Below are 72,089 nucleotides of genomic sequence, written 5' to 3'. Positions count from 1 at the left end.
CCAGCATCTGCATCACATTCACCCCATCTGTGTCTGCATTTCCTTTTCCAGTTTTGAACCACATTCACACTCTCTTTTAAAAGCCCTCATTTTAATACTTCCAGTTTTAATTATATAAGTTTACATATATTTAGTGTGGACAATGCATATGAAAAAAGGCAAAACAAAGTACAGAATTTATAATTACAGTGAGAGAAAAGAAGCATTAGTGATACATAATCTTTTGGTCCCTTAGGCAAACAAAGCAATGTGAAAACACGTTTCTTTCATCTAAAAATGGACGCCACTGTAGATGACGGCTGGCCAGCTGCTTCTCTCTTAATGGCTCATCAGTGAATTTTCAAATTCTTAGCAATTTTCTTCAATATTTTTTTAATAGCTGCAGACTATTTGACCTGCCCCCCCTGCACACACCCCCAACACACACTTCCACCCTTAAGACAAACCTTTGCTTTACAACTCTGGCAGGTTTCGTTCTAGCTAGAGCCATGGCCTTGACCCTGAGGAATTCTTCATGCTTCACCTTCCAGAGTGTAGGAGTGCAGGCATGAGCTCCCATCCCCAATGAATCATAATCTTTTTTACTTTTTCTAGTATTATATACTGAACCTAGAGCCCCATGCATGCCAGGCAAGTACACATATCCCCATCCTTCATTGATATTGCTAGGTCATCTTTGTTAAGTATCAATAATTATCTATTTAGAACAGTTTAAACTATAATAACTTTATCATAAAGTTATCTCATAAAGTTTCCAGCCTCTGGCAACTTTTTTAAAAAACATCTTTTCAGTTATCTCCCAAATATCTTTCCTGTTTGAGCCTGTGGGCACACAGATTGGATCTTCTCTTTGCCAGCATTTGAGCTTTGTAAAGTCCAAATTCAGGTTACTCAATTTTTCATTTTTCTTAAAGTAGTTTAAAATTGGAAATGCTTGTCACTCTTGGTTTACTGGAAGATACTCTTTGCCTCTCACAGAGTCTCCACCCTCACTGGACTTCTGATACGTAGAACAGCACAAACACTTTCTAAATAGAATTTTCCCTACGGTAGTATTTCTCAGTTGTAGGTGCACACACCTATGTTGAACTTTATGGCTTCTTTCTGTCGTACTTCAGTCACAGCATCATTGCTCTTGAACTTGGGGGCCTTTACAAGGCTGGGTTTCTCAAATACAAGCATCGTGATGCCATAATGGCTGATCTGAAAATAAGACAGAAGCCAAATGATTAATAGGTGAGTGGAATATACTGCTCAGATGCGCTGCACAGAGATGGTGGTATCCCAGCAGAGTGAGATGGTTAGTGAAAGAGTTCATCCTGAAGGGTGGACAAGTCAGAGTCTGTGGATTGCTTATGTGTGGAGTTCCCTAGTTCATTGTGTGGAGGTGATTAAGAAGGCTGAAATTGAACCTGTGGATAAGGAGGGACTAGATAGCGAGATATGAGAGGTCATACCAACCCCCTACACCTGACTGCCGAAAGCTTCCTGGGCCAGTGTTCTGCTCTGCGAGCTATCTGTGGCTTCCCACACCCTATCTCAAGTCTTTTTATTTTCAGAGTAAAGAAAACCCATCTGGCTGCATTTTAAATTGATTCACACGATCTATTTCAGCAGCCTGCAGGCCCCAGACTGTTCCTAGCTATGCATCAGTGTCTGCACTGGAAGTCAACAGGGGCTGTGGCTGCGCATCTGAGGATGTAATCTGCCCTTGAGTCATTCTTTAAAGCGATTCCCCACGTTGGATTGTTTAGTGTGAAATAGGATTGTTTGCATTCCATTTACTCTTTCCTGTCTTAATTACAGTGACCTCCAGCTCTGATCTGCCAACTGTTGCCTCCTACTATGTCTTTCCAGGAACCCTCCTGTAATAAGGTTAACCTTAAATACTGCATTTCCTCAAGGATGACATAAAATTCACCTGCTTTAGAGAAAATAAATCCGAGTCCTTAGCAAACGATGGATGCCAGACAGAATTCTAGGAATATGAGAGTCATGTCATTTCAGATGCTTTTCTCTCCGACACTGCAAACACTTCTTGGATTCAGCCCTGCCTGTAACTTAGGGGCCCATGAAGCCAGGGCTGTTCCCAGGGACTGTCAGGGCAGTGATCACTCCATGACGGATGGCATGGAGATTACACTGTCCACTTGATAGCTCTTCGGCTTCCCTGTTGGGAAGGTGGAAGATCATCTTGACTCCTTTAATTGACGGGAAAAGACTCATCTTAATTGTGGGTTTGGGACCTTTCCCTGGGCAGGTGACCCTGACCTAGTAAATGAGGGAAAGCACATTGAGTATTAGCAAGCCAGCATCCATTGTTTTCTGGTTCTGACTGCAGATGCAGTGTGACCAGCTGCTTCAAGTTCCTGCTGCTTTGCTTCCTCTGCCATGAAAGATTGTCCCTTGAAGTGTGAACTAAACAAACCATTCTTCTTTAAGTTGCTTTTATCAAGGTGTTATGGTAACAGAAGACTGATTAAGACAGATAATGATGTCATTCTGAAGATCCTCTTGAGACTAAAAATTAATGTGTGAGCATATTTTTCTGTACAGTTCCTACAAAGGGGAAGGCTAACACATAACGCTGTGCCAGATATGTTTGGGGACCCACTTTCAACAAGCTGCTGAAATTTGTGCTTCTGGATTCAGCTTCATCTACACATTCACCAGTGGTCAGACCTCTAGTACTCTCACCCTCACTAGTCACTAAGAATCAGGCACTTTCTATTTGAAGTCAGTAGCTACCACCTGGGCCTGGCTTTTGAATGTCCTATTTCATATTTATTGGATGGAGCTCCTGATTTAAGATGCTCATGTCTCTTGTAACTTGAAATCTCCCTTATTAGCCTGAAAACCTTACTTCCCACATGCCAAACAACACATCTTGTCCACTAACACCTTGGACAAGGTGATGCTAGTGGAGATTTGCTCAGTCTGCAGTCTTCCAAGGCAGATATTACCCTATTACTTCACACCTACCTCTGCCCGATGCTTGGAATGCTTTGTTTTCTATTTCCTCAAAGCTGGCTCTTTCCTGTGCTTTTGGACACTGCCTTAAGTGTCTCTCCTTTGAGTGAGATTTCCGAATCTAGAACCACACAGAAGATAGTCAGTCAGTACCAGCATTGCGCTGACAATAGGCGATACAGCACAGTAGAGTGCTGCTTAAGGCAGCATCTTCTGAACAAGAGATGATTTCTGGCCTGGGTAGAGACCTAGCATCCCATGCTGCCCAAAGCACGAATTAATGAATCCAGGAATTAGTCCAGTCAGGCTCATCAGTCACCCCTGAAGAAGTAGAACCATTCCTTGGAAGGCAGGCCCACTTTAAGCCTTGCTAAGAAGCTAGATGGATAGTCATCCCACTAGTGAGATACCATACTTTTCCTTCCCAGCATTCCCGCCCCTTACTGCAGTGTTGCACAGTAGGCTGCTTTTGAATTACTTCATTCTCTCTCTTCCCTAAGCAAGCTTTTTCGAACATTTGAGGCTTCCCTACCCACGTTAGCTTTCGCTCTTTCCTTATTGCCCCCATCCCCAACATGGCTGCCTTCTGCCTGTGACTGTTCTCCATGTTTACTGGGAGGCCTGGCTTTCTTCCTTTCTCTTCTCCACAATCCTCCTCAAGATATAGGCTGAGATTACAGCGTGCCTACCCTGGGTTTTCCTTTTGAACACTAATAAAATGGTCCTCTCTGAATAAACTTATTGCTTGACTTTCAAACTTTTCTCTACCTTTTGATATTTTAATTGATGGAAAAACCAAAAACCAAACCAAACCGAACCAAACTACCACCACCACCACCACCACCACCACCACTACCAACACCACCACCACAGCACTACACATCCCACTACACACCAGTACACCCCCACATGACATCAGTAGCATGATCATCTTGGGATAACTGGACAGAAAGCAGTTTTTATTAATCCACTTGACTTGTCTGTGGTAGTAATTCCAATTTCTAAGTGTTTATCCCAGTATTCTTTTTTTCTGAGTGCATTCTCTAATGGTTCTCCCCAAAGTGAGAGTTGGCCTGTCCTCATCTGTCAGGAAAGGAAAACTTTTATTGTAGTCTCTTATGTTCAGTGTTTGAGATTCTCCAAATTAAAATTGATGATAAGTAGATTATCAAAGAAAAGACATTTTAGATATTTGTGTTTCTGTGGGGTGGGGTGGGAGCGGAGACCACAGAAAACCCTGACTCTCTAAGATGATGAAGACAAGGACTTTATAAGCTTTCCAATAAAGGCAAAGGGTGCTGAGGAGAAGAAAGTCTTCCACGGGGAAAGCAAATCAGTTTCTCTACTGGAGACAAATGGACTTCCAGAAGAACAAGTAGAGATAAGAAAGTCTGTGGAGATGTTTGTTTATGCAAATGAAAGTGGCCTTTCCACCTTCTTCTGGCTCTGTGGACTCCCCTGCAGAGGGATTTCTGTCAGTTTATTCAGTCTCCTTCCTGGAAGGGAAGCTGCCCTGAAGAAGGGATTTATGACAGCCTCATTTCCAGAAGTTTCGGTGTTTAGTCAGATAAGGGATGCTCCAAAAGACTTCTTTCTGCATCTGGTGAATCTCTGATGCATTTAGAATCATATCTGTACCTACTCCAGGGCTCCAGGCTCCCTCAACTCCCAGCACCAGCTACTGTGTCAGACCCGTAGTAAATGCTCAGTAAATTTGTTGCAATATAAATAAATGAAACAGCATCTACTCATAGTGGCCAATAAGTCTTTGTGGTTGTTTGGCGCAAGGAGAAGCATGTATAAATATGTGTTTGTTGTTATTTATATGAAAATCAAACCAGCAGAGCCACAGTGCCAGCAAGAGAAAGAACCCTTTAGATTTATGATTTCAGATGCGCCCCTTTCTTTGGATGGCTGGATAAGACGGTTCATGGGTAAGATCCTCGATGACACAGGTCTGCTCTGACAGTTTCCTCCTGGCTCACTAGAGAAAGCAGTTGTCTACAGAGAACAGTCGAGACATGGCTCATTTAAGTCTCCAAAGCTTGCTATGGCTGCTTGTAGTAAAGACACTGGGAGTGCTGTGGGTGGAACCTTGCCTGTGGAAAGTGGGAGGGTTAGAGTGGGGAGTCTCCTCTCTTAGGGTAGTGACTTTTCTCCAGGGTCCTGTCTCTAATGTATGAAAGGTTATGGTGGCAGATGCTGTCCTATACCTTCTGGGAGGAGACAAAATATTTTCTTGACGGGAACCAGAGACCCATCACTTGACACTCAGGGTGGAACAGCACTAGCTTCAATGATTTTAATCTTTGGATAGTTTTTGTCATCACTCAGCTCAACCACCGCAAGTGCTAAATATGGATGGTACCATCCCATGGGCTGGCCTCCTGGACTGATGGATCAGCATGCATCCTTCTTGGCTTCTGCACTGAGGTCACAGTGTGAACAGCTGGACACAAGTGTCCTTGCTGCTGTGATTTCCCTGTCACGATGTCCTGACCCTGTGAGCCCTGGCCCCCTTTAAGTTGTTTTATAACGGCAACAAAAAAAGTAACTCAAGGGCTTTCTGATTGCATTTGCAGTGGCACCACTCACCTGGTAATAGTGTAAATCAGGGGAGCTGCTTGTGGATTAGGGCAGCTCTCAGACGTCAGAGAAGTTTCTGTGTGTAATGGATGGTGGTCAGTGCAGAAACTCACAACTGGTCAAAGCGCGGAGAGTAAACATCTGTGGGGTGCTTGCTACAAATGTGATGTTTATATCACACCTTCCTCCAGAGACTCGGGGATCATGAGGAAAAAGAGGTGGAAAGATTTTCAAGCCAGGCATGGGGATACACATACTTTTAATCCTATCACTTGGAAAGTAGAGGCAGGTGTATCTCTGTGAGTTCAAGGCCAGCCTGGTCTACATAGTGAGTTTCAGGACAGCTAGAGGGAGCTATATAATGAGACCCTGTCCCAAAAAACAAAAAGAAGAAGAGAAGGAGGAAGAGAAAATAAGAGAAAAGAAAATGAAAAAGAAGGAAAAAAGAAAAAAGAAAAAGATTAAGACCCAGAGCCTGAGGGTAATTAGAGCCAAACTATATTCCAGACGTTACAGGAGCATTGCACTAAGCACTTCCAGCTCCTGGGGCTGCCAACACAAAATCAAGTTAAGCAATATTGGGCTACAGAAGGAGAAATTGCTCATCAGTCCCCAACCTTAACTGAGAATCCATATACAATAGATGGCTTCTGGGGAAATGGGAATTCATTTTCTTCTAGGGCAAACAGAGTCAGTGGGCCCTGGTAGATCAACCATGCTCCAGTGGATAGCTCTTGTGGTGCTTTAAATGAAAATGTCCCCCAGAGGCCCTGGTATTTGCATACTTGATCCCCAGTTAGTGGCACTGTTTGGTAACACTCTGAAAGCATGGCCTTACACACTGGAGGGATTACCTCACTGGGGGAGGCCTCTGAAGTTTCAAAACCTCTTTCCATTCTCAGTTTACCTTTTCTGGCTGTGTTTGTGGTTGAAATCCTGAGCTTCCAGCCATGCTGCTCCTGCCTCTATGGAACCCAAACCTCAGGAAAGATAAGCCCAAATAAATGTTTCCTTCTATAAGTAGCCTTGGTCATGATGTTTTGACATAGCAATAGAAAAATCACTAACACTGCTCCACACCTGTGAATCCATGAGTAATACAAATTTGGGCTCAGTGGTTTGGAAAAAATAAAAAACAAAAAAGAGAATATAGCATTGGGAAGGGGTGGAGAGAATGGGGATGTATCAGAATTAGGGAGAAGGCTGAGGAGGTAATAATGACCAAAGTACACTATATGAAATTTTCATAGAATTAATAAAAATGTTATAAAATAACTAACATACACAACAGAAAATGTAGCATTTCAGCCATTTTAAGTGTATGACTAAGAACATGTATACTCACAAGATTTCCCAGAATCTCCTGGCTTCCAAGATGGAAACTCTGTACCTTGCTGACCATAACTGCCTGTTCTCTCTTTCCCCAGCCAGCTTCTTTGTATTTCTAATTCCACCATCGTAGTTTCTTCCTATAAGTGTATTTTAAAAATTTATTTATTTTTATTTATGTGTATGAGTGTTTTGCCTGCATGTATGTAAGTCTACTGTGGGTGTACAGTGCCTGTGGAGGCCAGAAGAGGATGTCAGATTCAGTGGAAATAAAGTTATGGACCATTGTAAACTGCCCCGTGGATGCTAGGAACCAAACCCAGCCAGGACTGTTAACTGTGGAGCTATCTCGCCAGCCCCCTAGAGCTGGGTTCTTACGGAATGTGTTATTTGTTTAGCATGTCACCGAGGTTCATTCATGAGGCAGTATGCAGCAGAACTTCCTCCTTTATAAAACGCTGAGAGGCGGCCCAACATATGCACATACCATGAGCTGTTCCTTCCCTCAGCCGTAGGAGGACACGCAGGCAATTTTCATGTTTTGACTGCTGGGCATGTGATACTACTAAAGACATGAATGCTCAAGAATCTATTCAAGTCTCAGCTTGTCTTCTATGTGTATGCACATTGTTAACTAGTATGGTCATTCTTTTAAATTTTTGATGAGACCACGCACTAAAAAAATATAATCAAGATTCTGTCACTCCTGTAAAACCTAACTCCCTAACGGGATAGACAGCTATCCTCCACTCCAGTTTACTGACATTTGTCACTGTGGATCTATGGATTTATCTATGCATCTCTATATACCTACCTACTAACCTGTGGTGTCTTGAGGTGAGGTGTGTGGCACACAGTAGGTTCTCAGTTGTACCCATTCTGTTCCCTACATGAGACATATGGGAAGAGGGGCCATTAAGGTAAGAAGTTAGGGAAGAGTGATGAGCTCATGTTGAGCAAGAGCTTCTAAGACCTTCAGGAGATGCAGAAAGTACAGTCATCTAACATGGGATAAGTGTTTGATGGTGATGATAATGGTAACATTTGTTATCTGGTCCATAGGAATCTTAGGGCAGTTATCCTGCAAATTATCATGTTGCCTACTATGCAGGGGAGGACTACTGCTAGAATGGCTTCATTTCTGGACAAACAGGTAGGGAGCTGGTTCCCAGGCAGAAGGCCTGCAAATGGCGGAAGAGGACTCTATTAAGGGAGCACTACTGTGCACCTGAGCAGTCCCTCCTCCCCAGGTAGATGCTTCAGTTTTTCTTTAATGAGATTTTTAGCCTGGCAGTGGCTATAGGGTGGAACCTAGCTTGGCTTGGGGGAATGGGTAAATTCCATCAGAGCCCCAGTATACTATCAATCTTGTGTTGCATGATTTGGGGCAGGGTTGGGACAAGGGAGATATGGTAGTTGGAATAAACATGGCCGCCTGTTAGACTATGCGGGGCACTCCCAGATAGATCATGTCAGCAACAGGTCTCGAGTGGGAGGTTTTATTAGAACAGGTGGCCTCTGAGCGAGTGAGAGGAAAGAAGGAGAGAAAGGGGTTGTGGGTCGGGGTATGAGTCTTTTATCTAGGCCATGACAGATGTGACTGCATTCACAAAGGGATGAGCAGTGGGTGCCATGGCAATGTATACAGATGTAGCACTTTCACCTAGAGATGACAGACTTGTCTAGTGGTTGGGTCTGGGAGCTGGCTATAAAGAGCTTCTAGCTGTACACGGACAGACTTAATGCTAACTAACTAACATCCCTCTCTTTTTCTTATCATAAAGAGAGGAAAAGAAGGCAAGAGGTGATAGTGAGGTAGAGTAGGAACATCTCTTAAACTGCCTCCTGCTGTCTAGGGTTGTAGATTAGCCTCACCATCAGGGCTCATTTAATAGTCTTTCACATCAGGCTCCTCTGTGGACAGTGACTGGTAATCTTGTAAAAAGAACTGATTAATTGTTTTGTTAGAAATTTTTTGAATTTGTCATTGGAAGAATGTGGAGATGAAGTTAATGAAGCAGAGAGCAAATAGTAAAGCCAAAAATAAAAAAAAAATAAAATAAGAAGGGGCATTAGAAAGGGCAGTATCCATTTTCATATAGGGTTTTCGTATACCCAGGAATTAGAGGCCTCACACTGTTCCCTGTGTTTTTAGATGTCTGATTGTAGCTGCTGGATTTTGTTTCTCACTATTCTGGACTTACTGACATCAAAGTAGCATTCTTGGAGAAAAAGGCAAAGGGCACCTTCTTTTGCTGTTAGAACATCTAGTCCCTGGGACACTGAATCAGGGAATGATCTCTTGAAGGAAGATATTAGAGACACTCTGAGCCCTTATGTTGGTGGAGGAGAATGTTTTCACCCACCCTGAGAAGGTGTCCACCAAGATCAGAAGGTTATTGGCACATTTGACAGTGGGCATGTGGTTAAAGTTAAGTTGCTAGTCGACTCCAAGAAAAGAATCTCTAACATGGTGGGTAGAAAAAGGGGTGCTACGATACCTCAAATTGGGATATGACATCTGACAGATTTTGCAACAAGTAGTGATGGATTTTAAGAAATGTAAGTCCTCAGGAATGGGCTGTAGATGGGTTTTAACAAAATAAGACATCGCTTCACTGTTAGGATGAAAGAGGTGGTGAAGATAGGGTAGAGTTTGATGAGTATCAGGGGCTGAGAGAGGGAATGTGGGTTGTAGAGTAAGAATGTTCTGTGGTGGGTGAGATAAGTCTAGGGCCCTAAAGGCTGAAGCTATAGCTATCTTGTTGGCTCATTTGCTTTCCTTGGAGACAATAGATCCATCCATCTAGTGGGATCTGCAGTGAACAATTCCAATGGCTGGGGGGGAGATGGGAGGCTTTTAGCATGGCTATTATTTGGTTTGCATTAGTTACTGATTCTCCTTTTGTTGGAAGTAACCTCTGTTCCTTCCAGATAGTCATGTGGAAGAGGAGGATTTGAAAAGCATATTTGGAGCCTATATAGATGTTTAGGGATTGTCCTCATGCTAGTTGAAAGACATAGGTAAGGGCTATTATCAACAGGCTGATCGGTGGTGTGGACAGGGAGGGCCTGTCCCTCAGTCACCTCTGTGTCTGACACTATAGCATAGCCAGATCTTCTGGCTCCTTCATATAAAATGGAGCTGCCTTCTGTATATCAGGTAAAGATGGCCTGAGACCCTACTGTATGTGTGAAGGATGAAGTAATATTTCCTCTAGGTTTCAGTGCAGGAGTGAGATAGGGAGTGGTTAGTGTTTGGTCAAGAAAGAAGATGGGAAATAATAAGAGGCAGGCATGATTAGAAGGTGAGTGTGGAGTCTTCTATTAGAGTTACCTGAAGAGAAGGAACCCTGGAAGGAGGGAGAGTCTGTAAGCCTTTGTAAGTTAAATGCTATGACAGGTTATGAAAGGAAAAGACCCAAAGATTAGGCTTTTTTTTTTTTGACTCTGGAATAAGGAGTTCAGCCTCTGCTAAGATACAAATACAAGGTGCCCATCCCTAGATGGTTAGGTCTAGATTTTTTTACAAGTATGCTACAGGTGTAAAAGAGGGTCTCAGTTGGTGACCCAGGATTCCAGAATACCTTCTTTTCAGTTACATACAGGGAGAAAGGATGAGTTAGATCAGGGAAATGTAAGGCCAGGGCCTGAAGGAGAGCCTGTTGGAGCCTTTGAAAAGGTTTGGTAACAGGTTTGAGAAGAGGTTGGTGGGTAGGGCCTAATTCCACTTTATATAAGGGGCAGGAAAGGAGGGAAAGGAAGGAACCCAGGAACGTAAAAAACTAGCCATTCCTAGGAATGATAAAATCTCTTTCTTTGTAGAAGGAGCTGTTAGAGACTGAATTAGATTCTTTCTATCTAAGGTAATGGCCTTGTGGGTTGGGATAATTGTTAGTCCTAAATAGGTGATCTGAAGAGTGGACAGTTAAACTTCTGAAGGTGAGACTCTGTAGCTTCGAATGGAAAGGAAATTCAGAAGAGCAGGGGTGTCAGCTTGTCCAATTTCTAGATAGACTGCAGAGAAGAATATCATCTATGTAATGGATAATCTTAAGTTAAGGGATAGTCAGAGAAAGTAAATCAGAAGCCAGGTCCTGGCCAAATAGGTGAGGGCTGTCCTGGAATCCCTGAGGCAGAACAGTCCAGGTGAGTTGAGTAGAAAAGTGGGTGTCAGGGTCGGTTCAGGTAACTCAAATTGTTCTGTGACTGGACATCTAGAGGAATAGAAAAATCATCCTTGAGATCTAGGACTGAGAAATGAGAAGTTCCCAAGTAGATAGTGGAAAGAAGCTTGTAAGGGTTGGCCACAAAAGGATGGATGGGAACCACAGCAGAATTAATGAGCCTGAGGTCTTGAACCAGGCAATAGGTTTCATTAAGTTTCTTAACTGCTAGTATAGGGGTGTTAAAGGGGGAAGAGGTTGGATGAAGGAGTTTTTCTCCTTAGGAGGTCAAAGATGATAGGTTTAAGTCCCCTGAGACTCTGGAGAAAGAGAATATTGAACTTGGGTGATGTGCCTGGTAGGGGCCAGTAATTGGATGACAACAAGAGTATGATGTTTAGCAACAGAGGGGTTCTGGATGTCCTAGACTTGGGGGTCTATCTGAAAGGCTGGCAAAGGAAACAACATATTAGAGTTAGTAGGTTGACTGGCTAGAAGAAGGAGAAAAGGGGCTGATGGAAAGCTTGGGTTTAGGCGAGTAGGGGGAGCAAAGGAAGCAAAGGTTCCCAGCTTAGCTAGAAGATCTCTTCCCAATAAGGGGATAGGACATATTGACACTACCAAGAAGGAATGGGTGAGAGAAACGCCCCGAAAAATGTAACTACGTGATAGGGTCTGGTGAAGGTTGGTAAAGCAGTCCTCCTATCCCTATCCCGGCAATAGGGCAGTGAGGAGAGGTGGATCCCCAAGACTCTGTCAGGAATGAGTATGTGGCCCCAGTATCCAAGAGGATGGAGATGGGCCACCCAGATACCGTGATGAGTACCTGAGGCTCCCTGTTGGTGATGGAAGTGGTTGGGTCATGGGATCTTGGTCTTCAGCTGCCCATAAATAAGCCTAGGAGATCAGCTGGAAGGTGACTTGGGAGTGATGTCCTTCTGTCCTGAGAGGCATGAGGGCAATCAACAGCCCAATGTCCCTTCTGATGGCACTTTGGGCATGGCCTTGATGGCTTGCAGGTGTTTGGTCAATCCTTTGCCCAGTGACCTAGTTGAACACATTTGTAGCAGGGACCTGGTGGTTCCCGAGCCTTAGAAGGCCAGGAAGCCTGGGCAGTGACTGGAGCTGCTTGTACAGCCTTCGCCAGCATATGGTATTTTTGTCTGTAGGCTTTTTCATCTCTCTGATGGTACACTTTAAAGGCCAGTGTCAAGAATTCTGCCTGTGGAGTTAGGGGTCCCCTCTCTAAGTATCCAAGTTTTGCCTTAATGTTGGGGTAGCTTTGGGAAAAAACTCAGGTCATTAGGAGTTGCTTGCCTTCTGGGTTTTTATGGTCTGTATTAGTATATTGTAATAGGGGCCTTTGTAAGGCATTCTAAAAATTGAGATGGGTTTTCTTGTATTCTAGATGACCTCTTGGAGTTTTTCACAATTTACTGGTTTAAGGGCATTCTTAAAGAGACTAGTCAGAAGGCAGGTTGTAGATTAGTCTTTGGTTAGAATATCACTTGGGGAATTACAATTCCACTAAGGATCCTGGTCAGGTACTGTCTCAGATCTGATCAGATATACTGAGTTTGTCTGATGAATCTCATCTGCATGTATCCTAGCCTGTTCCCAAACTTGCCTGAGCTCATCAGGGAGTATATTATTACTGAGAATCAGATGTATATCATGGAAAGTCAAGCTTAAGATTGAGTAATATTCTGAAATTCTTTAATGATAGCAGAAGAATTGGAGGTATAAGATCCTAGTCTTTTGTCTATTTGAGAAATTTCATTTAGTGAGAAATGGACATGTACTCTGATTAGACCATCTATCCCAGTTACTTACCTTAAAGGAAGGACCGATGCTGGGTTAGGCTGGGTTGGGGAAGAAGTAGAGGGCTTGACTGTAGATTTGGAGTAAGTGGTGGGAAGGCTTAAAGTAGGTGCCAGTGCAAGGATGACTGGAGCAGCCTGCAGCTGGCACAGGAGGAGGGAAGGAGTCTGGAGAGGTTGAGCAAGGAGGCTCTGGGGAAGTCTGGTGAGGAGAGGAAGCTGAGGAGGCTGGGGTATTAGGAGAGGTTGTAGAGGCAGATTGCTGGCAGTAAATGAGATTCATTAGCTGGATTGAGAATGGTAAAAGTTTCATCTGGTTGATGTTTCATAGCTACAAGGAGTTGAGGTGGGGGACAGGAATAGCAAAGAGAGGGTTTGAAGATAAGAAAGCTAAAAGCTTGAACAAAGAGGATCTCCTTCCATTTACCAAACTTCTAGCAATGTGTGTGAAGATACCTTAGAATATAGGATCAAAAGTGCCATTATGTGGCTACTTGGAGTTGTTATCTAATGAATACTGAGGTCAGACCTTATTACTAAGGTGTATAAGTTTGGAAACCTTTAAATCAGGCGCTAGTTTCAGAGGTTTGAGATTTTCCAGGAGACGTCCCAGTGGGGAGCCAAGAGGCATGGTCAAAGACCCATGGTCCAAGATGCCCATTGGGTGAGAGACATTATTAAAATATCTCTACCAGAGTTCTGAGAACAAATACAACAGATATTAGTCTTGCTATGGCATCCTGATGGCAGTAGATCAATGAAATATAGTGAGCAGCCAAGTCTAGGCTTACTGGGTCATCACACAGAAGCTAGTGGCTGAGAGCTACAGGCCTAATGCCCAAACTGTGGGCCCAGGGCCCGAGGGAGAATGGCTTAATAGCAGCAGTGATGCAAGAAAGAAACCAAGAGAGAACTGCTTTCTGGACAGCAACAGGGAGGGGTTCACCCAAGGGTCGAAGTCCTAAAATGAGTCAGCTGGAAGGTCGGTCATAGAAACCATGGAGAAGTCTGTCCCTTAGATTCATAGATGGTGGCTAATCCTCTCCTGGGACAAGGGACCTGTATGCCAATTGGAACAGGAAGCTTACCAATCTGCTGATGTTTGCATAGGGTTTTAATGATCTGGTGCCGGGAAAAGTGAGCCCGTGTAGCTGGTGGACTTGACTGGATGAGGTTCTGGCCTGTGGGGCTTAACCCACGTGGCTGTGGCCACTCCATATGGTGTCAGGTTCCCTGTGCCCCACAGCAGTGGTTGTACAAACTTCCTGACTTATGTGGTGGAGGTAATGAATGGGTTTTGGCATCAATAGTAGAATATGGGAAGTACTCCCAGACAGATTTCACCAGGAACAGATCTCACATGGGAGGTTTTATGGTAGAGGCGGCCTCTGAGGGGGTGAGTGGGAACAAAGAGAGAAGAAGGAGGATGTGGGTCGGGGTATGTATCTTTTATCCAGGCCGTGAAGCATGTGATGCATGTGCAAAGGGATGTCTGGCAGATGATACGGCAATGGGCTCAAGAGTGGTGCTGTTGCCTAGAGATGATGTGTCTAGGCTGGGTCTGGGAGCTGGCTGTAAGGCCATGTTCTGGCTGTACATGGATGCACCTGATGCTAACACCTTCATAGGGTCTTAGGGAATGGCACTATTAGGAGGTGTTGCCTCCCTTCAGGAAGTGTGTTATTGGTGGTAGGCTTTGAGGTTTCAGAAGCTCAATCCAGGCACAGAGTCTCTCTGCTCCTTGTTGATCCAGATGTAAAACTCGCAGCTCTTTCTCCAGCACCATATGCCACCATGCTTCCTACCATGACGAAAATGGACTAAACCTCTGAACCTGTTAAGTGAGACTCAATTAAATGTTTTTCTTTATATGAGTTGCTGTGGTCATGATGTCTCTTCAAAGCAATAGAAACCCCATATTAAGGCAGATACAAAGAGATGAAGCCTAATTCCAGAGAGATTCTGTCCACAAGGGTTTGTGGTGTCTCCTCTCTCCTGATTCACACGACCAGTACAGCTACTCCTTCCGATCCCACTTTCCTCCACCACTAGGCTTCCATTTTTCTGCCCATCCATCAAAAAGCTGGTGAGGTGTTGCACTCACCGATTGCCTCCCCTCTGTCTGGGGATGTCTGTCCTGGTTATGGGTTTATTCTTTTTTGCCATCATTTACTGTGTCTTGGCAGGGAGAGATGATAAATGCTCGCAGCCATTCCTCAGCTCCTGATGGATACATTCCCAGAGATGTCCAAAACACCGTACACTTGAATATTCCATTTCTAAGGAAGCAATCTATTGCCTGGTGTCAGAAGTGAAGGGCAAGGCTGTACTGCTAGTGAAATATCATTCAATCAAACACAAGCAGTGACAGCTGTCCTGGGCATGTCTCTGTTGCCATTAGGCTCACTTTGCTGCTGCTTTTGTGAATGGCTTTCCCAAGTGTTGGTTCCCATCCTAACCTTTCACGGAAGACATTTGCTTGCCGCTTGCCATCCTGAGACCAAGCTTTCCAGTTTTTCAGAAACTTGATTAAAAGGCTTCACATTTTGTTGGTTTTGCCCTCCTGAACCACTGAGAACCTGTAATAAATTTGAATCATTCACTTCAAATAGGACAAGACTATAGCTGTCCTATAACAACCTTCCCCAGAAATACATAGGAATGGATAAAATCGAGAGCCCTGGTCTTGGATGCTACATGCTCATTCGTGTATTCAGAAGGCCACACAGACTGTGAACAGAAGAGTTCATCCAGCCTAGTGTTAACTGAAACCGTTGCATCCTTAGGCTTCTCTGAGCTTTAGTTAAACCTCCTTGGGGTGTTTCCCTCCTCCCACTACTGGCATTGAGTGTTATTTTTGCATTTATGATAAGGAGCAGAAAAAGGCGGGGGAGCTTAATGAGGAATAAATAATGAAAAGGGGTAAAAAAAAAATCTTTGTTTGTAAGTGTATCCGACCTTATAAACTTAAATAATCCACGGATCATTTCCATGGTGGACTGTTATGGTTCCAAGAAGAGCCATTGTGCTAATGCAGCAGCTGATGGTGGTTTGCACCGGCCCTGCATACTAAACGCCCTTATGAAATCAGGAATGAAATATGGGAACTGAGCATGGCCAATAACCATTTTTAAAAATAATGAAGTACTTTCCCACCTCGCTCTTCCGCCAACCCTCGCCCCCACCAAAATCATGAAGAGCTGCATCAGCCTAATGAACTAATTGCCTGAAAATGTTATTAAAAAAGAAAAAGAGCTCTGTATTTGTAGCAGGGGATGGGGGGTTGGAGGGTGGATCAAATCAAAATGAGGCTTATATTTTGAAGCATAAAATACATTTTTGCACTTGGGGAAATAAGCAAACCTTTGCCATGTTTCACTTCAGCAACTGATGTTTCAACCTTGAAAATTAAGTCACAGACACCCTGGGATGTAGAGAAGGGGTGGAGGTGGAGACCTACTTTGCCAAGGCACTTTGGGCCTAAGTAGCAACACCCTGCTTGGCCACATTGGTGAACAGGCTGCCAATTGGGCCAAATTATATGATGCTTTTGCAATGTGCACAAATAGACCATTACACTTTTCACAGCGTTCCTTCATTAAGCCCAGAGAATTGTTTCTTTATGTTTTCCCCATAATAGCTTCTGAAAGGTCAAGAATCGCTTCCTTGACTTTCTGGTGCCCTCCAGGGAATAATGCTGTTAACCGTTTGTGGCTTTTGCTCCTCAGAGTTGACATTCACCCCAAGGATTCCCATAGGCTGTCAAGATTGTCTGACCTGACCATCAGATGGATACTACACACACACACACACACACACACACACACACACACACACACACACACCACACATACACACACATACATCTACTCCTCAGGGATGGGCAGTAGGAGGAAGACTGGAATCCTTGCTGATTGAGACTTATCTCGAATTGAGTTAATGCTTTACTCTAATGGCCTTTAGAAGCAGTAGAGGACTTGGGTTATGAGGGTCATTCAACCCAGGTTCAAGTTCAGACCTGCTCTTTTTTTTTGGTGGGTGACCCAGGGTGAGTCACTTCAGCTCTTGAAGTTTGGTTTCCAGATTTGAAAAATGACAGTCATAACATAGCACATTGGCAGATGCTCTCCTAGAAGAGAGTGAGCATTAACAATGCTGAAGTGGGGTTGGAAGGGAGGTTTCTAGGGGACTGAGGAAATAGTTTAGTCAGTAAAGTGCTGCTCATAAGGCTAGCCATGGTGGGGTGCTTATGATTCTAGCATGGGGGATGTCGATCCTTGGAGCTTACTCTCCAGCCAGCAGCCAGGGGAAATTCGCATCCCTCACCCCAACTGCTGACTCAAATTCAAAGCAGAATCATTCAAAGCAGGCAGAATCATTTCAGCTTATTACTAGTCCAAGGGCTCATCCCAACCCTTACTTGGATCTAGAAGGAGACAGATGCATCTATCTAACGTTTTCTATGTGCCAAGGGCTTTTGTATGTTTCACATTGAGTCCCTCCCTGAACCTGCAATTTAGTTAATACAAGAAATGACGAAAGTATGCTTTGCACTAAAACACCACCAATTTCAGACAATTTAAACTACATAAAGTTCCAGAGAATTCCTACTTTGTTATTCCAAAACAGTAACACTGTAAATTTGGTATACATTGTTCTGAACTACACAAATACATACATGAAAATGCACATATGCATTTTCGTAGATATACACATATTCATCCTCTAACAGATTTAAAATTAGGATCAGTAGCTTCTTGTATGCTCTATGTCTAAGGCTTTATTGTTGCCAAAGCTGAGAGATAACATGGAGGAAATATTACAATGCTTAAGATACTAATAATAGTGTTAGAAGGAAATTTGTTTTCAATTTGGCAGCTAATATGATTCCTCTTAGAGTACCCTGGGCCAGGAAAGCATTTATTTTGTATCCCTAAGCTTTATTACTGCCCTAAACTAAGGAAATAAATCTGTCTCCAAACCTCAAGTAACATGCTTACCCTCTGAGCACACCGCTATCGGCTTCTTTAATAAAACAAAACAAACATCGTGTGGTTTGCTTCCAAAGGCTTTTACCTTGGCCTTGGAATCAGATTTGTGTTGAGTCCTTAGTCTGCACCTTATTAACTTTATGACCTTGGACAAGTCACAGAATTTCTTGGAGTTCCAGTTTCTTCATCTTTAAAATGAAGGCAATGTCTACCCTGCAGTTGCAAGGAGTGTTAATGCATTTTTTAAAAGCCTCATGAAATGTTTGCCAATATTTGCTTTTGCATTTTTAATTAGTTTTTATTTTATTGTGGAAGTAATATGAGCTTCTCGTATAATTACAAAAAAACCTTTCGTGTGTGTACTGTGTATACATACGTAGATAAACATGCATGCAGACCAGCTGCACAGCTGGAAGTCAGAGCACAGCTGTGGGCGCCCTGTGGCTTCTACCTTGTTACTGGAAGGGTCCTTTGTTGTTCGCTTCTGATTACCCTAGGTTAGGTGGCTCAAGAGCTTCTGGTGAGTCCCCTGTTTACCTCCCATCTCGACTTAGATGCTGGTATTGCAAATACTTACTTCTGTATCTGGCTTTGGGCTCTCTGAAGATCCGAACTCTGGTCCTCATGCTTGCACAATGAGGGTTTTATCCACTGAATCATCATCTGACCCATTTTAAGAATTTTGAGCAGTACAGTGCAATGTTCAGTGGAAAATAGAAATCTCTTCTTTCAAAGTGCACTGGGTTCTTTCCGATGGTCAGTCTTACATCACTGGAGGAAGAACATTAAATTCTCATGGCACATTGCTATGAAAAACATCCCAGTGCTGAGGAGTGGCTTAGTGGATAAAAGCACTTGCTATGTAAGTCTTAGAAGCTAAGTTTGGTCTCTGGATGAAGTGGAACCAATCTGTCTTCCCAGCATCCCTACTGAGAGTTGGGAGGAGGAGACAGGGGAATGGACAGGTGTTGGGGAAATAATGAAATATCGGACGGGCACGTTCCCACACCAGTGCAGGCACCAGCGTATTCTTGCTGAGCTACTCTCTCCAGATTGGCTCCCCTTGCCTTGCTGTGTTCCCAGTCCTTGTCCTTGGAGCCGCTAGTTCCCTCTCTCCATGGGCTCTGCCCCACATCCTAGTAACCAAATGGAATCACCAACCTTGCAGTTGCACATCACATTACCCAGTAACCTGGTAAAGACAAGACTCAATGCTTACAGTTAACCAGTCAGACTTATATATCAATAAATTCACAATAATTTCAGAACCAATTGAAAATGATAAAAGCTGCCCACCTAGATTAGACAAACTATCCTATTGTTTTAAGCTTTATGATATCATTACAACCAGTGGCTGGTCATAGCCATGCTATGTTGGCGCTATCTTCCTTTTTTTCTCACTACCCTAGAAGCTCCTTGTCTCTGCAATTCTTAGCTCCGCCTCCCTTTTCTCTGTCCAATCACAGGTCTCCCACTGCCCTAATGTGATTGGACAGGGAAAATCCTGCGACATATCACCTTTCTGTTTAATTAAACAAACAAACAAAAAACCTTTCTCTGAAAATAAAAATTAAGCATAGTTATTACCATTTTGTAATCAATATGGTATATAATTCTGTACCTAGCTTCAGATAGAATGTTATCTGAAAACCATCTTCTTAAATCTGTTCTCTCCAAGTAAATAGCCTGGGTTGGCTATGAGACTATAAGTCTTCAACCCGGTCAGAAATCCAAGAACGACTGATATTAACTGAAAATATGTAGGAAGCCCAACACAGCTTCTAAACGTAGCCAGTTTATAGAGACCTCTGATCACCTGGACAGTCCCTTACTTCAAAACATTGGAGCATCAGTCTTCAGCCTTCTGGCCCAGGATCATCTGACAGACCTTAGAGAAACAGGATAGTAAGGACTAGCCTACTCTGTCTCGGCAGAACCAAACTGTCCTAACCTGTGGGTCAGCTAACCTGAAGTATGCTGTGCCGGGTTGCAGGAACAAGAGAGACCTTGCCTCAACAAGATGGAAGGCAAAAGTGAATTATCAGTGTTGTTCCGACTTCAACATATGTGTTTACACACACACACACACACACACACATACACACACACTGAACAACCCCATTATTGTAATTGTAAAAGCGGCTTGGCAGTAGGTGCACACCTATAACCTTAGTATTTGGGAGGATGAGACAGGAGGATTTGTGAGTTTCAGGACAGCCTGAGATACGTCAACACAATTCTTCAGATTTTGTACAAACATTACCTAACAAGTAAGCTAAATGTGCAGATTACTTACTTTCTTTGACAGTTTTAAAACTTTTCTATTTTTATATAGTTTAGACAGGGAACATTCTTCAAATCTTAAAACTCTTCAAATTGATGTGGAAAATGGTGATTAGAAATTCACCGTTTCTAATTTGAAAGCAACAAAAAACATTTGGCTGCAGGAATTTATTATTTTAAAATTTTGTTTTTCCAGTAACACATACTTAGTGAAAAAGAAACTAGTGGCGGCAATAGGTCGTTATCATCATCATTATCATCATCATCACCATCATAGTCATTGTCACTGTTGTCATCATTATTGCCATCTTCATCATCATCCATTATTGTTTTGTTTGGTAGAGGGCAAAGAACCGAGGGCTGTGCACACACTAAGCAAGGCTTCTAACTTTGAACTGTATCTCCACATCGAATAATTCTGATGTCTTCAATATTCTTTAGCCATTAGACTTGAAAATGTTTTAGCCTAAAAGCATGACATAGCATTCACTCTGCTTTGGTTTGTTTGGTGTGCCATCCATTCATCAGTCACGTATTTAAAATTTGTTCACTCATTCCTTTACTAAGCATTTCCTAGACATCTGCTACTACTCAGATACTTGGTAAGGTGCCAGAGCCTCTGAGAGCCCGATGCACAGGCTAGCCTCACTGAGAGCTGGGTATCACCGTAAAGGATGGTGAGCTGGATTGAAATCTGAGAGCTCAGCAGACAGTAAGGTGGTTCAAGAGCCAAAGCAGCAGGATGATAGTCCATCCAGAGATGATAGCAAGCTACATCAAGAGATGCCCTGTACAGGGACAGAAACTGAGGTCCCTGGAGAGAGAACAGTGGCACGTCAGTCAAAAAGGACCCTGTCCACTGAACTGGATGGTCCTCATGAAAGAATGGTAGGTAGGACAGAGGTCTGATGTGCTTGCAGTTCAGATCCTGTCTAAGCACCACAGGGAAAACAAACAGAGAAAGTTTAACAGGAAGCAGAGCAGGAGGAGGGTGTTGCAGTTACTGAACTGAGAGCTGCTGATGGTCTGACAGCGAGAGAAGCAGGCAGATGTGGGAGCAGAAGACTGACACTTGGGAGAAGCAATGGAGATGAGACTTGATTTAGAGATTACGCTTTTCAGTAACTAGTGAGACAGATGACTTAGAACTCAGCTTGATAACTTAAACTGAAATTAGATTTTTTTTGGTAACTTGAGTAATTCTATAGCTAATTATCACACATTTAATCTAGTGTTTAAGATTCAGAATGGGACAGGAGTTTCTGAGGCCCAGTAATTCTGTACAGACTTAATGAGGCATAAACTGGTACCTTTTACTTCATGCTTAAGTTAAGACACAGTTTTATTAAAGCATCATGAAAACAAATATTCATTCTTTGTCATTTTCCCTAAGCGTCATTTATTTTTGATATGTAGATAATTCCCACAATAGCTTTCATTGACTTCATGATATTGTTATCCTTTGTGATGTAAGTTGTGCAATTTGTTGTTAGTATCTTATTGGCTTTGTGCTGTTGTCTAGTTATTTGTAACTGGCAAAGAGTCTTAAAATCAGGGATAGTATTCTAAGTGATAATCTCATGGGTAAGTATTTTTGTGCTATAATGCCTTTTGCTTTTCTATGCAATCTGTAGTCTATGGAGATTTCAGTAATGAACACTTGGGTAATGAGAAGGCTCTATTTTCTACCACTCATTCATTGGTATTATATCCCAATAGAGAAATGAAGAAGAAAGCTTTCCTCAGGGGAGAGCAAAATGGAGGAGATCTTCCTCTTTCAGGATGAAATTCTTTGTGTACATCAAACACACAGCAGAGAAGACCATGAAAGCCTTCTTCAAATTTCTTTCCGATTGTTACTCAGCTCAAGATGTTTGCTCAGCAGTGTTCCCATCAAAGGGCACAAGATTCAGTGGAAGAATTTCCACACTTTCTGGAAGGAAGCCCATAGCTCATTACCAATAAGAGAGTACCCATCTTACCCACTGATGTTTTATGAAGGAAAAACATTCCCTCCTCAGTGCAAACACAGCATTCCTTCCACCACTCCAGTCCTCATGCCAATCCCCGATCAAAGGGCTGCAGGAAGACTCCGAATTGTTATCATCTTCCTCTTCATGAAGATTTAATTTCCTGGGGTCTGTGAAGTAAACTGGAATTTATGTCATTGTTTAAAATCTTTTGATGGATGACTCATTAATTGAAAATCAAATCCAATTCTTACCCTTCTTCCTGGTTATTTTCTATTTTCTTTCAATTACCAGTTAACTGCTATGTATGCTGTGCAAGTACCATGCTGGATGCTGGAGCTCTGACAGATGCCACCCTATCCCAAAGGAAGGGTCAAAGGCCAGTCATACTGGGCTTGTTTTATGTTCATTGGGAATATTTCCTTTACTCTGAATCTTTATTTCTGTGTTATAAGGCATGATGTTTAAATAAGTAACTTAGGCAATGCCAACCGTACCTGGACATTTTAGCATGCTTTTACTGTTAGACTTCTCATTTACCATCCTTTGTGTGATAGGGGATCTTGGTAAGCAAGAGTATATGTTACAGGACTATGTATAGTTCAGGTTACAGAAGTGACTGTAATTCATGTTCCTGTGTGCAAAGTCCCAAGAGTCAGAGTGATGCTTAGGGCCCATTGAGTTCTTGAAAAAAGCTCAGAGTGATTTCATATCATATCACACTACCTCAACAGTTGTTTCTCAAAGGGCATCTCCTGATAGATCTTTTCTGACATCTCTTCTGTGTACCATTTATCATCTCCATTTTTTCCCTATACTGCAGATACACTGGTCTAGCCTTCTCTGGTTTTGCATCTATTTCTTCCTTTGTACACATCTCTAGTGAATATGGTGATCTGCCCATGACTTGGCAGCCCCAAGTTTTGTCTGTATTCTTAATGCTTAATAACACAATCTCCATAAAAGTAAGACAAAATTAAAAATTATTCAGTATGTAGTGGCTATGTGGATAACCAACAAAAGATGCTCCAGTTTATAACTGTAGCTCTAGAGGCATCCCTGTATTCACTCATTCAGAGACATTGTACTTTGGAGCCACTGGTTGTGGAAGCCATTGTGAGGAAGGATGGAAAAGAGACTAGGAACGCAGGAATGGAAAAATGAGTGAGGATGCATTATTGATTTGCTTAGTACAGTGGATAAAATGTAGGGTGACCCTCAGAATTGTCCTTCAGAAGCATGAAGGGATGACATCTATTCATTGACTCCCAGTCATGGTCATCAGCCTCATGGTTGATGGTTGCTCTCAGGGATGGCCTCATCACTCTTTGAAGGCTGCAAGACCCACAGCTGAATGAGCTCCTACCGAGCCTCTTTAGGAAGGAAGGAACCCAGAAGCAAGGCATAGGAGCTACCCATTTTAGCTGGAGTTGCCAGTAGTAGATTGTAGGAGCCATATGGTTTCTGGGCTATGAGCACCCACTGTAGATGCACAGGGGTCCACCCGCTCTTGCTTGATTCCACAGCACAATGACAGTGCTTTCACCTTACACAGTAGCCAACTTCCAGGAACCATTTGGCTTCATTTGGGACTCAAGAAAGGTCAATGGACGGCAATCAGAAACCAGCCTTCTATACCCTCCTGGGTCATAGATTTCTTCATGACCTTGAATATGCCAAAACCTCACAGACTTATTACTTAACTTATAGCTAAGAATATAGATAGAGATCTAAACATTATAGTAAAAGAAAGTTCCCTGATAGTCATGGAAAGAAATGGGATACCATAACCCCCTAATTTCACTGTGCCCTCTATTTTGGTGTTTTAGGTTTCTCTGAGGTGGGAGACAAACACTGCTAAGGTGGAAAGGGAAATGACAACATTGGATACCTGAAAAATGTTTTGTTTTCCTCATAATTCACAAATCGTCTCTAACACTCTCCTGTGAAGAGTGATAGGATGCTAATTTCCCACAGATTCATTATCACCATGAAATGAAATTTTGGAACACATCAGAGGTAAATGTAATGTGCAAATGTAGAATCCAACAATTCTAGTTTTAGCTGCCTTGTGATTTTACACCTCTGTCAACAAGGCACTCATTAAAGACTTTTCTCCAGCATTGTACTTGAAAGAAGGCTGAAGAGAATGTTGTAATACTCAGGGAGGAGAGGTATCCTTGCCAGCAAGTTTCTGAAGGGAGTCCTCCCTCTGTTTTTGTATTCCAAAGGCTCTATTGGAATACAAGGTTCATTGTGCTCAGCACTGGAATGAAATTTTGTCACAGCACATACCTAGCCTTGTCCTTGTGGAGTTGATAGGATAGTTATGGATTTGGGCTAATGCTGCTTATATTATGTTAATTTGGTCCCCAAAACTTCATGAGAACCCACATATACTCACATAAGACACTGAGGGACTCTGTCCCTAGTTTGTTTTGATTGATAAATAAAGTTGCCGAAGGCTAATTGTTGGGCAGGGAAACAGAGGCAGGAGTTTAGGATTCCCATGAAAGAGATTGAGGAAGGAGCAGAGAGAGGGAGATCTGCCATGCCAGGAAAGTAGTAGAGGCCATGCCTGAGAGGTGTTAGACACAGAACACAGCCATCATGTAGGTGCTGGGGAATTCAGCCCGAGAGGGCTGCAAGTCTGGGTCTGGGGCAGCCACGATGGAATCTAGGTTTTAGTGAGTAATAACTCAGGAATATTGGAAGGGAGTGTGCTAGCCATGTGGAGATTTGGAAGTGGTCCAGCCATTTAGCTGTTTAAGGCATATTAAAATATAAGGTTGTATGAATGTATCATTTGAGAACCCAGAACATTGTGACAAGTAGAGAGGAACATGTGTGCTGCCGCTGGGTCAATTTGAGTAGAGTACATTGGGTTCAGCAGCAGTGTCAGCTGCTGTCTTTCTAAGACTAAATATAAAATAATATTTTAAAATAAGTGCTTGTAAGAAGGAACTATGGTCTTCAATGGAGATAAAAAATTTTTATGTTCAATGAAAATTTAAAAAGTCCCCGCCCCCTGTCAAAGTGGGATTTGGGTTAAAAAGTGAACAATAAGAAAACCAGAGGGAGTCCAACATTTGCAGATGCCCAGTGACAAGAATAATAAGAGTGGGAGAAGCCTGGTTTACTCAGAGAGGGGAGGGATGTGGAAGAAGTGAGGTAGGTACAGGTCAGTCAGGCTTCTGGCCAAACAATGAAAAGTCTCTGAGCCATGTCGGTGAGACCTGAGGGCTGAGAGAGGGCTCTATGGTTTCCATAAAGGTTTTTGTTTCTACACAACCTTTTATATTTCTAAAAGTCATATGAACTATTCAAATAAAAAAATATTTATTTCTTCTCTAACTATATTGCTATTTACAGACAAAGTCATATGCATGCTCTAGTACACACACACATGTGGGTGCATATACACATGCATGCATGCGTGCACACACACACTCATGGTCACAAATTGGTTTTCCAAAAGATGTCAGGTCAGATAGCTCTACAATTATCAATCTCTCTCAGTCTTATTTGGGAAACATTTAGTTTGCACTTCTGGGCATGACTGTATTTACCCAGTAACTAAATTCCATGCTGTGGTGTCATGGAGAATGAATAGAGAGTTCTTGTCGTGCATATTAAGTATGTAAGTGAAATTTCTCTTCTCTGTTGGAAATAGCAGAGCCAGGATCATCACATGAACAAGAGTGATCCAAGGAATTGTCTGGTGGCCTCTGTGGGGACTCCCTACACTACGTTTGTAACATCTATTAGCTTACTGAAATTCCTTAGCATATCCCAACATGGATTAAGTTGCTTTGACAGGCTGTTTTTTATGGGGCCCTTTGGCCATTGCTTACCCTCTTAGTCTTCTCAAGGTGCCTGCAGACTGATTTATGATTTCACTTATGGTTTTGAGTGGTAGTTTGGAAACGTTAACTAGCCCACCTCTTCTTGGATCTTGCTTTTTGGCTTTTTATCTCCAACACTAAATCAGCCTGCTTAGATTTCTCTGGTACATAAGCCTCCTCCACAAATACTAGCACAGGAACTGCATCCTTTAGCAGCTGGATTGTGGGAAATGTTCAAGTGATTCTCACCTAGCTCTGCTGATTTATAAATATTTAAATTGTGTAACTATTCTCTTACCTGCTTCTTATTAATTCTGTTTCTTCATATTCCCAGAGACCCATTAATATTTATCTTGCTGATCTCTTGCTTCCTTCATTATTGTGCTAAAGACAAAATAGTGGCTCTCTCTTCACTCCTTTTTCTCTTTTTAAATCTCTCACCATATCCTTTGCCTCTGGTTTAATGAAAGCAGCCATTGTTTTCCTGGGTGTAACATCCTATTGTGTTTCCAGAGGCCTTTGCCCTCATCTCTTGCAGCTTCTGCTTTTGTGACTCTGCCCCTCTGCTGCTATAGTTGCTTTTTCTTCACATTGAGGTTTCTTTTCTCCAAACGCTACATAATTGGATTTCCATGCCATCCCCCACTATATCAGGAAACATTAATGCTCTGAGACTCATACATCTGAATATGCTTGCTGGTTATATAAAAGTACCCAGCACCCACTTGTGTGTTCTTTTTTTTTTTTTTTTCTCTAGAGGACATACTTGAATGCCCACACCCATGCTTTCTTCCTTTCAGTAGAGCAACATAAGTAGTAATCATGTAGTTCCTGAAAGATGGTTGGATACAGGCCATTTATTTCAGAGCATGTCCAGAGAATTGATTCGAAACAAACAAGAAGTGACTATGAGACCAAGACAAGGAGTTCCTAATAACAAAAATAAAATAAAATAATAAAATGGTTCTTGGAACCTGTCTCATCAGAAACACACTAGAAATTTTAATGTGTTTTCAAAAGAGTACACACTGTACATCACAAAAAAAAAATTAAGAAAAGGGAATGCTCTTTGTCATTATGTTTATAGTGGCTCAAGAAAAAGCAAGCTAAGTTGTGGGCACAGAGCAGGAGTGTGTCCCCTCCCCCCTGGTGCTGTGTGCTTGTAGAGAGTGTTCTAGAAGTGTTAGCAAAGCTTTCTATGTGTCTTATACTTCAGTTAAAGAAAATAAAACAATCACTGTGCTTACAAAGTCAGTTATCTGAAAATGTAATTTTTTTAGTAGGGATGGACCATGTAGGTGGCTGTCTGAATTATCACTCTTCTTTAATCTGGTGTACGACTATGTTGTTAAACAAATTTACCTGTCTAGTTAACAAAAGGAATGTGGATGATCATGGTCACTGCTTAGCGGGTAGCTGCAGGGTTGTAGGCATTGCTTACATAGACAGCATCTCAGAGCATAGACAGCATCATGAATCCCATCTTCCAAATGAACACACAAATCTAGAAAGATCATGAGTATTTTCCAGTGAACATGAAGTTAAAGAGAAGTGGTCAGAGAATCAAAAGTAGATTCAAGAACAGTCAGCATCTGTGATATTCGCTTTCCCACTTATGGGATAGAGATTTACAACTTTGACATATGTTTAGATGATCATTGTGAACTATAGATATAAAGCCTCAATTGGTGGGACACTTGTATCTAGTGGAACAAGATGAGATAGTAAATGGCATTTTGCACGCAGCATACTGATGCAGAGCCTTGCTAGAGTACAGTCCCAGCGTTGGCCATCTGCGTGGGCAGGCCTGAAAAACCCAAGGGATTTGTTACTTAGTGTCAGTAACAGCAATACAACTAAAAAATAATCACACACACACACACACACACACACACACACACAACCAAGAAAAAGAGATCGGTGACAGGAAAATCTCACTGGAAGCAGGAACTCATCTGTGAGAGCACTGATAGGAAGAGCTGATGTGCTTTCCAACGTCCAGAGGAGGAAACACAAAGCTACATTTGCTCTAACCTGCCCACACAGATGATAGAGGCACACAGTACAGCCTCAGCATTTATTGGTCCAGTGCTGTTCAGAAGATCTCTAGAGTTTCTCCATCTTGCAGAACTAAACTTCCCATGCATTCATAAGCACCTTCATAGTAATCTCATTCAATGCTCTGTCCACCACAAGTCTATTTTTTGCCGTTATAAATTTGAGCATGCTTTATTAATTTATTTATTCATTCATTCTTGTCCTGTGTCTCTCCCTCCCACTTCCCCCAGTCCAGCACATCAAGTCACTGCTGGACTGGGTGTTTCCTCTCCTACTGGAGCCAGATAAGGTAGTCCAGGTAGGGGAACAGGATCCACAGACAGGCAACTGACTTAGGGACAGCCCCCTGCTTCAGTTGTGGGAGAATCAGATGAAGACCAAGCTGCACTTCTGTTGCATATAGAACAGATAGGGTATTTTTCCTTCTGCATCTAGATTGTTACAGTTAACATAATATCCTTTCTCCATTGGGGTCCCTGTGCTCAGTCCAATGGTTGGCTGTAAGCATCTGCATCTGTATCAGTAAGGCTCTGTCAGAGCCTCTCAGGAGACAGCTATATCAAGCTCCTGTCAGCAAGCACTTATTGGCATCAGCAATAGTGATTGGGTTTGGGGGCTGCATATGAGATTGATGAACCCCAATGGAGGAGTTAGGGGAAGGACTGAAGGAGCTGAAGAGATTTGCAACCCCAGAGGAAGAACAACAATATCAACCAACCATATTCCCCAGAGCTCTCAAGGACTAAACGAACAACCAAAGAATACACATGGAGGGACTCATGGCTCCAGCTGAATATGTAGCAGGGGAGGCCCTTGGTCCTATGAAGGCTTGATGTGCCAGAGTAGGGGAATGCTAAGGTGGTCAGGTGGGAGTGGGTGGGTGGATGGGGGAGCATCCTCATAGAAGCAGGGGGAAGGACATAGGATAGGGATTTTGAGGAGGGGAAATTGGGAAGGGGGAATAACATTTGAAATGTAAATATATAAAATAATCAATAAAAGAGTTTTTAAAAAAGCCAAAAAAAACGTAGGTTTCAGATTCATTCATGTGTTTTCAAGAAACAGAAATTTCTTATTTTTTAAGGATAAATAATACTCCATTGAGTATGCATACATATACACACACATTTATCACATTTTAAAACATAGATTATCTGTCTAATTATTTCTACATTTTGATAAATGCCAACAATAAACATGTAAATAAACATGAAAATTCTTATGTCTCTTTGAAATCCTAACTTTAAAGGCAACAATGTTATTTCTAGCTAATACAGTAGTTTCAATTTACTTTTTGAGAACTTCTATAGTGTTTTAGATAGTGCTACAATACAGTTCAGCAAGCAGGGGTGTGCACTGATCTTTCAGAGGACCTGAGTTTGGTTCTGAGCATGTACATCAGGTAGTTTCCAACCAACTACAACTTAAGCTATAGGGGAGCCAATGTCCTCTACTGTCCTCTTCTGGCACTGCACTCACATGGGGTAGTTACATGGGCAAGCGTGCACACGCGTGCGCGCACACACACACACACACACACACACACACACATATCTTACACAGTGTTACAACATTTTATGTCCTTTCTGTATGGGTTCCAATTACTCCAAAAACTCTCCAGTGATATTATCTTCCAGCAGTGTGATAACAGTTATCTTAACACAGGGGTGATAACATCTCATTGTAGTTTCAATTTACATTTTCCTGATGGTATCTCCTGATGGTATGTCTTTTTAGGGATATGGAGACCTTCAGTTATTTTGACCTCTTTTGCTATTGAGTTTGAGGGCAGAGCCCATGGTTTTAACTATTGCAGAATTATTACTTCCTACACAATTACAAAGGTCTCTGCTTAACTGTGGCTCTGTTTTCTGTGGCTTCAGCAACCCAAAATACCACAACTTGCAGATATTAAGAGATAAGGAATTCATGATTTTTTTTTCAATCAACTGCCATTCCAACAGCACAATGAACTCATGCTCAGTCCCACTCTACCTTTCTCAAGACAACAGTCATTCCTATGGTATGCAGGCTACCAGCTGGCAGTAGCTTAGTAGCTGCTTGGTTATAATATGAAGAGTTATGGCACTGCAGAACCATGTTCAGGCAAAAATTACAGGTACCTTCATCATAGATATATACATGGAGCAGTAAACTGCACAGGGCTTAGTACTTTCTATGGCCTCCAGTATCCACAGGGGGTCTTGGCCTAGGCCCTCCATAAATAAAGGAGAGTGGATGAGTGTGATAACTAGGGGTTGGTGCCCACAGTTATCAGGTAGGTGCCTGAGATTAGCTGGAATACACTCTCCAAGCCAGAAAGGCCCATGAAGGCCAGTCTTGCCATCCCCTAAGATCCCAGTTTTCTACCATTACCGAGGCAGTGTCCATGACCCTCTCTCTACCTTGGCAAAATTCCTGCCCTTAAACACTGCCCTCGCAAAATGTAGAGCATGCCCAGTCCCATAGAGGTGGCATTTTATTCTTCCCACTAGACCCAGGATATTTACCATGCTGAATTTTAAGCTGCAGTTAACTCAGTTCCCCTGTGGAACTGTGTCCTGAGTCCAGGCATCTTGGAAACAAGTTCCATCTTACTGGCAGGGCCAAAAACTGAGTCTATATTCCCAGAACCCAGAACCAGCTCCTATCCTGCTTCTTCAGGTGTCTCTTTGTCTGCTAAGCAGTAAAGAATGTAAAGAGGGGAATTGTCGATCGACTACCTAAACTAAGGCACACAAGTTGATTGCCCACTCCTTTGTCCCTTTGTTCCAGGAGGGGACCTGACTGCAAAAGCTGAATCAAGGACCCTGAAACCAGTCACCAAGGTTAACTTAATGCAACAGTCTACCCTGGTCCCCCTCACTTTGTGTTCCCATTCTATAAAAAAATCCTAAAAATATAAAAAAATCTTTAGGGATGTAGTTCAGATCCCAGCCTGGCCTCCTCGGTGCACACGAAGAAAATAAAGATGCTTTCATTTTTAAGCTTCTGTCTCTGAAGTAACTTTTCTCAGTTTCTCCCCCTAACTCAACAGAACAGACACCACACTCACAGCAGGAAGTAGCTTGGTGTGTACATGAATATAAACACATATATAGCACGTAAATGTTTAATCTATAGTGCAATAATATATAATATGTGGTATTAATATATACTGTGTAACATCCAATTATTATGCTGCTATATCAATATAATACACATTTGATTTTCTTTGCACACTGATAATCATGTTTAATGTGAAGAGAAAATTTTAATTGAGAAAAAGTATAAAAATCAAGTATGTAGTAGGATTGTTCTACTGTGTGAAATACAATGAAAGACATATTGAGTTATTCAAATGCATAAGACTGGTGATTTTCAAAGATCACAAAGGAAAATTAGATGGGAAAAAAAGCTATCTTGGGAAGATGACTCTTTAGAGAAATTGAGCTTAGATCCACAACACCTACACAGAGGGCACAGGAGCGTGTCTGTATCCCTGGCACTGTGGGTGGGGGTGAGTGGGGGTGACAGGATGATTCTGGGAATAGCTGGCCAGCAGCTCATCTAAAATGGTGAGGCCAGGAGCAGAGAAGGACCATGTCTCCGCCCAAGTAAAACTAGGGTAAAAATTGGAAGACATCTGAAGTCAACCTCTGGAAGGGAAGGAGGGACAAAAGGAAGGAGAGAGGGATGGAGAGAGGAAGGGACCAAAGAAAGGAGGGAAGGAAAAGAGAGTGCAGGTAAAAAGAGAAACAAAACAAAACAAAAATTAAAAAAAAAAAAGCAAATGGAAAAATCAAGAAAACTTCACGCTGGGAAGAGAGATTTTTACACTGAGAGCTTTATCTGAATTTGCGTGCCAAGCTCATAACCTGATATGGCAGTGTTAGGAAGAGACTGAGGAGTGCAAAGAAGGAAGTAAGAAAGTAGGGTAGATCCTACTTTCACAGAAGCCATGCTTTGTTCAGGAAAGCTACAGCAGCCACGAGAGAGTGGAGCACTCTGGACTATGTACGTGGTGGTGACAGAGGGCAGCTCCTAGACTAGTAACATCACCATCACCTGCAGACTTCCTAGAGCAGCCCTAGCCCTGACTGTTGATAAGGAAGTAGGGTGGGGGCCGGATGGTGTTGTATAGAGACCTCCTGAGATGCTGAGCTGGCCAAATTGCAGGTGCAGAGCCAGTAGTAGCTGGCTTGAACAGTACATCAATATGGAAGAGACTTAACAGGTTTGGAAGGGGTTGACTGTATGTACCACAGCCCTGTTCCTCTCTTTTTGGCAAAGAGGTCAGCAACATCAGGTAGACTTACTCAAACCACACGGCTCATTTGCATAAGAGTCAAGATTCAAATCTAAGTCCACTGCACTCCCAAACCAACCATTTAACCAAATCCCTTAACACTTTAAGGTGGGCCAGCATGAAAGAACTGATACCTATTCTCCTACTGCTCCAGACTGAATTTCTTCTCCAGTGCCTCATTTCTTCAACTAGGCGTATGCACTGAATGAACTAATGACTAAAGGAAAATCAATTATATTGTTACACAGCAGTCTATCGATGGTAAAGCCACTCCCCTCACTGAGAGAGCCATCATCTCTAACCTAAAGACATACAAATTTCTTTCTTATGAGAAAAGGAGGTAGCCCCTGCAGCAGTGGCGGGAGTGAGGTGGGGTGGGAGTAGGGCAGGGTGCGGTAGGGTGGGAATGGTACATTAAAAATCAAATATCAAAAGCAGAAAATCTTTCCTTCTGGCTCAGTCCATATGGATGTCTGTTTACACGCTAATGGAAAGCAGCATATAAAAATGGAGATTTTATGGCTGTTTGGTGAGTATCCCAGTAGAAGGACCTAGAAAGAATCATGATCCACAAAGGAGTTCCTAAATAATAGCCTATCTTTTCGTCAGTAGAGCAACAACTAGCAAAGCCTGGAGAAAGCTACTTCATAAATAAACGTGTTTCTTAGTGCAATTTATTTACAAGCCACAAGACATACAGTAGACTGCTACCATGCTTTACTTAGGTTTCATAGAGAAAAATTCATACACAGACTTTGCATTACAGGCCTTCAGTTATACAAATATTTTATATTGTCACTTGAAAGAAACGTACCATTTATTACATGGAGAGTTAAGTTTTACTGTGAATTCTGTTTTGTGATTGAAAAACAGCTTAATCAAACAGACTCTGATGACGACTAATGTTTCTGTATTGTTCTCTTTGGGTTAGAGTCTGTGAGCTGGTTTTAAACCGATGATCCTCTGCCTCAGCTTCCCGGTGCTCAGATTACAGGCATGGAGCAGCAAACCTGGATGTTGCTGGTGCTCTGAAGGTCTTTGGATGCATTCCTGGGACTTTGTGTGTTTTGCTTCTACAAGGAATCCCTCTAATACCCAAGTGAGAATGACTATGAAGGTAGACCATCATCACCTGCCTGCATCTGTCAGGCAATGTCCAGGAATGACAGATCTTAGGCTTCCCCAGTATCTGCTAAATCAGATTCAGCACTGGATCCCAGAAAAGATCCTTTGGGATGGAATCCTCATGGCAACAGTTATTACATGTATTATTTAACCTTCTCAGAATCAGGATTCTTACCTGGGTGTGAAGACAATAGAAAGTTCTGTCCTAAAGATTTGAAGTGAGGAGGAAGTGACAGAACACCAGTAAAATGTCAATTACACAATATAACCCAGAGCACTCAAAACAGCAAGAACAGAATATATTTCCCCCATAAAGATGTGTTTCTATTTTATCAATAGAAGGCTGCATCGAAATGCCCAGAGCCAGCACTGCCATCAACTTTTGGAGAATAAACACGTGGGTTTCCTACTAATTTGTTAATGGCTGGTAGACCCAATATTGATTGCTTAATGGCAACATGTAACCTGAGAGTATATCAAATTGTATGCACAGTCAAAGCCGATTTCCAGAAACAGCGTTTAAGCTCAGCTTGATAAAAAACTACATTTGTGCACAGAAGAAATGAGAAGACTACATTGGAAGCTCTCCCACTGGCATACTGCTTCTACAAGAGGCCTCAATCACACCACTCACATTCACATCCCAGATATTGACTTGCATCTTAAGACAGTTCCTCGATAACCCAATCACAAAAGAACAAACATGGTATGCACTCTCTGATAAGTGGTTATTAGCCCAGAAGTTTGGAACACAGGAAGAGCAACCCACAAACCACAAGGAAATCAAGAAGAAGGAAGACCAAAGGTGGACATTTCATTCCTTCTTAACAGGGGGACCAAGTACGCATGGAAGGAGTGGCAGAGATTAACTATGGAACAGAGACTGAAGGAAAGACAAGCCAGCCTAAATATAGTTATCTCCTGAGAGGCTTTGACAGTACCTGCTCAATACAGATGTAGAGGCTCACAGCCATCCATTGAACTGAGTACAGGGTCCCCAGTGAAGGAGTTAGAGAAAGGACCAATGGAGCTGAGGGGTTTGCAGCCCCTTAGGACAAACAACAATATGAACTAACTAGTATCCTCAGAGCTCCCAGAGTCTCAACCACCAACCAAGGTCTGCACATGGTGGGACTGATTGTTCTGGCAGCGCGTGTATAGTGGAGGATTGCAAAGTCGATCATCAATGGGAGGAGATGACCTCGGTCCTGTGAAGGTTCTGTGCCCCAGTGTGGGGGAATGCCAGGGCCAATAAGCAGGAGAGGGTGGGGTGGCAGGCATGGGGAGTGGGGAGGCAGCTGGGGTTTGTTTTTGTTGTTTTTGTTTGTTTCTTTGTTTTTTAGAGGGGAAACTGGGAAGGGAGAAATTTACATGTAAATAAAGAAAATATCTAATTAAAAAAAAAAAGACACTTCCTCAAGCCCAAGTCAGTGGGATGAAAATGAAGCCCCATCAGCAGCCTGGTTATGTCATTATGGTGACGTGTCACACAACTGTTCTTTTAGTCATTGAACAATTGCAAATTCCCTTGCAGGGAAACCCCAGTTGCTGTCTTAGAATACTTAGTTTATTGTCAAGAGGAACTGTATTCAATGGTCATGGAAATCACAACAGTCACTTTAGGTGGCAGGAGATTTTATTATTACTCATGTTTTGCATTCCAGTGTGTTTTGCTTCCCAGCATGCCACTTGTGGTATCCCTGACTCTTGAGAGTGGAGCAGATTTTAGCTCCCAAAGGACTTGGCTCCTCTTTGAAATTCCACAACAGTGCAATGACTCCCAAGTCACCTACAAAGGAGACTCTCAGATGGCATTCTTAGTGCCTATCAAGTCTGGCCGGAATGCTATACAGAGAGGAGAGGAGCACTGAGGATCATGCCCATATTTCCCAGAACATACAAGGATTATCTCCAAATTTTATTCCTGTGGTATTGAACTGAGGTGGTTGATAAAGCAGACCAGGTATTTCTTGAGTGCTTGGTCCTACAACCATATTCACAGCTCAGTGTGATGTCTGAGGCAAAGACTTTTACTCATGAAACACCAGGATGAAATAATTAAACGTGATTAAAGAGTCTCAGTTGACTCTTGGAATGGAAATGTTCTGTAGCTATAGAATATTATCGGGACAACTGGGGAATTCTACTATGTGCTATACATTAAAGAATTACCTTAAGTTGAAGTGAAATGGCTCAGATAGAATACTGCATAATGGTCACAAAAGAGAGTGTTCTTGTTATTAGATGCCTGCTGAGCTTTTTGTTACAGTGTCTGTAAGTAATTATCACATGATGAAAATATATGTATACATACATGCATTATATACAAACACATTTATACCTATACAGAGGAAGATAGAGAAAACATATATGGTAAAATGGTAACAATTGATATATTTAGGTCAAGTATACAGTGGGGACATTGTGCTAGATTTTGCAGTTTTTCTCTTGCCAATAAAAAGCAGGAAGGGAGAAGTCCATTATGATGTAAAGCTCCAAATCTGCTGGGAGAGATACGACAACAAAAATAAAGGTATGGGTATCAAGAGAGCATTACAGCCCAATGGTGTGCAGAATAGCACAAAGTGCTTTTGGGAACCAAAAGCATCCTGTTACAGTGGTCTCCATAGAGATAATATTTGACCCCAATATATATAAATAGGCTTTATTATACATAAGAACATACCTTTAAAGTAACAGAGCTGGAGGGAAATGAGAGGAGACAGCTATGCAAGAACCAGAAATAGTCATAGAAGCAAAGTTAGAAGGGTGGGCATCTTGGTTCTCTTGTCTCCAGTGACAAATCTATAGGCAGGTGGCCGGCAGAGTGGGCACCCTGGCTTTCAGCCAGTTTAGTGAGCAGAGACATGCCTAATGGCCATACAAGAACTGAACTCACCAGCTCAGGAGCTAAATACTAGGAAAGATCCAATAAGCCAGTGTAGTTTCTCAAGTTCATATTAATGATGGACGCAAATCTGATGAATGTTCCTTTCTTTCATGTGCTATACATTAAAGAATTACCTTAAGTTGCTTATTAAAAATGTATGATATCTGGTCAATCTACTTCCTCCAGATACTCTTCAAAAGCATTATTGTGCCATGAAAATGGGAGGGACACATGGAGTCCCAGGCTGAGGGGCCCCAGCTGTGCAGCCTCCAAAACCTCTTGGCCCCAGTGTCTGGGAAGTAGGGACAATGATGCTTCTCATTAATTCATACACTTGCTGAACTGATTAAATTTGATAATGCTTTCAGAATAAGATCAGACACACTCTAGATATTACCCAGTTATCAGCCAAGATTACTTAGGACTCATTTGAGGGTATCTACATTTATTTGTCTCCCCAAACAAAACCAGGAACATTTGAGGGCTTTGCTCAGAACTCCAGCAAAGAAAGGCTAGTAAGCACAGACTCACAATTATTTAAGATCCCTAGACATCACACAGGAATAAAAATGTCACAGACACTGGCTTTTCTCCAAACCTACTTTTGACTCTTTGGCCACTTCTCTTTACCTTTGTGTTCACTGGAAAATATTCATGATCTCTTCAGATTTGTGTGTTCATTTGGAAGATGGGAGTCATGGCGCTGTCTCTGCTCTGAGACGACAACCTATCGAAACAATGCCTATGACATTGCAGCTACCTGCCAAGAAGTGGCCATGATCATCCACATTCTATCTGCTTACTAGACAGGTAAATTTGTCTAGCAACATAGCAGTATACCAGATTAAAATAAAGTCTTCTGATCTTTCCTGGGTTTGTGATCAGAATGTCAACCTCTGTCATGATCAGTTTGTCTTCCGCACCCCAGTTTGACAAGTTAAGCCTCACATGGTACTGAAGAGAGCCTAGGGGCACTGTACAGCTCTCATGAAGGTTAGGGGATTAGGGTACTGGAATTGGAATCAAGTAGGAGGTGGGGTGCTGAGTTTCTAGCCTACCTAGGATTACCTTAGTAGAACCAGCCCCTCTGAAGTCTGAGGTGTGGGTTCTGGCTATCTAACGCATGGCTTCAACCTTTCTTAAGTCTTTCTTAACAAATGTCCCACATTCTCTCTATAGCCCTTAAAGCTGTACTTCCCCTTCCCTAAAAGCTCAGGAGTTGCTGCTGGCTTCAGACTTCCTCTGAGATAAGAAGACACATCACAGCTCTGTAGAATAGGGATGGAGAAGACATGGGAAGAGCTTACAATATAGGTAAATAGCACCTGGCAGCATTCTGTGGCTTGTCACCTGATGGTGGAGCCACACACTTGCTTCTTTATTGAGCATTGATTGTATGTCAGGTGTACACTGGCCCCAGCCTCAGAAGCAAACCAAGACAGAATCTACCTTCTTGATCCCCAGAGACTCCAAGACAACACGCAGACTCCACAGCCACTAGTGACCTTGCCTTGCTAGACTTAATCTTGAGAAGACTCCCACCTATGCTCACTGTTTTAGATGTCACTTGTGGAGGCAAAATCTCTGAAGATGAAGCAATTGGAAATCACAGCAGGATGCTACCAGGGCACTACTGAGCTGAGGCTTCTGTGTGATACTTACAGTCGCTCTTCAAAGATGTCACCGGTTATCACTGCTTCATGCCCAGAGTGCCTCCTGTTTTTATCAGTTTTCTTAGAATACATAGGATTATTATTGTTGTTGTTATGTATGTGTAATAGTTGTATAGTGTATGTTTGTATGTCTGTGTGTTCCCCTGGAGGACAGAAGTCAACCTTATATATCTTCTTCTATTACTCTCTACTCCGTTTTTTGTGACAACATCTCCCAGGGAGCCCTAGAGGTCACAGATTTGGGTAGACTGTCTGGCCCGAAAGCCTTACAGATCTTGTTGTCTGTACCCTACTTCTTCCTGTTGCTGGGGTTGAAGATATGCACCATCATATAATTTTTAAGTGTGTTCTGAGGATCTGAATTCAGGTCCCCACTGAGTTCTTTGCTAACTCCTAAGGGGCCAACTCCCAGAAGTCCCTGGGGCATTGCTATTGTCTTTTATTTGTATTGCAGAAATTGTTTTCAGTCTTCTTTGTGAGGATACAGAGTGCATGGCATCCTTGGCTCATTCTACATGAGTATCTAAGCAATGGAGCTATTTGTGCTCATTGGATGAGGGTGATTTTCCATATCCTTCCTGGTATAGTATCCCACATTGTATGTCTCTCTCCTTTACCATTTTGCTTGTTTTCACATAAATTGCCTTTCTGTGCCTGAATGATGATTGCATTTCATTTTTAAGGAACTGTTGAAGGAAATATATGAGGAAGCAACTTAATAATATTGGCAAGCCTTGGTTGGCTTGGCTGGGTTCCTTAAATGGAAAAACAGTAGAGAAAGGTAGGGAGTTGACCAGCAACTATTTTCAGCTTGTCATTTCCTATTTCAGTAGCGTAAATAGCTCACAGTTTGTTTGCATCACAACTGTAGGCACTTGAAGATTTGTTAAGAAAACCCTCAGGTGTTGTGTAGTCCAGGGCAAAGGAAGGAGGGTTGTGTGATGTCATAAACATGGAGTCACCTTCTTTCCCGGGTGGCTGTAGACTGGCTCCTTTGCCTCTTCAGTCTTGTCTCCTCATCTGTGAAATGGTGGCACACAGGTATCTGTCTCAGAGCATTGCTGAGAGTATAGCAGAGAGTCAAGCGTGGAAAGTGTCTGGTGATTTTCTTCACTCTGGTTCATGGGTCTCAATCCTCCACCTCAGAGACAGTTAGTTCATAAGACCCCAGAACAAGGTTGTAAGATGTTAGAAAAATTAATGCAGGCCAGATGCTTTGATGTGTGAATAGAGAAAGCCAGTTTGCAATTCAAAGAAGAAAAAGACCTTGGCTGATATGTCTAGAAGCAAGCCTTCTGACCTCCCCTGTCCTTGCAGTGATCTGTTATAGTGAAGTCTACTTTCTGGTTCTCTACCTCCCCATCTCTTAGTTTTTCTGCCTGTTGATGATTTTGTCAGGTCTTCAAGAATGCCCTGCTCTAGTCATGAAAGTTAATTTTGTGCATTTACTTGTGTTGCTTTAACTTTTGCTAAGGAGATGTAAAAGCATGTCTGTTCCTTCCTGATAAACATTGATGACACCCTAAAGAAACAATGCCACCCAAGTCTTGCTTGATGAACTGTTGTGCCTCCTTCTCTAGACCAAAAGACCAACCAGGAGCTGACTCCGATGAAAGAGACATTAGGGTTTCTTTTATACAAACTTGAGTTTGGGCTTACTCACCACCTAACCACAGGACGGATTGGTGAAGCAGCCTTGAACTCTCATCAGGACAAGGTTTTATAAGAAATGGGAACATTTCCTATAAAATGGGGGTGGGGTAGGGAGTGTACATCCTGGCAAGCAGCCAATTTAATGACTATTGTAAGCCAATTGGTGGATGCTCTGAAGCAAGACTGTGCATAATTACAAAAGGTCTGAAAGTACATCTGAAACAGACTAATCATTGATTAACTGGAGTACGCTTTGGGGTCCTACGTGGTATTTGGGTGTAGCTTGGGTTCAGCTGAAGGTCAAGTTCTCAGACTTTTGTTTTTCTTTTAAGATGGAGGCCAGTCCCACACAAGACAGAGTAGGTTTGGCCTCTCAGAACCAATGGACTTAATTGGGTTAGCTTACAGCAGCATTTGTGAGAAGGAAGTACAAGATGGTAGAGAACTCCCAAGGTATCAACTAAGGCTTCGTCCATCTCTAGCAACCATTTACTACCTATATATTCTCAAGAAGAGGCAAGGTCATGTTTACAGTCTCCTCAGAACTTCTGAGGCTGGCTGCATCGTGAGACCCTTATGTACTAGGTGGTAAGCCCCCTCTTCTGTCCAGGAAGGAATGCTAATGGTCCCAATCTTGTGAGAGTTTCCCACTCTGATTTCAATATGGCAACAGTTATGACATTTCAGGATGACAGAGTTCTCTAAGTTGTATAGGTAACAATACCCAGATATTTGGTCCAACATTAAGCTAGATCTGAAGGAATTTTGAAAAATGAGATTGACTTTATAATCATCAAAGTGGGTTACATTTCATCAAGTGGACCTCACCTTACCAACGGAAAGTGGCAAGACAATCATGCCTGATATTCCTGGGGAAATGACTCTCTAGACAACTTTTTGGCTTTGTAACATCAACTCTTGCCTGGGTCTCCACTCTGCCAGGTTGCCCTACACAGTTAAGGATTGCCAACGTCTGCAATTACACAAGCCAGCTCCATTGCTTGCTATATTCATCCCGTTGGCTCTGTTTCTAGGAGAATCCTGCCTTTTCTAACTCAATTTTAAAAGCCAGGTTCAGTCATTAATTACATCTCAATTGTGCTAATGGAGACGAGAGGGTGTTAGGGTGATCTCATCTCTGTACCAGGCTACGGAATCTGTGCTTTGTTTTCAGCACTGTGGCTGAGGATCCTTGATCCAACATGGCACATTCTCAGGGGAAGGGGATGGACAGTGCATCTTTCTTTTTGAGTTTCCTGGTTAATTGCACTGACAAAAATCTGTTGTTCCAAGAGCAATCTGGTTAATGCACCCCTTAACCTATTCATAAGGGACCTTGAGAATAGAGATAGGGAGAGGAGAGTCTATTTTTGAAAGCACAGAAGGAAGGAACAAGCACCCATTTTCCACGTTATACCAGTCCAATAGCTTTGATTTTTATATTCTTACTCTGAAAGCAGTTTACGGCTTGTGGACTTTTTCCTAGTATGAAGCAGTATGACTTTCAGGATTGTATGTGTGTGTGTGTGTGTGTGTGTGTGTGTGTGTGAATAGACATAAGAATAACTGGACATAAAGTGTCAAAACCACCAATTACTGATCAGTCCAAATATGAATGTCTGTAAGGAACAGAAGGACACCTTGTCTGTTTTAGTTAGTAACTACTTACTAAATTCCCTCTTTGTTCCCGGTGACTGGTAATATAAGAAACAACTATATCAAAAAAAAGATCTTTCCAAAGTGAAGCCAGAATATCCATTCTTTTAAGGTTTCCCAAGCTCAAGACTCTCCAGTCAGGCCAGGGATGCCCCTGGGGAGTGCATGGCTTCTGTGGCGACTGTATAGTCACAGAACCTGTGAGAAAAGGCTTTCCATTATCTTTCCCTTGAGATGCTGAGGAGCCTGCAGGCCAGGCCATCCTAACTGTGCCCAGCAGCATCTCCTGGACAGAGTTTCGATGGACTGGACTGTTTTTGCGCTGCAGCTGTGACTCTGGAGAGGGAAAATCAGCTCAAGTTAATATAGATATTAGTATTTGCTGGAAGCTCTCAAGCTCCAAACCAGCAGCTCAGCTTATCAGGAGATGCTCCAAGGAACCATCAAAAGATAAGATAGCTCAGATTTTTTCTATGTTATAATTAAGTATTAAGTCATCTTTTAAAGATTTCTTGACAGTTCACACGTGCTTGGAACTGACTCCACTTTCAACTCACAGTTCTGGAGCTATAAAGTTAAAGGTCAGATCTGATTACTTTCCTTCTTGCTGGCAGAGTCCCAGTGTGGTGCATAACATCACATATGTGCATGTGATCACTTGTCTTTGTGTGTTCATGTACATGTATGTGCACATGTGCATGCATTTATTCATGTTCACGTTTGTGCACACTCATGTGTGTGTAGGTGCACAGTGGTATATGTGTATGCCAGGGATGTCGTTTGTCAGGAGGAGTCATTTAACTTTTTTATTTTTTTAGATTTATTTATTATTTTATGTGGATGAGTATTTTGCCTGCATGTATGCATGTGCACCACATGCCTGGTACCTGCAGAGAGAAGATGATAGCCTCAGGTTCCCTTGGATTGGAGTTACAGTCATGAGTTGTCATGTGAGCGCTCTTACCCACTGAGCCAACTCTCCAGCCCCCAATTTACTTTTTTGACACAGGGTTTCTCATTGGCTTGGATCCCTCCAAAATAGGCTAGTCTGGCTGGACAACAAGCCCCAAAGATCAACCTGTCTCTGCCTCTCCAGCATGGTGACTACAAGGACCCGTGTCATAGTTTATCAGTTTGTAGCTTACTGGTCTGCTCGCTGTTGCTGTGATAAAGCACAGCAAGCATAAAATGGCTAAGATACAAACTTAGACTTTCCTGGGGAGAGGGCATAGCAATTGGGGAATTCTCTTTATCAGACCAGCCTGTGGGCAAGTCTGTGGAGCATTTTCTCGAGTGTTCATCGGTGTGAGAAGGCTCAGGCCACTGTGTGCCTTGCCATCTCTGGGTAGGTACATAGGCCTGGACTGTATAGGAGAAGCAGCTGAGCAAGCCAGGGATATTGAGCCAATGGTTTCTGCTTCAAGTTCCTACTTTAAGTTCCTGCTCAATGATTGACTTCCCTTAGTAACCCTTTTCTCCTTCAGGTTTGCTTAATAGATGTTTTATCACAGCAACAGAACACAAACTAGGACAGAAGGCCACAATGCCCATCCCCCCACCTTCCATAGGACAGAGGGCTACAGTGCCCATCCCCCACCCCCATAGGACAGAGGGCCACAATGTCCATCCCCCTCACCCCCATAGGACAGAGGGCTGCAATGTCCATCCCCCACCTCCCATAGGACAGAGGGTCACAATGCCCATTCCCCCACCTCCCATAGGACAGAGGGCCACAGTGCCCATCCCCCACCCCCATAGGACAGAGGGTCACAATGCCCATCCCCCATAGGACAGAGTGTCACAATGCCTATCCCCAATCCCCCATAGGACAGAGGGCCACAATGCCTAGCCTCCCCCCTCAGCTCCCCACAGATTCTGGGATTGGAACCTGGGTCTTCCTGCTTGCAGGACAAACCCCCTTGCCTTCCCAGTTGAGCCATTGCTTGTTTTTAAGGCCAATTTTCCAACTCGTTTTCTTCACCACTGACTTAGCTTACACTGGAACAGCTTGCATTTTGTGGTGTGTAAAGTTATTTAATATTTTATTCAGAGGCGGCTTTTGTGCTTGGGTAATCTTGTTGAATTTTTATGCATTTGTGTAATTCAACACCCGCTTACTTCAGCTTCACAAATTGTGGTTAGCCCTTTAACTAATGCGTTTTCTCGCTCCTTTAAAATTTATTTAGTTTTGATTTCTAACTTGGATTAGGGCAGGCCTCCTTATGCATTAAGTTCTCGTAGCTTAATAAGATAAATTTGCCGAGGGGGAGGAAACTTCCTCATCTTTAAATTTTTTGTTGTGTTTTCTATCTAGTTTCTATTTTTAAAATGTTGAAATTTATCCCGCTAGGTTGTACATACACCCAGGAAGGCTGGCAGAATGGGGCTGAATTTCGGGTGCCATTTCTACCGTTTCTCATTACTGAGTCTCAGTAGGAATGGGTCCCTGGAATTCGTATGCAAATAGATGAGGTTAAAGTCGTCGTGACTGCTTGACTGACAACCTCATGCTGCAGTGAGAGACAGGCTGGCTGGTGCCCATTCTTGGGGCCAAGCTCAGAAGCAGCAGTGGAGAAAAGTAAGTGGGGACTGTGTTCCAGCTTGAAGGAAAGCCGCTTCATGAGTCGCAGCGCTCGGGTTGATTCAGTATACCTAGAAAATGGCAGAGACATCAAGTTGTAGAGGAAGATGCATGTCTGAGGGAGCAAAGACCTGTCTGTGATATCCCCAGCCCTCCTGGACTATTTATTTCAGGAAAGCATGCTTTTTATGGAAGCCTCAGAGCAAAATGCAAAACAAACTACAGTTCTCTTGCCTCTCAAGCTCCAGGCAGCCTCTCCAGTCGCCCTTGGCTGTGGGTACCGCTTTTTCTAAGCACTTCGCTCTTAAAGGAGTGAGGTAAAAGTAGCCAGGCTAAGAGAGATTAAAATCTTGTTTGCTATGAAGGATTGAGGAGAGAAAAAAAATCCGATGTTTAGGTTTTCTGTGTTGTAGGACGCTGCTTTTAACAAGCATCCTGCTTTTCCTCACAGATCCAGGAGGAGCCATTCCACTCATGTTTTTTACAGGCTCCACCAGACTTCCTTCAGAAACAGTGTTGAATTGAAGAAACAGACTATTTAAAACAGCAGTGACCCTTTGCTTCATATATTTGGATCTCTCTCTGCCAGAGAGAGAGAGAGAGAGAGAGAGAGAGAGAGAGAGAGAGAGAGAGAGAGAGAGAGAGAGAGAGAGAGAGAGAGAGAGAGAGAGAGGAGCTTTCCTGCTTTCCAACTGAACGGGAAAATATGTATTGGGCCAAATTTGCTTGGCTATACTTCTTTATCTGCTTTGTAAAAACAGTATAATTTTCCTAGGCAAGGTGATGTGTTGTTAGGGAAGTTGAGAGCAAAGGATGAAGATGGTCCCTGGCAAGGCGAAGGGTTTTTTTTGTTTTTGTTTTTTTCTCTTTTTTAATTGTTTCTCCTTAGCTGCTATCCGTTCAGTTTTGAGACTCTTCTGTTTCTAGCTTTACTTTCATACTGAGGCGACGTACTTGAAAGCAGCAGACTTCTACCTTCCTCAGATCAGGCACAGCTTGGAGCAATAATAGATTCCTAAGTAATCACAGGAAGAAGGGGGCAGGGCAGGGGTGGGGGTGGAGGTGGTAGTCTTCTAGAATTGTTAGCTGGGTGTCAGTGAATTTCAACGACAACAGACAAATGAGGGATGGAAAAAGGGTTTATTGGTGTGCAACGCAGGGGTGAAGAAGGAAGTAGATTTATAAATGACAGACAGGAAGGTTAAAGACTTATGTGCCTCTTGGGAGGGAAAAGAGAATGTGGAGAAGAGGCTCCAGCAGGACCTAATGGGGCTCGCTGTGAAGGAGGAACAGGTTTCTAGAGAAACAAACAGGAGACCCAGAGTTTGCTCTGTTCATTAGTGCTGCAAACCCCCGCTTCTCTGCTTCTCTGCTTCTCTGCTTTCTCGTCTTGTGCTTTGCAGTAATGCTCCCGGGGGGACTTAGGGCAGGTTTGCTCTTGGTCTTCTTCCTGTGTATGAAAGCTGCCCTGAAGAGGGAATTTATGGCATTCTCAGTTCCCAGAAATTTCTGCTTTTAGTCAGATAAGGGTTGCGCCGAGAAGCCTTCCTCTTACTTTTGCTGAATCCCAAATGTTTTCAACTTAAGATCTCCTCCATAGCAACTCCACACTTTAGAGGCGCGACTCCAAGCTATCTGTACGCTTTGCAACTCACGATTTTAAAGAAAAGCTGACATGAAGACACTATCTGGAGCCTGGATTTTTGGCTTGGGAGACTAGCCCTTTATTTGTCTTATTGCGGTTCTTACTGTTTCCACAGCCTTTGCAAAGAAAGCATTGTATGTCGAGTGGGGACATATACAAACAACTATGGGCCAGATTGGTTGACTAACACCCCACTCATCCCTCAGCTATTAAACTCACAGGCAGAGGAGACAGGCTTTTAGTACAAAGGCTGAAAAGCTTCCAAGACTGTTGGTGTTCACTTCAGGGTGGGGCACGTAGAATGAGGAGATGCCAGGAAGGCCACCTCTAAGTCTCAGTGTAAGATGAAGGGAGGGACAGGGGTATCTGCGAACTCACCTTTCCTTTGTCTCTCTGCTCAGTCCCAGCTTTCAGCTGATTGGGCCTTCCCACTCTGTGGTAGACATTCATTACTGAGAACAAGGACAAGGCAAGTGAGGGCCCAAAGAAACAGTCACCCAAGAAAACAGTATTGTCGTGCAATACTTTACAAACTCAAAAGTAATGCAAAAAAATGCTGAAAAAAACCATCAGTATTTTAAATAAAGATAAGTTCTGACCTTTCATTTAGATAACTCTACTTCCCTGAGCCTATTTTTGATTATGAGCCCAATAAACTATTACTTACCCCCTCCAAAAAATTATTGTAGATTATCAATTTGATTTAAAAAGGCTCTAAGAAAATATTGTTCATCTACACTACTGGCTTAGGGTACTTTATTATGTTTTATTCTTCTCCCATCTAACCCTAGTATTTGGCTTTGTTCTAGTATTGTCTTCATCTACTACATGAAGACCCTGTGGCTCAGACACAGCACTGGTTGGCACAGATCCCCTCAGTGACACTCCAACGCTCTTCAACGAGCACTGAGCCACCAATGTCCTCCTCCATCCTAGGCACTGGCACTCGAGTGACTTTGCCAAGAAAAGGGTTCGCTAAAGATGAAGTCATACAGAGTCAAGAGAAAGAAAGAGGGAGAGGAAGAGACAGAGATACACACTAGGCGATACACATTAGGAGAAGTGATGTAGGATTGTGGAGGCTGTGACAGCCAACACAACATGCAAGCTAGAGAATCAGGGAAGCTAGACACATAGCTCAGTCCAGGTACAAATACTTCAGAACCAGCAAGGCCAGAGACTTAGGAGTGTGTCTCTGTGGGAGTAGGAGACATATTCGCCTCAGAGTCCAAAGGCCCAAGGACCTTGAGTTGTGAGGTCCGAGAACAGGACAGATGTCTCAGCTTGGGAGAAAGGAAGGGATGACTACTCTGGGCTTTTGTTTGATTCCAGCCTTTGACTACTAGGGTGGAGCTCTAATTAGACATCCCAATAAGGAATGGCAACATGCCTTCCTTATTCAGTCCACCAAAGCAAATGGCAATCACTTCCAGAAATACCCTCACAGATCTAACCAGATATAGTGTCCTACCAGATATCTGGATATCCCTTAATTCCCTCAAGTTGGCACTTACAATTGCATACCATTGTGCAGAGTTGATACATAGTCCCCCAGCCCTGTTCTTGCTCATAAACTTTCACCTACTTTGAATAAGCATGAAAAGTAAGGAAGAGTCCTGCCGGCTTAGCATACTACACATGATCTCAGCAAGGTGAACTCTTGCTAGCACTAGAAAGGCCCATTGACACGTTGCAGCTGTGTGTGTTGATTCACAAGAAAAGAGGAAAACCTGGGACTGTGGCTGTAAAAAGGAAAGCTGGACATTTTTTTTAATATAAATTTTCAATATCTAATAATTGCACATGAATGTACCTGATTTTCCATTAACTAAATGGAGTTGCCAAAAGGAACTAATGAATACTGCATGGCTGAGTTCTATAACTTTTTTAAAGGGAGGACTGGCCATGAAATAATTTCTTTTAATAAAGAGACAAAGACAAGTGTCTTTGTAATTTAATGAAAGGCGCCAGATTGGAACGCTTGCTACTGCATTCTCGCCTCCTCTCCACATGGACCTACAGAAGGCTCTCAATGTGGGTTGTGATGATTGATAGGAAGCTTAACTGACAGTTTGGTGGGCACAAAGCTTTAGACTCCAAAGCAGGTAAACTGCAAGACTGCACAATTCTCCTTGTAATTACATCCTGTTGTTTGGGGGTTCTCACAAACAACAGGTGAAGTATAGGCTGTAGGCTAGGAAGGTGTAGGCTAGGACTTTTTTCCTATTTAAGATGCCAGTGGCGTTACTGTGAAAATCCAAGAGACTTACTTGAGAAGAGAAAAAAAATGCTTCTGGAATTATTAGCTTTGTTTTGCTTATTCCAACTTACTACTCACAGCTACCAGCTTTCATTTTTGTTGTTGGCTCTGAAATAACTTGCTTTTTCTTATTGATGGGTCCAAAAACATTTTCATTTTAATATTCATGTTGCATTCTTTCTGCATCCCCCTGCATTAAAATGACTCTGTGGGCTCACAGAATAACTGATAGGGACCTTGAGGTGAGCAGATGTCTTCACGGGTCCCGTTTTTAAGACCCAGCTTCCTTAGAAGTGCGACAGACTACACATGCAACCTAGTAAGTTTCCAGAATTAATTGGAAACATTGGCCATTGAAGAGATTGAGAACAAATGAATCCTAATGTCTTTTAGGAACATAAAATTAGAATGGGCTGGCTTGATTGACAGCAGTCTAATGTTATTAACAATTATCTGGTTTAAAAAAGGAGGAGGGCATGCTTCTTTGAAGTCACAATCTTCATTTTTGTACTTGGTAAATTATTAACCATTCTATTAGAAAAAATAATGAGGAGCGGTAGATTAAATGGCAAAGGCGTAGTTAGTAAAAAGGAATGCCTTTTGATGGTTTTGACCTTGGGGATGAGATGGGTATGGATTAGAAGTAGATGCTTGTTTCCTTGGCTTATTTCTTTTTACTACCACATAAGATAGACATGGTTGTAAGCACAATGCAGGACAGTAAGACTATTCCATACCCTTCAACTAAAGATATTGGGAATGTGTGAAAATGTCAAAATTAGTTTAATTAAACTGAAGACATATCTTCTGAAAGACTACTGTGGGCAGAATTCTGAGCAAGGGCTTTGAGGATAAGGAGACTGTAAAGTCTATTAAAGAACTTATCCTCTGGCTGTTGAGACAAATAGAAACCTGGTAAATGTAGGAATCATTGTGTGTGTGTGTGTGTGTGTGTGTGTGTGTGTGTGTGTGTGTGTGCAGGGCATGTGGATGTGTGTGTGGGCACATGCTCATGCTTGTATATGGTCACATGGAGGCAACAGGTTAAGAGGGGTTATTCTTGGCCTTAAAATTTGAGACTTTCACTGAACCTAGTGCTCACTGGTTGGCTAGATGGGCTGGCCAGCAAGCTCTGGGGCATCTGTTTGTCTTTGTCCCCACAGTAGTGGGGTCACAGGCATGTGCCACCATGTTTTGCTTTTTACGGTGCTAGGAATCTGAACTCAGGTCTTCATGCTGGCACAGAAAACACTTTGCCCACTGAGCCATCACTCTAGTCTCATGTAAATCTTTTTGGCTATAATGTATGTGGGTAAAGATAATTTGAGAGTAATGGTATTTTTTAAAGGTACAAATCACAAGTATCATCAATTAATGTGTTTAAATGGACAGGGTAATTATAGCTAATCAAGAAAGATGATACAAACACTTGCAATGAGCAGGGCATGTACTAGATGAAATCTCAGAGGACAGGTAGTGTATAAAAATGTCCCCATCCCTCTTAGTCTGTATTAGACTCATATGATACCTCCTGCTCCATCCCCTTCCCAGTTATCTTTTCTCTCTGGTCATCAAACATTGGAGTTCCTTAACACTTAGTCATGAGCTACATGCTTTTCTCTGTGTATACCTGTCAGGGACTCTTATCCAGCTTTAATATGCTAATGTTCTTGGTTTCAGCCCAGAATGCTCTCTGGCTCCAGACTTGTGTGAATGGTCTCAGCTGCTTTGCTAACACTAATTCTTGGATATCTCAATGGATTTTTTTTCAAAAGCATAGACATGAGAGTGGGATAATTTATCTTCCCTGTATACTTCCTTCTTCTAAAGAATCCTTAGTTGAGGAACAGTAGCAGTAAGAGGGGAAAGCCAAAGAACTGAAGGTCTTTTTTGAAGCTTCCATTTGTCTTGGTCCTATATGAGCTCCTCATCATGCCTGGCAACACTGTCTCCACAATACTTTGCAAACTCAACCATGCTTCCAGGGCTCTGCATCTGTATTCTACCCCTTTGACACTTGCTTCCTGCAGCCAAAGTTCTTCCTTTCATAGCCCCAAACTGGTAACTAGGACACAGTTTGCCCCCCCACCCCCGGTTCATTTCTACCTTTTTCTTCAGTAATAAAATCTGAACTTTGTTTGGCTGCCCACCACTTTCTATCACTCAGACTGCAGTTGTTATTTCTATCTCACAGGTAAATGTTCTTACCAATGATTGGTGAATAATCTGGTAAATGGGGCTGGAGATGTAGCTCAGCTAAGAGCACTTACTGCTCTTGCAGATGACTTGAGCTTCATTTCTAGTACCTATAAGTAGTGCCCATAACTCCCACAAGATCTCACACTCTTCTAACTTCTGAAGGCACACATATAGTGCACACATATGCATATATAAGAAAAATGAGTAAGTCTGCTTTTTAAAGGTCAGGTATATAAGCCAACATGAGCTGATGAAATAAAATGGGATATATGCTATGTGGCACTGGTGACAGTATTTCTTGTGATTAAGAAATGCTGTCAAGTGCAAGTGCATGGTCTGTCTGTGCTAATCTGGACAAACTGCAAGAACAGTTGCCAGATGAATATCACAAGGATGGAATCCAGGCAAAGCAACCAGATACCTGTATGCAGGGAGTACCACCTTACCACCAAGGTTCCTATGGGAGGTGGCATATATTCATCTTCTTTCTGCCATTGCAGGATGAAGTTTTCCTGTCACTTGAAGTTCAAGCTGTCTTAAGTGTCCATGAGAATTTTATTCTCAACAATGCACTACTTATATGGATTCTTGAAAGCATTGGTTCCCCCCAACTAGATGGCATCTGTGTCTGATTTCCTCCCAGCTGATTTTCTCTACACATGACCATGTCTGTATATCATAGGATTAAGGGACTATTTGATAGATGAGTACATAGTCTTGCTAATGGGATAGTAACTGATTATACAATTAAAAAAAATAGCAACACAAGCTATTTGAGCCATGCTGATGACTGTTAAGGATGAGTTTAGGGGAGGTTGATCCCAAGCCAACTAGATGGCTGTAGTGATCATAGAGGGGATATACTGAGTACATCTTTACACATAGACTAAATGGGGACAGATAGAAATGGGTGCAGTGGAGAAGGGTACACAGAGAAGAGATCTTAGGACAGGACCGAGCATGGTTTGGGCAGTAGCCCTTTGTGAACGCACTGATAATACAGCCTTTGAAAGCAACATCAACACTCTGGGCTTGTCCCAAATGGTGAAGAGTCCTTGAAGATTTTAGGATACAAGTGAGGGCAGACTTCACGTCTTTATCTGTTCCTTAACTCTTCTTTGAGGATACCTTCACTTTGCAGTTTCCAGTCATTAGAGGAAAGGAAGAGCCCTGTGTTCATGATTGTACAATTATACATACAATAGGCAATGTAATTAAAAAACTTCCATTTTAAGCTTTTAAAAGCATGTCTCCTTAGTTGAAATAGAAAGAATAATTGCATACATGGTGTCTTACCTGTAGGCACATTTCACAGCTATTCATTTTCAAATATCTGATGTCAGTAATTTAAGAGAGACTTCCAGAACATTATTCCTCTGTGTTACAATGTCGGCCACTCAATAATTTCAAATTGATTCATTGCTGTACCTAATGGAAAAAATCATTTTAAGTACTCTACCCATTTTCCCTTAGGGAGAATGCTTGGGGAGCCTCCTGTTCAATAGTTCTCATGATGTCATGACTTGATTTTATGTGCCTCTTCGATAATGATGTTTTAGAGGACTGTAGTAGGACTTTAAACATATGATGCTAATTGGGAAAACCCGATTATTTCTGAGAGTTAGATTGCATTATCCCCCAAATACAGAGATTTCCTAAACAACTTTTTGAGCGGCTCATCTGAAATAGTTATAAGTGTTTTCTAATTTTTGCCAGTTCTAGGGCTTTTTAATAATTGTAACATGGCACATAGTCTTTTTGAAAAATATGAGAGCATGATTCTATCCCTGACCATATTTCCTAATCCAAAGTAGTGGGATGCATAAATCTGCCTTGCTAATTGTAACATCTACCCATTTTCTGACAAAAGACATAGTAAGTGAGGAAATAACTTCCCAGAGGGCATTCATGTCATTTTTCCAATTGAAGGTGTCACCTGTAGCCCATCCTGACCCCATGCCCTTTTCAGGCTTACCATATGAAGTTACAGGATAAGCAAAGGGTCTCTTTTTGCAGAAGAATCACACACCATTCAGTTGTGTGTGTGTGTGTGTGTGTGTGTGTGTGCCCGCGCATACGCGTGCGTGTGTGCGTGTGCGTATGCATGCAAAAGCCAGAGGTTGATGCTGGTATCTTTCTTCAATCACTTTCCGTCTTTATTTTTCTCTTCTCTTACTGACTCTGAACACATCAAGTGAGCTATGGTGAATGCCTAGTGAGATTCAGGGATCTATCAGTCTCCATCCCACAAACCTTCCTATCACTGGGGGTCAAGATGCACAAGATCAACATTTTATCTGAAGTTTGAATTCAGGTCCTCAAGTTTGTGAGGCAGGTACTTCATCAAGTGAGCATCTCACCAGACCCTCACTTTCATACATCTGGGCATCACAGAAACATGTGTGTCATTATCTATAGTATTTCTTGATGAGTTTTTGAAGATGAATAAATGCACAATGGGAATGTATTTTTTTTTCTTGATGCTCTTTTGGTGATAACTATGGCAAAATCCAGTGCATGTAATAAAAGTCTTGTGGTTCTGCTTACTCAAATTCCTTTTAGGATGGTTGGTTTGGGGAGTTCTATTGCCACTGTGAAAAACACCCAGTTTATTCCTATGTTTGCAGCCTTATTTCTTATGTTATTTGCTGTTTCCGAAGTATAAAGTTGGGGATGAATATTTTGATCACAGTAAGAGGTACCTTTACTGCAGCAGAAACTTGAAAGTGCCAGGCTGGTTGGGAATAGTTAGATGACTACTTCTGTGATTAGCTCTCACAGTTAATCTCTATCGCTCCCTTCCTAGAATACTCACACCTCCTGCCTTTTCTGAAAGGTCCTGGTACATAGTTCAAGTGCCTGTGAGTGTGCTGTTAGTTCTCACCCCCAAATCCTCCTTAGCCTTTTGTTCTTTAGAAGAATCCTCAGTTTTTTGTCTGTGTCTCATCAAAGTTTTTCCCAAAGTGTATTGTTTTATGTTCTTATAAATTGAACTCAGCACACTTAAACTAGCCAGCCTCTCCAATGTCTCTGTATTATGCTACACTGTGGATCTATTTTTCACTGTTTATGATTTTCCACAAATAAGAATAATGTACAATATACTCTGTGCTTCAGATCATTAATAAAGATATTAAATAGCATGTGCTTTAGTTTTTACCTCCTGGCACCCTGCTTTCCCAACTTGACTCTGGCCTGTTAACAGTTATTTTTTATTCTGTCAGGCTTTTTTTTTTTTTTTTGGCTTGTTAAAATATTACTGTAATAATTTCTAACAGAAAGTTCCTTGTAACATTTCTTCATTCTCAGTACCTTGGAGCAGAAACCAAGATAAATTGACAGATATCCTTTTTGCTGGGTCTGATGGCACAAGTCTATAATCCTACCTACACACTCTTGAGGCTTAGCTGGAAGGATAGCAAGTTCAAGGCTTGCTTGGGCTACAGAGTGAATTGAAGGTAGGTTTGGGTGAATTTAGTTATACTTTGCCTCCAAAAAACAAAAAATGAAAAAGAGAATTTAGGCTGTAGCTCAATGGTGGAGGGCTTGCTTAGTGTGAATGAGACCCTAGGTTTCGTCTTCAGGGCTTAAAATAAATAAATGGAAAGACATCCTTTTTCTTGTCCTGGTATTTGAATGCTTTGGAAAGTGTTGTTTGGTTGTTATAGCATTTATTGGAAGAGTATTATTTTAATAATAACTAATACTTAGCACAGCTTTGCTATGTCTCAGAACTACCCCATTCTAAATGCCTCATTTACCATTTACAGCATGTCTATGCTGGAGATAGAACTATTTTCCTTGTCTTGCAGAATGAAAGGCTGAGGCACCAAAGGACTTGCTTCAGTTACACAGTAAGTAGTGGATCCGGGTTTTCAATCCAGCTGCTTATCTTTGGAATCTGGATTCTTAATCAATATTGAATTCAAACCAGGTCCTGTAAGTGAGGGTGGCTGAAACAAACCAGAAAGGAAAGAGTCCCACATGCAGATTATCAAGGCAACATGATCTTCCAGTGGGCCGCCTGCCTCTCCTTCCCTCCCTTTCCTCCCTTCAGTTGATTGGCAAGCACCTTCTACCTTCCCAACATTTCTCCTTTATACCTCATCACCATAACCTTGATTCAGTGCATAAGTATTACATGCGAAGATCTCTGTAACAGTTTCCAACATCCCCTATCTTCCACAATGCACACTGTGCTGCTTTATAACAATATAGCAATGATCTCATGGCTTCCCTTTTTAGAGCCGTTGGATAGGTCCCATGAATAATGTCAAATTCCTCAGTAGCTGCCCAAAGCTACCTTTCCCTCATTTCCCACTTTGTCTCCTGAATTTCACATTTCGTGGGATTTTCCCTAAACTTACCTGTATTTAGCCCTTTACAAAATCTGTTTATTTGAGCCCGATATGCTCCTTCTCTCCTTAGAGTGTTCTGAATGGGAAGGCTGGGAGTTCACACACGCAACAGGTGGGAGTGGAAGCTACCTATACATAATGTAGGGCTAAGGATGAGGAAAGGTCACTTTCCCCAAAGAAAACCAAGATTCTGTTTGCAGAATCAGAGTGTTAATCATGGAAAGTCAGAAGATTCTTATCTTGTATAAAACATTCAGAGGATAGAGACCATGTAATTGATGTCATATAGGACTCGTTACTTGAAAGTCTTCAATTACCAAAAACTCATTTATAATTTTGACTAAGCTCCTTTTTTGAATAATTTTGAATAACCACTCATATTCAGGAACTTGAATCTTGCCTGATATATAGAGCAAGTGATGTAGGAAGAAGTTAGGTGATTGAAAAATCATTAAAACGTCTGCAAGGAAGAAATTTGAATTTCTTTGCAACAGAACATCTTTGAAGCTGTGCATTATTCATATAGAACATTACAACTCAGGGAAGATTCCAAAATTCACTCCTTAGCTAAGGGACAGGTATGGCTCTCCTGCTTATCAGCTTAAGAATTTATCGTTATGAGACAAGTGTCATAATGGAACAAGACTTTGCTATGAAGTTCAGCTAGGCAGACACGGAGGTTATCTGAATGGATGCAGTCAAGGGTCTGTGTCATTTATCATTGTTTCAAGAAGTTTTGTTGGCAAATCAAGCAAGAGCTGAAGCTCACTGACTCTATCTAATCCTGCCCCCTTTGTGTGAACTAGATTCAGGGTGTGTCTTGTGTTGTTTGCCTTAGCTGGGCTTATGGACCAACTATGTAAGGAAGTCAGGACTTGTCAACTCTCAGCTTAGCTACGATGGAGGTAAAATCCTTTGGTGATGTGAGGGTCATTGAAATATAGCCTTATTACAATGAAATCCAATGACTAAAAATTGTTCTTATTTTGGGCTTGTACCACAGTAAGAGCCAAGATTTTTAAGCTCTACTAAATACAAAACAAACAAACATACAAACAAACAAAAAGACTTTATGTATTTATGTTCATTTCAAAAAATACTAGTAGTGATGTATTATTTTAAAATATACAGTTAATATGTTTGGAGTTATTTAAAATTTATATTGAGAAAAATGTATGTATTTTAAGTATGGCTGTAGGTAAGCATCTACAAAAGGCTGTTAAATCGATTGTTGTTTTATATCAAACAACTTTTATTATACTCATTTTAATGATATAGTATTTTATAAATTTTAAAGAATATGACAAAAAAGTATTGCAGGTACTAAAGGGAGGGTCTTTGGGAGGAGTTGGGGTACAAAAGGGACACAAGAATGTGGTTTAATTCTATTTACTTAAAATATGTTTTTAAATGTTAACAAATTCAGATACATTGGAATCATGTATCTTTTCTCATCATAATGCAATAAAACTTAAATAAAAAATTTTGAATTAAAGAAAAAAAGAAGCCAGGACTTTATTATGACTGACCTTGAATAATATGGGTAAAAACGGAAGAAAGCTAAAGAACAAAAAGATGTGGGCAGCACATGTGTGCTCATGTGAGGTGTTTCTAAGGAGTCAATATTCTGACTACTGACCATGTCTTGAACAGTGACTTCCTGCTAAAGAAGCATTTTTGAAGCTTTTGTGAGTAATCTATGACCTTGGCTGCTAAAGGAGACGAATGATTGTTCCTGAAGCTATTAATATCTCAACCCCAACTTTTTTAGTACAGACTGCATTCTAAGCCTAAGTATCAGTAGAACACTGAGAAGGGAGAAGCCCTAAAGTGGAGTGGGAAATTACCAAATACTTCCGAGGATCAAAGAGGGACTACTCAGCCTAGACTTAAAAGCCTTCGAGGGTTTTAACCATGCTTGTTTTTTGTGCTCTTGTGGAGGAACACTTGCTTTTGCAATGCAGCACATGACCCTAAGATGAATACAGTCTTTCAGATATAATAGGTTTGTTAATGGTATTCTACATTTGAAGGCAAGACACCTGCTTCAGTCCATTGTTGATGGTTCTGGCCTATTGCTAGTACCATGTAGACTGACTATTAGAGTAGATATGTGGAGGCCTTATTTTAGTAGTATCCCTATAAATGGTAGTTTTTTTTATTTCAAGCAAATGAACTGAAACAGGCTATTACATTTGTATCTGTTGAAAGAAAATAATTCCCCTTGAGTTAGTATATGGAAGTAAAGATAGCCTTGAAAATGATTTAATAATTGCTTTTGTTTTCTGGTTGTCAGGACACAATATAACTGGAAGGATTTTTTCTAATATCCTTCTATTAATGTGTTTTCTAGCACACCGAAGAAAAATCAAAGCTAATGAAATACTTCTTTTCTTTAGTTCTCTGTGTTTCTGTTTTAAATGACATCATATTGTAATGCCATAGTATCCCTGTTATTGCAAGGGTAATAATTTAAACACAACAAAGACAAAAAATTCCACCTATTTCACTGCACCAAGATTATACTTTCATTTCATTCTCTGCTTCAGATGCTAGAGACCTCAAACCAAGTTATCAGTGGAACTCCTCTCCTCTGTGGTCTGAGAAGGCATCTCTTTTTGGTTTGTAGATGCTCACATTTTTCCTGTATCTCCACAAAACATCTTTTTTTATGAGTGGATTCAACTTTACCCTTTTTACAAGGACACTGGTTATATTGACTAGTGTTTATCCTAATGATGACCACTTTCCAGACCTATGGAGATAGTTTATTTTGGAAAGTTTTTTCTGTGCAAACATGAAAACCTAGCTTTGGTTTCCAGAAACCCGCATGAAAAGCCAGGGATGATGGTGTGAACTTACCATCCCAATGTTGTGGAGACAGAGACAGGAGGATTCCTGGTCTTGTCAGCCAGACACACACACACACACACACACACACACACACACACACACACACACACACACACACATGCGTGCACAAAACACTATTTCCCAATAAGGCCACCTTCTGAGGTACTAAAGATTGGGGCTTTCATGTACAAGTTTGGTAAGTCATTTTGTAATAAAAACATATATTTTGGAATCAATTTCTAGGTTTTGAAATTTGAAACATCTAGAATTTGAATACAGGGCTGATTAGTCAAAAATTGTGTGTACGTAATTTTGATAAATCTTGCCAAGTTATGAACCACAAATGTTGCATTATGACTTCTGCCTTAATTCTCACTACATAATGGGAGTCAACACTTTGTTGTTGACAAATTCATAAGTGGGAATGATGTTTAAATTCACATTTTTGCTTCCATCTGTGAAACTGAATATCTTTTTACATTACTAGATATGTGTTCTTAAAAAGAAGCGTGGTTGAACTATGATATACCTTATAAGTTGTTTCTACTTAAGTCATATGTAATGGGCAATTTTCCACATTATGCAGTATTTTCCCATAGCAGGAAAGTTATATGGCTTCATTCTATCCCATCTGTATCAAAATTTATTTAATGAATTCCTTATTATATATTTACATTGTTTCCAATATTTTGCTTATAAAAGAATGGCAAGGTAACTAAAGAGATAAATCTTTGTGTGCAACTAAAATAGAAATTTTTATTTTTATAAGTATACTTCTGAAGCTGAAGTAGTAATTAAAAAGAATCATATTACTACTCTGTCTTTTAACCTCCTTGTACCCTGTACAAGTGCAGTGGGCTATGATGTCGAGAAATCTACTTCTCAGAGTTTGAGCTTAGATTCTGGTTGATTTTTCTGTTCTAATGCCCAGGTTTTCATTAATGAAATTAATTTGTCCTTGAAATCAACAGAACCATGAACTTGACCATCTAGCAAGTATGAGTGACATGATTCTGCCATGGCAACGTAGTTTGGGATAGTTAGAGACTTGTCTCTCAATTTAAAGTGTATAGCCATAGTAGGAATATAGAGAATAAAAGAGTATTCAAGGAACACTTCCAATGCATCAACTCATAGAATCTCTTCAACAAAAACAGGGATAAGGAGGTGGGAATAGGGATGCTGTAATAGGCAGCTATTGCTGTAGAAGAACTATGTAACAAACAATCCAAATGTCAGGGCCTCTGGACAAGAAACATTCAGTGTTGTTTTGCTTGTGGATTTACATTGCCTACGGCTCAGACATGTTTGGCTAGGACTAGGTAAGCCTAAACTAGATCCATGTGCTAGGTCCAGATTTATTCTATATTTAACACCACAAGCTCAACCACTTGCTACCTGTGAATGATTCTCTATCAAAATGAGCAGGATGCAGGAGGCAAGCCCCTCTAAGACTGCCATTCATGTTTTACTGTACCCAGTGTTTTCAGAGAGGTACGTTTCATTTACACTGGGAGAAAATTGTCAAATTCTGTATATGATTCTATCACAAGAGAATGAAGAATTGGAACTAACTATAGAAATCTTTGAGAAACTGGATGTGAAGCTGCAAAATTTTCATATAGGGTTTAGAGAGTTTATTTTGTTGTTAACACTGAGGTTCTATTCCATTAAAAAGTTCAATTAAAGATCATTTCCAAGGATAATTTAATTTTGAGGTGATTAGTTAGAACATCAAGAGGAGTGAAACATTTGAAAGAGTAGGCCTCCCCATACTGATTCTAAATGAGACATTTATACAAATAATCTCATAGCTAGCTAGCTCTAAGATGATAAAGTTCAAAGGTCAGCGGCAGGTGATTGCATAGAGGGACTTAACATGCACTAATTAGATTTTCTTGAACTTTTTTATCTTTTGGGTGGGAGGGGTTGGGTATCACCAAGAATTCTAGGTTAGTCTGGAATACTTGCTGCTGAGTCTTGTTGATCAGGGGGTTACTCAGCTAATTTGAAAACAAAGTATAAAAGAAAATTTCTAATTACTAAATTAGGAAAAATATATTTTGCAGAGACATTACAGATACTACTATGAAAAGTTTAGAGACTATTGGTGTGCCACCGTTATAGAAAAACAGATTAATGTGTTCGTTAAACCTTCTGTCCTTCAACAAATTGAACAATCTGGAGTGTCAAATTGAAAATGTGAAAGCTAAAAAATCTGCTATTAAGCAAAGGAATCATAAAAATAAAATGTGAGACAGTGAGACCCCTGGCTGAGAAATCGGAAGATTCATTTAGTCTTTGAATAGAAAGTTAGAGAAACAAACAATAATACAGTTCTAGGAAAGCAACTCACTTAGGGTCATTGATTTTACAAACTGGAGAAATTCCCCTACTTGTGAAGGCAGGAAACCATTGGTAATTGTCAGTCTTTATTTGAATATATATATATATATATAACTGCTGGACTGTTTTAGTCAATCGTGTTGCATTTATTGCATTATTTTGACCAAAGTTATCTGACATACTGTTTTAATGGTGAAAAAAAAATCTGTCGAGGCTGAGATTGAATGGGATTCTGTGAAGTTTAGCTTTGAAACAGACAGGTTTTTTTTTTTTTTTAAATAGAAACATTATTTTACCTTTAATGATATAGATGTTTGAATTAATTTTTTCCAACAACTTGCTAAGGTTTTTATAGCCTGTGTTGAGAGTAATAGAGAATGAAATTGGTAAGCAATGGTACCAGTAAACTCATTATAATGTAAAAGAATTTCACCACAGGGGGAAACTTCAGGGCACAGCTGAGATTAACAGTTTCCACATCAGTTTGATGTGTTCTAATGTGTTAATAAGGATGCAAAACACAACCCACACGGATGAAGACAGTGATAGAATAATTTAAGCTCTTGATTAGCGTTATGGGAAAATTGTGAGATTCTTCGCCTGATGAAGTACATGTCTAAATTCTAGTTCACCTGTGTTTGCCAGAGCCTTGTTTATAACAAAATTGCTTTTAAAAACTCCTTTGAATTAGCACAGAAACAAAATAAAACTTAGTCTTCTAAGGGCATGGTTTTTAGTTTTTACTATTTCTTAACAAGTTACCAACTTTGCTTGAGATTTCTGATCTGTAAAATGTGGGAGGAAGAATAATCGCAGAAGTTGTGATGGGGGGCTGCGAGACGGTGCCATAAAGGGTTCGCCTCGCCAGGATGAGGACCCAAAAAAAGAACATTCAGTATAAACCTTTGTGTGTGTGTGTGTGTGTGTGTGTGTGTGTGTGTGTGTGTGTGTGGTGGGGGAAGGGATGAGACAGATAGATTCCTAGAGCTTACTTGCCAGCTAACTTTGTCAAACTGATGAGCTCCAGGTTCAGTAAGAAACCCTGAATCAAAACAAAACAAAACAAAGCAAAACAAAACAAAACAAAACAAGACTCATGGAGATGGGTATGGTATCACATACCTTTAATCCCAGCGTTAGGGAGGCAAAGACAAGTGGATCTCTGTGAGTTTAGGACCAGCTTGGGCTACATAGCAAGTCCCAGGCTAGCCAGGGCTATACAATGAGATTCTGTCTCTGTTTCTGTCTCTCTGTCCCTCTGTCTTACTTTCTCTCACTCCATATATACATATTGCAGAATTTTATATATATTATGGAAATATATATTACAGAATTATATATATACACATATATGTATATATATATATATATATATATATATAAAATGATTAAGAATGATTAATAAGATATCTGGTACTGACTTTTGGCCTTTATAGGTATGCATACTTATATGCACCTGAACACAAATGTCCACACATAAATATATATACATACATGCATGTACAGAGTTGTGATAGGATGAAATGAAGTAGTTTTATGTGATGACAAAATAAATTTCATTGTATGGTATATAATGTCATTCATTACATAATTGCTAAATATATAATAACTACCTCACATTAAAATTCAATGAACTAGTTCCCAGCAGAAATAGAACTTTAAGAAATATTTTTCTTATTTAAAATGTGCAAATACATGGGCAATTGTGTAGCTTTATTGAGAACATGCTTAGTAAAACACTAAGCCACAGCACACATGGAAGAAAAGGTATAGACTTTAATTACTTTTGAATTAATAAAATATGTCACAGATATTGCATTCAATAATTAAATAACATGACTAGACACATGCAACTGGCCTTACAGTTACCAATTTAGTATCAAACTGAGAAGCAGGATACATCTCTGTGGATGCTAGAAGTTAGGCATCCCTAACCATTTTCTGACCTTCAGTTTTTTACCTCCTGTTCTCCTTCCAAAGGGATTCATAGAAATCAGAATCCTTTCTCCCCTACTCCAGCAAGGTGCATCAGAGAAACTCGGATTCCCCTGACGACCCTTACTTTCATCCCACAGGGCTGCACTGTGGCTGGGAGGAAGGAATGCTCCATTTGAGGTTGAGAATCTGAAGAGGCAAGTCTGTTAGCAGAAGATCACATGCTGATGTTGTTCACTCACGAGTCTACCCACTATCTCTTCTGACAGTCTTTACTGAGGATCTCTAGTCTCACTCTGAAGGTTACCATGTCATATACAACTCTGATTTAAACTACTTTGTTTAAATCCATTAACTGTCACCTTTAAGATCCTCTTTAGCAAAGCTTGTTTATATAATTCTCCAGGTTGATAAGGGTCATCAGTGGACAACTTCTGTTAATATGCTAGCAAGGTGGGTAGGGTACTAAGACTTCTGTAAGTCTATGTCTTGATTTCAGCCAAATAGAGGGGAAGCAGGGAACTCATTTGCCATTGTCTAATTATTTTGAACTCAATAATCCTTCATATATTGGGGAAGCATCTTCTTCTGGTGTCCACACTCCAGAGGAAGTATCCCAAGAGGGAGCAAAGTGGGAACTGTGGTAAAGCAATATGTTTTTAATTGCTAACAAGTAATGGTTTTATATATTTATGGTACACAGGGTGATATTTCAACATACAAATTCAGTGTACACAGATCAATTCAGAGTATTTAATGTCTCACATATATTTTATTTTAAACCACTTTAAATTAAAATATAATTACATCACTTCCCCCTTGCCATTTCCTCTCTGCTGCGCAGCCCCTTAGCCTGCTCTCCAATCTCGCCCATGTTCCCCACACTCAAATTCATAGCTTCTTTTTCTTTGATTATTATTGTTACAAATTCATTTATTAATTATTTTTATGTCTTCAAACCAAGGCACAAAGTCCACTGCACACTTGAGGAAATGATGTTGAAACTCTTGCGAATGCTCCTTAGATTTATGATTTTTCTGTTGGAAGTGTGGGTCAGTGTGCATTTTCCCCTGATTCACTGTCATTCTGACCTGTGATTGATAAGTACAGTGAGATTTAGTTTTAAAGGGCTGTGACAGTATACAGAGCAAATGGAAGTGAGCTCTTAGGCAACAGGAAAGTCAAAGGAAGACAGGCTGGAGTTCCAATAGGGTAAAAGGTTGTAACACAGGAGATTCTGTATTCATTTAGAGAAGCTTAATAACCCAGCTTTAATAAGACAAAAACAGTGCTTTAACAATGATTTGCAAGTTAAACTAGAAACAGAGAATCAGTATAACCCTAGGGAAAAGGTATAGTTCTTACATCCAAGAAAGGGGGTGTGGTTATCTGTCATCAGTAGGATGGTGCTACTAAGCTGTCCATAGAAATCACTGAAGTAAGAGAGAAACCTATACTTCAAATATCTTAAAAAAAAAAACAACAACAACAACAAAAAAACCCAAATCAAATAGTTAATAGTCTTGATAATCAATAGTGATTGGGCATTCCATAAACATCTGTTGTTGTTATCATTATTGCGTTTTTTGTTTGTTTGTTTATTTGTTTTCTCACATTTGGGTCTGGATTTATGATTAGGAATTCATTTCTTGGTATGTTCTGGAATTCTTCTAGGGTCTTGCTTTTCCTCATGACTATTTTCAGGAGCAGGGGTGGAGGTGGACAGGAAGAAAGCTGAACAACGGGAAAATGACCTGACCCTCAGCTGAGACTGACAGAGGAAGGACTGAATCAACTGTAGGCTCCATGATGCAAAAATCTTTTGATATCAAAAAGTGCACAGCTACAATCAGTGTGAAGATGTAAGTACTTGGGAAAGTCTGGAAAGTGTAAAATAGCCATGCCCAAATAGAAAAATTCAATGGCACGAGTCTGGAAAATACTGTAGCTAGTTTTGTTTGTTTGTTTGTTTGTTTGTTTTGGTTAGTTGGTTTGGTTTTGAGCTAGAGAGTCTTGCTATGTTATCAAGGCTGACCTTCAACTCTCAGTTCTCCAGTCTTCCAAGTGCTGGGATTATTCCTCCCTTAGGGAAATGATGATTTCAAACCTCTTTCTTCTCAAATTGACTTAAATGTGATGTGTAGAGAGAAAGAGAATGAGAAAAAAAGCAAAAATGGTTCAACAGGAAAAATGTTTGCAATTTTTAATCTATAAGAACATAGATTTTAAAAACAAAATGATGTTAAGAGGCAGATGGAGCAAAGATATGAATAATGAAAATGTAGACTGCAACTTCTGCTGGGGCTGACTCCAGCATATTGGCTTTTCCTTCAACTGCTTTCCTCTGCAGGCAAGAGAAGCTTGCCTAGGACTTTGTTCGTGGGTCTGTTAGCAGAGATTTAGTGCATAAAGGTGTCCAGTGGGAGGTAAGATCTATTTTTGTGGTGGTAAAGCATTATTGTTGGCATGCCCTAATTGTGTTTGCAGTAAAATTGAAGGCCATTACAGGAGTGGGAAATCAGCTGAACGATCATAAATAATTGGTCAAATGAGAGGCTGTGCAGCCCAGTTGGCAACATCATTTTCATGGTCATTGGTACTTAGGGAGTGCCTACTGGGTACCTAGCGTGAAGGAAGCAAAGGCCTTGACTGTGAGAACATTAAGGCCTGATTTCCTTAGGGCTGTATTGTGTTTGGCTCCTGAATACTTGGTTCCTTTGTGTCCACTACTATTGCAGAAATAACCTTCTAGACTACAGGTCCATCCCTGCAACTGTCTTTTCTCCCTAACCATCTGAAAAGCTAATCCTCCCCTGCTAGCTTGTGGCTCCAGGGTGAGGCTATTTCTACCTTTAGTCTGTAGGGGGACAAGGCACTCAGGAACTCTCCTGGGATGCCTCAGGCTTTGAGCATTTGACCTTGAATTTTTGTCCAGGAAATAAGAACTACTACATGCCTTACATTTATCTTTGGTTGCCCCGAGAGCTTCCAGCACAAAGCAGAACCTCCAACGTAACATCCACTATCTATATACTCCTGATCCCACCTCACAGTCAACCTGTCCACAGATCCTATTCTATCTCATAGATTCTATTCACCCTACCTTATATACACTCTAGCCTAGCTGCCTCTCCCAGAGTTTAAGTTTATTCTCCTATTCAATCTATTCTTGTCCTTCTTGGGATTACTTACTAACCTAGACTTTCACTTTTGCCCCAACCTCATGTGGCTGTTCTGTTGTGTGTGCATGTATGTGTGTATGTGTGTGTGTGTGTGTGTGTGTGTGTGTGTGTGTACATACATATAAGGCTGGAGATTGGACCCCAGGTCTCACAGGTGTCAGGAAAGTGCTCTACTAACTCTAAGACATAGGAAGTAGGGAAGGCATGGTGGTGGCTACAGGCCGAAGTTACTGAGTCACCTGACCCCCAGTTCTTCCCAGGTAAGGTTCCTGATGCGTAGATCCAATGTAAAGCCATATTGGCTATGTGTTCTCCAAATCCCTTTTCCAAGAGTCTATAATTTCTGTTACATCTCTATTTGTTTTTACATATTACATGAAATAGCCTAAAAAATAAACAACTTCCTAGATGAAGGGAAATGGGAACAGCCTTCTCACATTCAAAGATGGAAGATGTACAGCAATGTAACATCCAAGACACTGGGAAGCTATCCTGTTGATTCTCAGTGAGGAGAAATAAGAAAAAGACTTTATATAAGTCTTTGTCATTTGAGGTCTTTGTTACTCACTTCAGCAGCTGGACTCTGTCTCATTCAAGGATCATCTCATCTTATGTACTAACTAGAAACTAGCCACCACCTTTTACATGCGTTCTCATTCAACCTCCACTACAACAAGTGCATTCATCATTTCTACTTTGCTAACAGATAAGAAGATCTTGGAAAAGATAACTTGGCTGTAATTTCACAAGGAGGAAGTAGCGGGTTTTGGATTTCAAGCAAATCTGTTTCCTATGAATGCAATTTGAGCTTTCCTGCTGGGAAGTGGAAAGCAAGACTGTGAGAGAGGATACAGAGAGGGAGCTATCAGCAGGAGCTGTTTTTTAAAAAAAAAGACAGAAAAAAAGGGCAGCTCAATAAACTCTACATTTTCTGTGATCAGTGTGTATATGAATAACACATATGCATTCTTATATTTTTAGTTGTGAGCCTAGCCTTTAACAGCTGAGCTATCTCTCCAGTCCCACATGAGCATTCTTTAATCATGAACAAACATACAAACATACACATACTATGCCTCAGTATAAATAATTCTGCCAACTTGCTTTGCCACATATTTTGGAGCTTTCCACATAGGATGTGGATAAATGTATGTGTACATGTTCTTATGACTATATATGTGTGAGTATGTGGGCTTCCTGCAACTCAGTACAGGCATCTCATTCAAATGGAAAACACCATAAAACCCCCTTGTAATACTTACTTTAGGTTAGGAAGCACAAGTGCAGGAATTGATGTAAAGTCTTTTTGCAGAAAGCAGTTCAGAAGATTGTGGAAAATATTATAAATGATATCATCCATACTGTCAGGAGAGTCACATAATCCGAGTTAATCCTAAAAGATCCCAGCTAATCCTAAAAGCAAAACTGTTATCCTATTGTAGATTAGGAAACCAAGGCACAGAAAGGTTAAAAGGTTTTCTAAAGGTCACACAGTAGAGAACCTTTCTACCCACCTGAGACAGAGGATGAGGAGTACCTGTCATATACTTTCCAGTATGAATGAGCCTTTTGTGTCAATTCATATTTTATTTACTGTATTTTCCATAGGAAAAGATCAGAGGTGACATCTTAATTATAATAAAGCAGAAGGTCAAACATGTTCTGGCCATTTTCTTTCTGAAAGAGGTAAAAGCTGTCTGACTATGATTTGGGTCAATGAAATCTAGGTGGCAAGGCTAGCTATCACCCAGTGTTTGAAAGTAGCAAATTATATGTGAGAGGTACAAGGAGAATCAAAGTAAAATGTGAAATGAAATAATAAAAAAGGGAAAAATAGACTCTCTTCTGGGAGGGCAACTTCTTCTTTGCTGTACCTAATTAGAAATCTGGAGCAGGCACTGAGCTTCAAGACTTGGGGAGCAGAGGCATATCAGCACTGAAAGTCACACCAAGTGAGAAAAAAATCACAAGATGTAGCCTGTCCCTGGAATCACACTTCAGGCTTCCTGTTTCCTCTTCCTTGGCTCTCATGGATCTATCCTGGTATGTGAATATAATTTACATTTGGCTGGAGCAAAAGATTTTTTCCAGGTCTATTTTTTAGTAAGAACTCTGAATAGTACCCCTAACTTTTTTGTTTTGTTTTGTTTTGTTTTGTCTTTTAACAATTTCATTCTGACTGCATACAGAGAGTGCTTGCAGAGACTCTGGAATTTTAAGAGATTTTAACTGAACACCTGTGATGAGAAGAGTAGAAAGTGTGTGTGTGTGTGTGTTTGTGTGTGTGTGCGCTTGTGTGTGTGTATGAATGTCTGGTGTCTATTGTATATATGCTTGTATGTGTATGTATGTGTACACAATTGCTTGTGTCTCTATGTGTTTATGTGCATGTGTGTATATGAATGTATGTGTATATATGTGAGGATTTGTGTATGTTTATAGCATTATGTCAGCAAGAAACTACTTACAGATTAGACATTGTCAGTACACTTGGGCTTACTGAGCCAAACCTCTTCACTACATATTCTTCTGCTTTTGTAGTTTAGCTCATCCAGATATTAATAGGATTAATCAGTTGTGCACCAGGAAATTAAAAACAATATTTGGTGCTCAGAACACAAGATTTTCTTAGACTTACTTGTGTATCATATAATTGCTAAAATATAGTATAAAATTTTGAGTTTTAGTACCCATAAGCCTTAAGTCCATGTCAACAAAAACCCAAAGTAAGAAAGGAAACCAATAGAAAATGACTATATGCAAATTACCTAAGGCACTGAAAAGAATTTGAAGAAACTGATTTTATGAAATTCTTCTGTAGTTAAACATATGTAGGTTTCCACTTCTCTTAAGTTTATTCTATGAAAGTAAAAAACTATAGATTTAGAACTTTGCAGTTTGGAGCATTTGGGGTGTTATGGGCTTCTTGAACATGTACACAATTATTAAAGTACACTTATAAGCCCCATGAGTCCCCAAAGCAGTAATAAGAATAATGTCATTCACCAGACTGCTTTTCAAAAAATCTTTTACCTGAGTGATTATATCTTAGAGTTCTTTTCATTAATGAGTTAAGTTGAAAGTATCATTAAATTTACAAGTTCATTACATATGCCTGCCAAGCATCATAGCTAAGTCTAACCTGCCTTAAATGTCCCAAGAACAGTTATTAGCCTAGGGTTGGACCAAATCATCTAACACAACACCCATTTCATACTAAACTGTTGAATGTTTCATGAATTGGTTGCTTATCTATATTTATCAAACACTGGAAAATGCTCTAGACTACCAGTTGTTACTCTAAGGATCCTGACTGAGTGGAGGGTGCGGAGCTGTGAAGGGTGGCTGGCTGCCGCTCACTATTATTGACAGAGACTGTTATGCTGCATATTGCTATCCCTAGAAAGCATTAAAATTAAAAATGTGGAGAATGGTTCCCAGTAAGTGCATGTTTCTGTCTTGGCATTGTAAAGTTGAAAAGTAAAACAATAACAAACATTTCACGAAACCATATTTCAATCCACTAGAAGTTGGAGACAGTTTGAACCCCTAAGCTGAATTTGAGGAGAAGGACTTCCCATAGGTATGGAAAGCAGCAGGTGGGATTATTGCAGGCCACCTAAGAGAAGCCAGGCACGATTTTCTAATGGTCCTTGTCTCTTCTGTCACCCAATTTCATACTGTAAAAACTCAGTTTTAGAAGCCAGTCTTCTTCCTCAAGCCTGCCGTATCAACCCTCCCTAATTTTTATACTTTTACTGTGCTACTCTTGTTCTAACTCTTAGCATCCTTTGCAGAGAATGTAAAGAAATGTCTTTTTATCTTACTTCTTATTTGCAGAGGTTTAATTTTGGGCAATCACCATTTATGGAGTCTGTTAAGCACTGTATTAACTAGTTTGGTCTCTGACCAAATGCCATAGAAAGGCAGCTTAAACAGGAAGGATCAACTGTCTCACAGTTCTGGAGGCTGAAAATCCATGACCAGGTTACTAACGTGGTAGCTCAGGCTCTGGGGTGCAGATCTTACCTTAGGCTCCTACAGCCTATTCTTCCCATGTCTACACAGACAGGGAGAGTTGCCTCATCCTCTTCTTATAAAGACAGTAATCCCATCACAAGTGTCCCACTCTCAAAACCTCATCCAATTCTAATTGCATAACATACCCAAATTATCCAAAACTTTAACTCCAGTCCAATCAAACTTGGGGTTGGGGCTTTGACCTAAGAATTAGGGCGGGGCTACAACTTAGTACATACTAAGCAATTTCAAATGACTCAGACTAATGTTTTTCTATAAAATTAGTACATAACTAAACAATGGGGTTACAATAGTAAAAACTATGACAGTAAAGATAGTTTCTCCACCCTGAGGTAAATCACCATTACATTTTATACTCTTACATGAACACATACACCTTCCTGAGACTAGGCTCATGCTGTATGTATACTGCTTTGACTTGCTTTATGGACATCACACTAATCATGGGACAGTATTATATGTCATTGGTGTCACAGGAAACATTTTAAATGTCAGTGACACATTTCTGGCACACATGTGCTTTTATGTACATATCCTACTTTTAAAACTAGAAACTATGAAAAAACTTTTTTTTCATAGAAATTGAGTTGCTAGGTCAAAGTACATGGGCTTTTCAGCCCTAGCATCTTAAAACTTCACACCAAACTTTATTATAAATGTTTTTTTAGAAATTAACAATTTCTGCTTTATTACTTGTTTTTACTTAAATTTTTAGTAATCTGAGAAGTCAAATACTTGATATAATTGTTAATAGCAATCTCTTTTTTTTATTTTTCCCCAGGTCATATCCAATTCTAAATAAGTTTTCACTATCTTTCTAGATTTTTCTATAAATGTAAACTTCATTGTATTGCTTGCATGATAGAACCCTGCGTGTATTTCCCAATGTGCCCTTGTTCTAAAGAATGCTCCATCGGCCCTTCTGTAATCTTTTAAAAAATAGTAATTATTTTTATATGTGTGTGTGTGTGTGTGTGTGTGTGTGTGTGTGTGTGTGTACATGAATATGTGTCTGAGCCATTCATGTGTGCAGGACTTCTAGGAGGTCAGAAGACACTGGAGTCCTTAGGAACTGGAGTTACAGACAGTTGTGAGCTACCCTATGGGTACTAGGGACCAGAGTTAGGTTCCCTGAAAAAGCTGTATGTGCTCTTAACTGCTGACACATCACCTCTTAAAGCCCTATACTCTTTTGAATACAGTTTCAATCTTATTTTTCCCATTCTCTTCTAGTCTCCTCTTAAGTAACAATAAGCCACTTATGGTTTCTAAACTTCCTATTCTTTAAGTCACCCTTTACATACCTGTTTCTCTCTCTGGGATCCTTTTCCCCAGCAGGTTTCAGCATCCACCAAAGTCTGTTCAATGAGGATGTATGGGGTGGATGGGGATGTTCCAGTCCTGGAGATGGGGGTTGAATGGGAAGACAAAGGAACAGTGAGCCTGCATTCATTGGCTGAGACTATGTGGTCTGCTGCATGGCTACTTATTATCTATATGACTCAAAACACTCAAAATGTAAAATGCTTTATTTTGTACATGCTTTGATAGGCTATTATAGTATTATATCTACATGGTTTTAAGTAAACCAGCATAGGGAGAGACATTTTTCTAGAGTTCAGTAAAGCATTGTTCAATGAGGCGTGCTTGCCATAAACCAAGTCTTTATTTGTAATTTAGGCAGTTCAAGTCTCACCTCTGTCTCAGCATTGTTGGCTGTCACTGTGATCAAATGCTTGATAAAAGCAAGTTAGGGAGAAGGGCTTGTTTCAGGTCAGAATTCTAGTTTATGGTCTGCCATAGCTGGGAAGTCTTGGTGACAGGACCTTGAGGAAGGTACACAAACACACAGTCACGAACACAGAGGATGAATGCATGTACACTTATGCTCAGTGCCTCTGCCTCTTTTATAGGAATTGTACCGATTTGTGATTTGTTGAAAAATTGAGGAGACTTTATATTAAATTACAGATATAATCATTCTGAAATGCTGCAGAAATCAGGGAATGAGGGTGATGTTAAAAGTCATTTGTGGAAATTTCACTTAACAAAAGTTGTAGAGGAGGTTGGAGAGTTGGTTCAGTGGTAATGAGCACAAACATCTCTTATAGGGGACCTAAGTTTCATTCCTAGACCCCACTTGGGAGGCTCACAACCAACCACCTCTATCTCTATCTCTAGGGGATCAGATGCCTCTTCTGGATTCCACTGGCACTGTATTCCCACATACACACAGACATAGACATTATTAAAACAAACTAACACAAAACACAAACAAAACAAAACAAAACAAAAAACCCTCAAAACTTAAAAAGCAAAAGAAAAGTGATGAAGTCCAACATAGGCAGATGTGGCATTTGTAGTTAGGCAAGTTATCCCTTGTTTGGAGAGTTTTAGCAATATGCCATGATACACAGAAGGCACCCACCTCTTTTCTCACCAAATAGCCTATCACATGTTTGAGAGCCACAGTACCTCTTGTATTCTCTTTTACAGTCTGAGTATCTGAAGTAGGAATTTCTGGTTTCGTTGGAAACTCGGTTGTGCCATATGGTGCTTTGCTGGAAGCTGTCTTATGAGAAGATGTTTTGCTGAAGCAGACATGTGAGAGGTTGTTTGGTTAAAGCAGACACACGAAAGGGCATGTGATGTTTTTCTGGAGCAGACACTTTCGAGGACACATGATGTTTGGAAAGAGTATATGTATGACCAACAGACAGTGGATGGTGCTCTTGCATTGGTATGCCTTGCACCTCTTTGCTGGTCAACACTGGGCTTTGCTGATGCTAGTCTTCACTGATGATGCTCTTGCATTGGTTTGCTTTGCTTTCTTCACTGATCGTTGCTTGTCATGACTTCATAGAGAGACACACACTAAAGAACTTCTGGTAGTATGCCAGCTGCTTCTTGCCACTTCTGCTGACTTGTGCTGATAAGCAAAATCTTACAATTTCTTCTAGATTGAGTCACTGCTACGGTTTGGTGTTTACGGAGTAGACTGGACTCCTGCTGCTGATATGTGTTTGGTGTTTTGCTAGCGGACTGGACTGTGGACAATGAAGATTGGAATTGCCCCAAAGAACTATTTCTAAACAGGTCCACAACCCTTTCCTATTAACCTTTCTTCTCTCCTACCTCTGGTGCGTGGTGGGTTACAAGGAAGGTTGAAGTATTAAAGAACCATAATTAAAGTAGGTTTTGAACAATCTAAGCCTACAACTATCTGCAGTTCTTTGAAGAATAAAGTGAGTTGTGTGCAAGCTTTTGTGGCTGGTAGGTTAAAGGCTAGCCTGACTCCAGGTCTGGGAGTCCACAGAGAGCAGTGCAATGGGACCAGTCTGCGTTAGATAGCTGAATTTGTCGGTTGACTAGCATTTCTTTGGTTG

At 41.1% G+C, this 72,089-nt stretch overlaps 1 protein-coding gene and 2 long non-coding RNA genes across 4 annotated transcripts in view; 2 read left to right on the top strand and 1 right to left on the bottom strand.

Annotated features, from left to right (window-relative positions):
* Positions 1 to 43,169: 43,169 nt before the first annotated feature.
* On the top strand, positions 43,170 to 53,843 carry LOC116073137. Its single transcript, XR_004111687.1, has 3 exons — positions 43,170 to 43,323; positions 53,298 to 53,446; positions 53,801 to 53,843. It is a non-coding gene; the product is annotated as an uncharacterized LOC116073137 (long non-coding RNA).
* A 12,759-nt stretch (positions 53,844 to 66,602) lies between these two features.
* Positions 66,603 to 72,089, top strand: part of Fhit (fragile histidine triad diadenosine triphosphatase) — a 1,878,988-nt gene continuing 1,873,501 nt past the window's right edge. Inside the window, exon 1 of one of the 2 annotated variants that reach the window (XM_031344749.1) lies at positions 66,603 to 66,705. The gene's annotated coding sequence lies outside the window, so the exon portion shown is untranslated. The remainder of the gene's footprint in view (positions 66,706 to 72,089) is intronic. The other variant, XM_031344785.1, reaches the window with a different exon arrangement.
* The window catches only part of LOC116073143, a 12,789-nt gene continuing 10,707 nt past the window's right edge, over positions 70,008 to 72,089 (bottom strand). The window contains exons 3-4 of the long non-coding RNA XR_004111693.1: positions 70,400 to 70,529; positions 70,008 to 70,104 (exon numbers count right to left, since the gene is read on the bottom strand). This is a non-coding gene — a long non-coding RNA (uncharacterized LOC116073143). The remainder of the gene's footprint in view (positions 70,105 to 70,399; positions 70,530 to 72,089) is intronic.

The sequence above is a fragment of the Mastomys coucha genome, unplaced genomic scaffold (genome assembly GCF_008632895.1).
Source record: "Mastomys coucha isolate ucsf_1 unplaced genomic scaffold, UCSF_Mcou_1 pScaffold10, whole genome shotgun sequence".
NCBI classification, from domain to species: domain Eukaryota; kingdom Metazoa; phylum Chordata; class Mammalia; order Rodentia; family Muridae; genus Mastomys; species Mastomys coucha.
This window is presented reverse-complemented; position numbering and strand designations above follow the sequence as displayed.